The following is a 71,532-nucleotide window of genomic DNA, read 5'->3' as shown; positions in this document are numbered from 1 at the left end:
TAAATTGATTGACTTTGTAGGTTTTTGAAATTTTATATAATAATAATAATAATAATAATAATAATAATAATAATAATAATAATAATAATAATAATAATAATAATAATAATAATAATAATAATAATGATGATGATGATGATTTCAGCAGGATCGGGTTCGTCGTTGTCCGGGTATTTCGCGGTGGGTTGATTTCTGCTACTCTAATCCAGCCAGATTGTATTATGGGGAGCACACCTTATGGTCATCTCAGGGGGTGCAGCAGGGTGATCCCCTTGGTCCTCTCCTTTTTTCTTTGGTTTTACAACCTCTTGTGTGTAAAATCAAAGATGCTTTTGAGGTATGTCTTCAGGCGTGGTATTTGGATGATGGCACAATTATTGGAGACACTTTGGTGGTAGAGAAGGTTCTACAGTTGATTATGGAGGAAGGACCTCCTTTTGGATTGCATCTCAATGTGGAAAAAATTGAAGTTTTCTGGCATACAGAAGACCCTCGTAGCAGGCTTGTGGGTGTTTTTCCCCCTTTTATTGCTCGACCATTGCATGGTGTTAAGCTGCTTGGTGGTCCTGTTAGTTCTGATTCAAGGCTTAGTGGCAAGCTTGTGATGTAGAGGGTTACCAAGACCATTGCGCTTATGGATAGGGTTGCTATGCTGGATGATCCTCAGTGTGAGCTGTTGTTACTTAGGGCATGTACTGGAGTTTCTAAACTCTACTTTGCCTTGCGTACTTGTCCTCCAGGTGCATTTGAGGCGGCTCGGCACGTTTTCGACGAGGCTCTTCGATCTTCCTTGGAGCGTATTGTTACTGCTTCGGGGCCCGGGTTTGGTGATTGGCAGTGGCGGCTTGCAACTTACCATTTGCGTTTGGAGGGCTTGGTGTTTACTCCGCAGGTGATGTTCGTCACTATGCTCTTCTTGCTTCCCGGTTGCAGTCTGCTGGGTTGCAGACGCAGCTTCTGCGTCGTACTAGTATTGTGGGTCTTGGTCAAGCTTTTGAGGATGCGTTGAGTTTGTTTACTAGAACGGTTGAGTATGACATTTTAGGTAATCCTTATGAGGTCGCTGCCCCTAAACTCATGAAGAAATTGGCAGATATATATTTCACAAAGGTTACCGCTTCTGCAAAATCCACCTTTTCTTTGTCTCCTCGGCAGTTGGCATTGTGGAAGTCGCAGCAGGGTGATCACACCTCTGCTTGGCTTCGGGCAGTCCCTATTTCTGGATTGGTTCAGACGATGAACGCTAAGACATACCGATGTGTGCTGTGTTATCGGATGGGTGTTCCATTGTTCTCTGTCTCGACACCGTGCTCTGCTTGCTCTCGGGTTTTTACTGGGGATGTATTCGGCGACCATGCGGTGTCGTGTGCTGGCATTGTTGGTATTAAACATCGGCACAATGTTGTTCGGGATACATTTGTTGATATTTGCTACAAATCTGGGATTTCAGCAAGAAAGGAGGTTGACATAGGATTGTCTGGAGGGAATGACGGGGCCCTCAGACCTGCCGATGTGTTACTTTATTCATGGGATCGTGGTCGTGATGTATGTGTCGACTTCACAAGGTCTTCTCCTTTGACACAGACAGGGTTATCTGACTTTGTTCCGAGACGGGTTGTGGCTGATGCGGCTCATCGGAAGCGGGTTAAGTATGAAGCTCGTTGTTTGGCGATTGGATATGGTTTCATTCCCTTCTCCTTTTCTTCGCTTGGGGATTTAGAGAAGGAGGATGTTGCGTTGCTGAAGCGGATTCAAAGGTTCTCAATGACGCAAGACATTGGGGCTCGTGCTACAGCTCATATATTCACTAGGGTAGGCTTTGCTATAGCTAGAGGAGTGGGGGCCCAGATTGTATCTCGGCTTCCCACTAATTTATTGTAGGTTATATGACTTTTGTTTTTGAGATAATAATAATAGTAGTAGTAGTAGTAGTAGTAGTAGTAGTAGTAGTAGTAGTAGTAGTAGTAGTAGTAGTAGTAGTAGTAGTAGTAGTAGTAGTAGTAGTAGTAGCAGCAGTAATAATAATAATAATAATAATAGTAATTTAAAAAGAGTTATATTTTGTGAAATTATGTTCAATCAAACAAAAGAATTAAAATTTGGAGAAGATTATGGACTACGATTTCCCCCAATATTTATCATTTATTTAACTAAAAGATTATGGATCGGACTACAATTTCCCCCCAATATTTAGACCAATTACACGACGACACTTGTCATAGGTAACCGGTTTAGTAGGTTACAAGTTTTTTGTCTTGTTTAAAATTGAGACCCCCCAAAGGTTATAATATTCAGGTATAATTCAAAGGTTGTATTTTTTTTTTAAAAAAAAAACGGGCTAAAGGTTGTATTATTTATGGCATTTTTTCCAAATATATATGGCTTCACTTATTTGTTTTCTTTTTTCTTTTTCTTCAAGAATTTTTTTCTTCTTCTTCAAGAATCGGTTCATTTTTGTTGTTAAAACTTTTGTAAACTGAAAAGAAAATCTATGTTATTAAATATCTATATAAGATTTTTATATGGGTGAACCTTAATTGTATAAGTTTCCAACGGTAAAAGTTTGTAACATCTTACATCATTCACCATTATTTCAAGCACATTATTTTTTAATCCACTAATAATGTATTGATAGAGACCTGTGCATTGCACGATATACTAATCTAGTTCTAAGAACGTTTATGTGCCACATCGACCCCTTTCATTACATCACGTTACCTACTCAACCTATTTTTATGTCACATCACCACTCAATCCACTTAATCAATATGCCACGTCACTCAATTACAATTATCAATCATGTTATAAGCATGAAATTAAATGTATATAATTGCAAATCACAAGGTCTAACTAAAAAGAAAAAAAAATAAACACCATTAGGGATGAAAGTGATATGGACAAAAACTAAAAACCTAACCAAACCAAACCGAAATTCGGTTTCGGTTTTGATTCGGTTTGGGGCTGTCAAAAACCGAAAATCGAAATCCAAACCGAAGTTTAATTTTAGAGCCCAAAGATTTCCAGCCCATATATCCCCTACATATATATAGCAAAACCCTAACTTTTTACTTCCCCTCTTTCACTCTTCCAGGTTCTCATTTTCGCAGCCTTCCTTTGTTCCTCACCAAAACCCTAATCCTCCATTCCTCACTCAACACCTCACTTACTCCGGCCACCTCCTCACTAACTCCGGCAACCACCTTCCTCAGTTCGACAGTTCGTGTTTGTGCTCCCTCAAGTCACTGTTTCTCAAAGCCGCTCGCGTTCTGGTGTTCGTCATCACCACGACACCACCTCCCTCAATCCGATCACCACCTCCATCACTCCTTCAGTCATAGTTTGTCACCTTATTCCATTGTTACTCGTGTTCACCGCTACTTATGTTCACCGCCACTCGTGTTCACCGCCACTCGTGTTCATCGCCGCGTTTCGCATTCAATCACCACAACCACAAATTTTCTGGGTTATCCTTGATTTTTTTAATTATCTTTTATATTATAATCTATAGTTGTAGATGTTAGTCTTGTAATCAATACAATTTATTAATTATTATAGTTGTGTTAGTGTATTACTTCTTTTTTTTTACTTTTATCTTTTATATTATAATCTATAGTTGTAGATGTTAGTCTTGTAATCAATACAATTTATTAATTATTATAGTTGTGTTAGTGTATTACTTCTTTTTTTTACTTATTTTTATTTTTGTAGATCTATTCATTATAAATTTGACAGTTTTTTTAAAAAAAATTATTTTTCTTCAACAATCTAGAAAAATTCCCTTAAAAGTTCGGTTTTTGATTTGGAACCGAATTAGGTTTTTAAATTTGGGTTTAGATTGGTTCGGTTTCAAATCTAGTTCGGTTTGGATTCAGTTTGAAAAATTCAAAACTGAATTAATTCGGTTTTGATTCAGTTTGAGTCAAAATCAAAACTAAATACCGAACTTTCACACCTAGACACCATAAATATTAAATATTAAATACATATATTCACAACATTAAATTAAACTAGCAACTTGGTACGACGATAAGACCAAACATTAAGCTAATTGGTGATTAAATGAAATAATTCACTAAGGTAGGGTGGTTCCGAAACCTTAACCTCATTCAAAACCCTAAACGAGGTGGTTTGGTTTCGGTCTAGGCGAAGGAGAAAGAGAGGGGGTGGGGTTGTGTGGTTACGGTGTGAGGAGAGTGCTCGGGGGTAAGAAGAGAGAGGGAGGGTTGTGGATGGGGTTTTAGGGGGGCAGGGCGATGGTCGAGATAAGGACTAGGGTACAGCCTGGGCGCCGACGGTGAAGCTAAGGGGAAGGGGAGAGGTCGTGAGGGTGGTTGACTAGTGGGGTGGTGGTGTGGGTGGATAATTGGTGGTTGTTAATTTTTTTTTAATAAAAAAACTACCCTTAGTTAATTTAGTCCTTGTTTGTTTTTTGATTTTCTGTTTTTTTAAATCAAAAAACTAAAAATAGAAACGCCCTCAATTCTCAAATTAACGCCCACAAAGTAAAATTATTTTACGAATTTACCCTTATCATCATCAAAGTCATAATACGTAAGTACCACCCACCCTCACTCCTTGTCTCTAAACCACCACCACCTCATCCTTTCACCAGTTCACCACCAACCACCGCCTTCTTTTAACACAACCATTTGATTTTCTCACGGAAATGTTGAGGAGGGATAAGGCCATCGTCAATGGTGGTTTTTTTTTTTTTTTATTTTCCGATATGGGCTGAAACACCCTTTTTTTTTCGAAAAACTATGGCAGCAACGTCTAGATATTTCGAACCACCACTAGGCATTCGAGATTTCTGAGCGTTTGAGGATGAAACGTCCAGAAATTTCGAACGTCCAACGGTTGTTTGATATATCTAGACTTTTCCTCCATGGTAATTCTTAAAGAATGGACGTTTTGAATCTGTTTTGATTTCATATTTGGGTAAAGTCAAGGAAATTGATTTCGTGCTTCCAATTCAAGACAAAGCAATATATACATTTTATTAGAGGAATGTTAGGCAGATCCGCAGATTGTCATCAGCTCACTGATTGCTATGAATAAGTAAACTAAATATATACTAACCTTAAATATTGCTACTGATTTGCTAGGAATACGTTCACTGAATGCATACTAACTATATATACATTATTTTTTTTTTTTAATTTTTTTTTGAGGGAATTAACTATACATACATATATACACTCAAAAAGTCAAAATGAATATATAATATGCTAAAAGAATAAAGTTCTTGTGTTGTTATAATTCTGTTACTAATTACTCATTATTATAGCTCTTAATTTCTTATTTTGTTAGATTTGTTCCTATTATTATTATTATTATTATTATTATTATTATTGTTGATTAGGGGATTTTTATCCACCAATCGCTGTCTGACAAGTGGATCAACCAGGTTCCTCCATGTGTCCTCCATGTGGGCCAATGGGAGCCTGCCACGTGTCAGTCACAGATATGTCCTCTACGGACCAGTTGAGACACGCCACGTGTCCACCCATGCCAAATGGGGAAACCCGGCCACCAAGGCCCAATCCTGTTATGAGGCCCAGTCAGCCCAAGGTTTACCCTAAACCTAAGTCTGGCACGCTTCCCGAGGCTATAAATACCTCTCTTAATCCTCATTAAGAGGGGGGACACACAGAAGTTAACTCGCATAACAGAGATTACTCACATTTATCACTCTCACCTAGAGAGACCTAATCACATTCTAATCACATTTATTTCCGCATTTATTACTCCTTAATCTGGTACTAACTTGATCGTCGGAGGCGGAGCTCCTACCACAAGGAGTCTTCGTTGTTTTGCAGGTACAGGCGTCCGGTTCCAGTCTTGGTGTTGTAACTCTCCCGAAGGACATCAGAAAACCCCGAAACATTTTGGCGCCGTCTGTGGGGAGAGTACTTCTGAGATGGCATCCACGTTTGTACCGACTATTGAAGAGAGGCGTCCCCTAGACGACCCTCAAGTCCAGTCGGACCATGATACTGACACTGAACTTGAAGTTGAAGCTCACACAGCTCCAGACGGGACCCTTAGGGCCCGACGCACCCGTCCCGCCGAAAGGAGGGAACGGGAACATTTTCAAACTGTTAGTGAACCAACAGGCGCACCATCTGCTCGGCAACAGCCGACTGATGGGTCTGCTCCCATCACCAGGAACGAACTCATGACCTTCATGAGAGAATTCAAGGGAGAAATTCAGGAATTAATCACTAAAAAGACGCCTGCTCTGGACAGAGAGCAGTCGGCTAAGAAACCTTCCTCTCCACGGAAGAGGAAAACGGTTCAGGGACGAGAGGCAACCCCTCATCCTAAATCCAGGAAGTGGGAACCATCTGCCCTTAACCTCACAAAATACCATTTTCCTACTCCAGGAATTAGGAAACCTGTTCGTCACATTCAGGCGGATGGGTCGAAGAAAACATACACAGACGCTCGTCTGCTGTTAGAACAGAAGAAGAGTGACCGACTATCAGAGTCGGCCTCTACTTCGAATTTCCAAGAAAGTCTGCGAACTGCTTCGACGAGGCATACTCAGTCGCATCATGAGAGTCAGACAGGCGGTACCTCCCGTCGGTCAGGCTTTCATAGTGACCATGCGGTACCAAACGTACCATTTGTACCACAACAACAATTTTTCTTGCAGCCACCTCCATTTGGTGGACCTGCAGCAAAAAATGTCCAACCCATGGACTGGCAGCTACGGTTGCTTAGACTTGGTGAACAGCCGTCGGCTTTCTCCAAGGAAATTACTGAAGCCGCTCAGCCGGCCAAGGTAAAAAATGTTTTAGTAGGCGCCTATGATGGCACTACTAACCCAGAAGACCACCTAATGGCGTTAACCAACCTAATGTACCTACAAGGGTTGGACGATCCCACCTGGTGCAAGTGTTTCCCAGCAACTCTTAAAGGAATTGCACAACAATGGTTCGGCAACCTGCCGACTGGTTGTGTAAACAACTTCAGGACGCTTGCTTATCTGTTCACCTCCAACTTTGCCATGAACATTCCTGCTAAGAAGACGACCCTTGATTTGGGAACAATTCAGCAGGGTGAGAAGGAGGGGCTTCGGTCCTACATCAGGCGGTTTAACCTGATGAGAATACAGATTCAAGGGTTACCGGATGAGGTAGCTTATACTGACTTTTTTAGGGGTCTCAAGGATGGGTCAACCTTCAAATTTGATCTTGTTCGAAAGAGGGTGGCGACTCTTCAGGAGGCCTTGATTGAAGCGGAAGCTTATATACAAGCGACCGATCTTTGCAATACAAAGCAGTCGGACTGGAAAAGGTCTGACAAAAGAGAAAGACGACAGAAGCAGTCGTCCAACAAGGATGAAAAAAGAAAAGAGGTCTGGGCGGCTGATTCCTCTAAACAGCCGGCTCAGAAGAAGAAAAAAGAATTCAAACCATACTCTCCAAAGTATGTGTTTAACAAGGACAGCCAAGCTATCCTAAAAGAGATCAAGGGACGGATCTCAATTGAGAAGCCGGTCCCCATGAAAGGTTCAGCAAGCAATAGGAACCAAGAAAAATTCTGCGATTATCATGAAGATGTGGGTCACCACACCAAAGAATGCATCAGCCTCATGCGGTACCTGGACCGCCTAGCTGAGCAAGGGGATCTTGACTCCTATATCAAGAAGTCCACGGGGAGTACATCCTCGAAAAAGCAGTCGGCCAAAAAGAATCAACAGGCCGACAGCTCTGATACGGATGATGCAGTCGTCTACACCATTGCAGGCGGCTTCTCAGGAGGTGGCCCCACTATCAGGGGCAACAAAGACCATATCAGGCGGCTGGATGTAAATTCGGTTCATCCAGAACGGTCCTCCAAAAACTCATTTCCTGAGATTGTCATTACTGAAGAGGATCTAGGAGGTGTCAGGGGGCCGCATGACGACCCTATCGTCATCGAATGTAAGGTGGCCAATCAGAGAGTTGGCCGAATCCTCATAGATACCGGAAGCTCTTCAGATCTTATTAGTAGCAAATGTCTGTCAAAATTGAAGTACAAAACTGATTTTATACATCCGGCCTCCCACCCTTTAGTAGGGTTTGGAGGAGGAGTCGTCCATCCTGTAGGACGAGTAGATCTACCCATCCGCCTGGGTGAAAAAGGGGAAGGACGACACATGGTAGTCCGGTTCCTGGTGGTAGAAGAACTCTCGGCCTACAACATAATTATGGGACGACCGACCCTGAATAGCTCCAAGGCTGTGATTATCCCATCTCTTATGTTGCTCAAATTTGAGAGGGACGATGGAACAGTCGGCTCCCTAAGGGGAGATCAGAGGATGGCACGAGAGTGCTATCTCTCGAATGTCAAGCCCACTGTCATGGCCGCTGGGTCCAGTGGAGAAAAGATTGACAATATCAAAACCAATGCGCCTGACCACGAAACAGGCGGCAAGAAAAGAAAAGCATCCCAGATGGGGGCCGCAAGAAAAGATAAAAAATAGCAATCATTGGCAGAGGAGCGGTCGGATGAATTCCGCCCTCAGCCGGCTGGTGAGCATACGGACCTTATCTTAGATGACTCTCGTCCTGACCGAACTGTCAAAGTCGGGACGGCTGCTCTAAGAGACTTGGGTGACGATTTTCAAAAACTATTGAGAGAGTACAAGGACATCTTAGCATTTGAAGTCCATGAAATGCCAGGCATCAGTCCTGAACTGGCAGTACATAAACTGGCTGTGGATCCAAAAAAGAAGCCGGTACGGCAGAAGAAGCGGAACCATGGCGAAGAAAGAAGTCAGGCGGCAGCCGCCGAAGTCAAAAAATTACTCGATGCAGGATTCATTCGGCAATGTTATTTCCCAGACTGGGTTGCAAATGTTGTGCTCGTTAAAAAGCCGAATGGTACCTGGCGGATGTGTGTAGACTACACAGACTTGAATAAGGCGTGCCCAAAGGACAGTTACCCTCTGCCTAAAATTGACAACCTGGTCGACTCAACAGCCGGCCATGCTTTGATGAGTTTTATGGACGCTTACTCTGGTTTCCATCAAATACATTTATGGAAGAAAGATCAGGAGAAGACGGCCTTCGTCACTGATCAAGGGTTATACTGTTACACGGTCATGCCGTTTGGTCTGAAAAATGCCCCGGCCACCTTCCAGCGAATGATAAACACTGTGTTCTTTGATCAAATTGGGAGAAATGTCGAGGCATATATTGACGATATGATTGTCAAATCTAAACTTCAGACAGATCATCTATCGGGCCTCCGAGAAACTTTCGCCACACTCAGGCGGCACCATGTCATGCTCAATCCCAAGAAATGTGTCTTTGGAGTTGAGTCTGGGAAATTTCTCGGATTTCTTATCAATCAGAGAGGAATAGAGGCGAACCCTGATAAGGTACAGGCGGTCATTGACATGCAGTCGCCCCGTACCGTCCGAGAGGTTCAGAGGTTAACAGGTTGTCTGGCGGCCTTGGGACGATTCCTAAGTCGATCAGGCGACAAATGCTTATACTTTTTCCAGGCTATAAAGAAAAAGGCAAGGTTTGAATGGGGGCCGGATGCTGAATCGGCTTTCCAGAAATTGAAAGCTCACTTGCATTCCTTGCCGAGGCTAGTCAGCCCTTTGCCCAAGGAAGCACTGTACATGTATCTGGCCGTCTCTGATCATGCGTTAAGCGCTGTTCTCCTTGCTGAAAGAGACGGCTGTCAACTCCCGGTCTACTTTGTCAGTCACGTACTGAAAAATGCGGAGTTGAAGTATCCCTTAGTGGAGAAATTTGGTCTTGCACTCTTCATGGCTGTTAAAAAATTGAAACCATACTTTTTGGCACATGCAGTCGTCGTGTATACGGATCAACCGATCAAGCGGCCACTGACCACCATGGAGTCATCAGGCCGAATGATCAAATGGGCCATAGAAATACAGAGCCTCGAAGTTACTTTCGAGCCAAGAAAAGCAGTGAAGGGGCAAGCCTTTGCTGACTTCATTGTTGAGATGACTCGTCCCCCTGACTCTCAGGTTCCAGACCAAGTCTGGAAAGTATATGTAGACGGAAGCTCTACTTCAAACGGATGTGGAGCAGGCGTCATATGTCAGTCGCCAGAAGGCGACAGGTACGAGTATGCTTTACGCTTCAGTTTTCAGGCTTCAAACAATGAGGCAGAATATGAAGCTTTACTAGCCGGAATCCGCATGTGCAAGGCGGCAGGGGCAAGAAAAATAGACGCCTGTTCCGATTCACAGCTGATAGTGAGTCAATACAACGGCGAATATGAAGCAACCCATCCGGCAATGATCAAGTACTTACAGGCGGTCCGACAAGCAGTCGGCCCCCTAGAGGATTTCCATCTGACCCAAGTGCCAAGGTCAGAAAACAACCAGGCGGACGCACTTTCAAAATTAGCGTCGTCCGCCTCCTGTGATACTCCTCGAACTGTTTTTTGGGAAGTAATGGAGAGGAGAAGCATTGAAGAAGACCCTATTGGAATCTTAGACCGAAGTTCAACCTGGATGGATCCAATCAGGGCAAATCTGGCAAACGGTACCCTGCCGGATGATCATCATCAGGCGGCAGTGCTGAAAAAACGAGCCACCAATTTTGAAATAATAAAGGGAGAACTTCACAAGAGGGGGTACCTACAACCTTTCTTCAAGTGTGTTACTCCAGAAAAGGGACGAGAGATACTAGACGATCTCCACTCTGGTTACTGTGCCTCACATATAGGTGGAAGGACGCTTGCTCAACGGGCAAGGCGCCAGGGCTACTTCTGGCCTACTCTAGAAGCAGATGCTATGGAAATGGTAAAAAAGTGTGACAAGTGTCAAAGGTTTGGCAAGCTAATTCACCGTCCGGCTACTGACCTCACCACCATTCATAGCCCCCTACCGTTTGCTAAGTGGGGCATGGACATTTTGGGTCCATATACGCCTGCTACAGGCGGAAGAAGATACATACTTGTGGCCGTCGACTACTTCACTAAATGGGTAGAGGCGGAGGCTGTAAAGGGAATCAAGACGAAGGATGTAATTTCATTCATTTGGAGAAATGTCATCACTCGGTTCGGAGTTCCCATGTCTATGGTTTTTGATAATGGTCCCCAATTTGAGACGCCTGTTCTCAAAAAATGGTTGGGTGACCAAGGAATCGCACACTGCTTTGCATCTGTCGGCCGTCCACAAGCAAACGGCCAGGTAGAAGCCTTTAATAAAATCATCTCAGACGGTCTCAAGAAAAAGATTGAACGAGCAGGCGGCCTATGGGCGGATGAACTACCACATGTTCTCTGGGCCATTAGGACGACTGAAAAAGGGGCAACTGGTGAAACTCCATTCCTCCTAACTTATGGTGCGGAAGCTGTTCTTCCAATAGAACACTACGAGCCGACTCTTCGAGTAATGCTATACGACGAAGAGGCAAACTGGGAGGCCATGCGCCTGGCATTAGACTCACTTCCTGAAAGGAGGGGCAATGCTGTCTTGCGCCATGAAATTTACCGCCTGAGAATGACTCGATCCTACAACAGAAAAGTGCACAGGCGTCCACTTAAGGTGGGAGATTTTGTACTCAGAAAAATGGAAGCAGTTGGTAGGGCTAACGAGTCTGGCAAGCTAACTCCCAACTGGGAAGGTCCCTATCGAATATATGAAGAGGTTAGAGACGGTACCTACCGTCTGGAAACACTAGACGGCCAGCCGTTACCTCGAACTTGGAACATAGATAATCTTAAGAAGTATTTCTTTTGAAAAATGTAGTCAAGAACTATTCAACATTGTAATAAGAGGGGCATGCCAACTGACCAACAGTCGGCTACTCTCCATTCTTGTTCGTTTTATTAAAAGAGGGGCATGCCGACTGTACCTCTACAGTCGGCTACTCTCCATGTTCTAATTGATACTCTCCATTTGAGTGTTTTATTACATATTCAGAGGGGCATGCCAACTGACCTACAGTCGGCTACTCTCCATCTATATTCGTTTTTTAGGGGCATGCCAACTGACCAACAGTCGGTTACTCTCCATTGAGTATTTTGCTCTAATATTCAAAGGGTCACGCCGCCTGTACCTTAATGGTCGGCAACCCTCACATAATACAGTTCACCAAGAACTATCAAAAAAAAAAATGATCAGACCAGGCGCCTAGCCAACTGATCCAATCTTTAAATTCAATTCGACCTGTCCCAACCTTATAGCAGGCGTCCGACGGCATCCGTCCGGATGAAATTCGTCGCAGAGAGCAGCTCCCTTTTGGGTGGAACATTGTTCTATAAACTAATTACACGGCACCTATACGACTGTCCCCAAGGGCAACCACGTAGCCGTTTCTGAGACAAGGATAACTCTTATCACTAACCATTCAGTGGTAGCAGTTGACATCTGAGTCGGATGACTCCCTGTATTACTTGGGATAAATTCAGGGGGTACCTCTTGAGTTAATAGCCAACAAACATTGGCGAATCAAGGGGATCAGCCGGCCTCCGCCGTCTGGTACCTCTACTACTCAAGCAAGAGTGACGGCGACTGAGTAAACACCAACGTTAACTCATAGTCACTCCCTCAAACTTGGTATGGAGCCTAAAAAGTTCGAGTAGACCGCTTGTTTTTTAGCAAACGGGCACTCAAACCACTACTCCTACTGAGTTACCACTACTTGGGTTAATCGCCAACAAACATTGGCAAATCAAGGGGATCAGCCGGCCTACACCGTCTGGTACCTCTACTACTCAAGTTAAAGAGTGATGAAGACTGAGTAACTCTCACGTTAACTTATAGTCACTCAAACTTAGCATAAAACTTAAAAACTTGTCTACTTAAGACTGTCGCCTGTAACCAAACAGGCGTACCGACTTTGGTTGGACGACCTATTCAACGTCTGCTACTATGCAGCCGTCAAAGCTGACGACCAGCCTTCTCTTAACGAAATAAACTAAGTGCCAAACTTAGTATATTGAACAGTCGGCCTAAACGGCCTAAAGTCCCTAGCCTAAACGCGTTCCTACTTGGTGGACTTTGCAAATTACATGACCGATTGAGCATATGGCCGACTGACTGCCCAGCTTGGAAACAGACAACCAGTCGTCCAGGGGCATAGGCGGACCATTCGTACCTGTCTACAAACGGCCATGCAAAACAGTCGACATAGTGTACCAGGCAATATCAAATATTCAACACTTAGACAAATTTGATTCAAAAAAGTGATTTCATTGATAAAGGTAAAAATATTCAAGACCCCGGCCCCCTGGCCGGGTAAAGACAAACAAACGGCACGCAGGCCGTGGAAAAATACAAAAAGCTTAATGGGGCAAGTCCTAAGCATTAGCAGCGTCCGCCTGGTCAGCTTTTCTCTTGCTAGACTCGGCCTTAGCTGCATCCTTTTTCGATGCCTTGTCCCCAAGTGGCACGAGCGCCACTATCGGTTGATCATCCCCATCCAAGGCCTCCTCCAATGCCTCGTCCTCAGCAGCCGCCAGGATCTCTTGATTATAAGTTTCAGAGCACTGGCGATAAGTTTTTTCCCACGAGGCAAAGTCGGCACTGGGGAAGAGGCGGCTCCATGTCATGCGCTGGATCTGAGAAGAGTCTTCCATCATCTCTCGGACGAGCTCCCGTTTTTCTTGCTCAGCCTTGGCCGAGAGCTCTTCAGTTAGACTCTTCTCCTGGGTCACCAGGCGTTCCTTTACGTTAGCCAAGGACTTCTCCATGGCTTCGTAAGACAACATCTTTTGGCGGAGAGGCTTGAGCTCGGCCTTCAGATTGGAGACGGTCGCCTCCAGTTCGCTGTTCTTCTTCTGGGCCGCCTCTAACTCGGCCCGGATGGCGGCGGCAGCCTGCGCCTGATAGTAAAGAATATCAATTGTCAGAGTTTCATTTTGGGCAATTTGAAACATTGCCTTATCACAGTTAGAGGCGGCCATAGCCTTGGCAGCCTTTACCTCTTTGTTTTTCCGATCAAGCGGCTTGCGCAAGCCGTTCACTCGGAGCAGGGCCTAAGTAAAGAGAAAGCAGGCGTCAGTTTCCAACAAGATAACAGGCGTCCTGGAATATAAATACTCAAAGAAAAAATGTTAAGTATACCTCAGCAAGGACTCCTGCAATACCATCAAGGTCAAGGGTGCCGACACCCCTGACCGCCTCCCTCTCAGATGGAGGAACTGCTTTGATCATGGACTTGGCAACCTCTACCAAGTCTGGCTCCTGAGGGCCGGCTGCATCAAGTGTAACAATAAACAAGTTAGATTTAGTCAAGAAAGAAGCAAGGGTTAGAGATTTTACAAGGAATTTGTCCATACCTCTAGGCGGCCCCGCCGGAGCTTTGGAAGAAGTGGCCGGCTGCTTCTCAGCCGCCACTGTTTTCCTGGAAGACCCAGGAGAGCTAGCAACAGTCGTCCTCCGGGCCTTGGGGTCCGGCTGTTGCGAGGTTGAAGCTCTTGGAGTGCCCGACTGAAAAAAGGAAAGAGTTAGCATATGTACCAACTACAACTCCAACAAGAGAAAGGTTCAAAGCTCACCAAGGGTGCCCCCTTGTTGGGGGAGTCGGCATAGGACTGCTGCATGACAGAGGCCCGCAACATGGCCGCCGCAGTCTTCGATGCAGTAATCTTACTCATAGCGTCGGCTGCAAAAAAAAATAAAATAAAATAAACAACAGAGTTAATAAAAATCCTAAGCAAGATGTAAAAAGCAGAGTATTTGTCAAGCCGGCTACCTCTGGAGCACCGACTGCTAAGGCCACAGGCGGCCAGAAAGTACTCGTCATAGAGCCACTTGAAGCTCGGGACGCAGTTAAGGGGTACTTGCTCTCGTACCCCTGAGGTAGAGTTCACCCTAGTCTCTACCTTGAAGAGTCCTTTGTCCAGGATCTCTTCTTTAGCCTTTTAGGGAACAGGCGGCATGCTGCGGCCGCCTGCAAGAAGAGGCGGATCCCTGTTCCACTTATTGAATCGTTTGTTCAGCTCCTTGTCCGAACTCTCGATGATCAGGAAGGTGTTCCGCCAATCCTTCCATTTGTTCGCTTTACCTCTCGTCATGAGGTAACCCCTGTGGCTTGTTATTTGATACCAGCCGGTACCGCCTGACTTTGGGGTCCGGCTGAGATAATTCATGTGGGCGAAAGCCTCGAAGCTAGGCTCCACCCCATACATTTCGCACCCGGCCACATAGCCGAGTACGTTTACCCAAGAATTGGGGGCTAACTGCCATAGCCCCAGATCGTACCCATCCAAAATCCGCTGAACAGCCGGATGTAATGGGAAGCGCAGTCCAGCTTTGATGGCCGCCACATAGCAGCCAAAGCAGCCGTCATCGTAGCTGGTACCAGCCGGCCAGACGACAGTATCTTCTGGATCCGGCACGAACATTAAAAACCCAGGGCCCATTCTGTGGTTAGCTATAAAACTCTCCACTTTGTCTTTCATCAGTGTGATCCGGCCCCGGGGTACCATGCTGTAGTAAGGGGTGTTCTCCTCTCTGTAAGAAGCAGACGGCTCGGCCCAGTCGCTCCCTTTCTCAGCCGCATGAGAAAGTCTCGCCTCTTGTAGGCGGCTGTTTCTCTCTTCTGAGCCTGGAGAGACGTGGTCAGAAGAACTAGAGTCAGACTCGTCCTCTGACGAGTCTGAAGAGGACGACTCTTCCCCTCTCCCAGAGGGGCCCGCCTCCTCTCCCTTAGAAGGAGGAGAAGAAAAGTCAGACATATCAACGGTGAGATGGGAAGGGACCACCTTGGCCCCCCCCTCCGAACTCTCGGCTTGGCAGCCGCTTTGTCTCACTTCTACATCCGGCGCCTGGTCAGATGTCTCGCTGATGGGCGCCCTTTGAGAGGAGCCGTCCGAATTTGATATCCTGGCAGTTTGTTTTGTTCTGGCCATCACGTTCTGCATAGACACAGATACAGTCGGACTTTGTATAAAGGGCAAAGATGGGTCCAGAAGAGGGCAGGCGGCACTCCTAGTCCTAGATTCAGCCGTCCCCGGTGACCGGCTGATCACTAACTTAGGGCGTGTCGAGTGCTTCCATGGTGCCATTTCAAAATAAATAATAAGTAAAAAAAAAAAAAAAAAAAAAGTTAAGGGAAAGAGAACCGACGGTTACCTGAACGAGTGTTGGTTGAAGAGATTCTGAAATCCTTTGCAAACGGCTTGTCAGAGCAGGCGGTAGGCAACAAGAGTCCAAATTGTCAGAGCAAGTTCAGGGGTCCGAATGTTCTCGCAAAGTTCTCAAATGTGAAAATGACTGAAGTCAACACTTCCTTATATAGGCAAAGTGAGAAGGCGAAGGGTCGCTTCTAAATTCAAAATTTGGGCGGGAAAATCTCTCGGCCATCTGCAAGGTGACACCTGTAGCAGGCCGTCGCCTGTCACCATGCGACACCTGTCACAGGTGACATGTGACCAGTCACGTGCCACCTGTGAGGGGCAAATGATTAGGGGATTTTTATCCACCAATCGCTGTCTGACAAGTGGATCAACCAGGTTCCTCCATGTGTCCTCCATGTGGGCCAATGGGAGCCTGCCACGTGTCAGTCACAGATATGTCCTCTACGGACCAGTTGAGACACGCCACGTGTCCACCCATGCCAAATGGGGAAACCCGGCCACCAAGGCCCAATCCTGTTATGAGGCCCAGTCAGCCCAAGGTTTACCCTAAACCTAAGTCTGGCACGCTTCCCGAGGCTATAAATACCTCTCTTAATCCTCATTAAGAGGGGGGACACACAGAAGTTAACTCGCATAACAGAGATTACTCACATTTATCACTCTCACCTAGAGAGACCTAATCACATTCTAATCACATTTATTTCCGCATTTATTACTCCTTAATCTGGTACTAACTTGATCGTCGGAGGCGGAGCTCCTACCACAAGGAGTCTTCGTTGTTTTGCAGGTACAGGCGTCCGGTTCCAGTCTTGGTGTTGTAACTCTCCCGAAGGACATCAGAAAACCCCGAAACAATTGTTATCAAATTTTTTTGGACGGTGAAAGCGGTAAGTTGAGGTTAATTATACGAAGTATTTTTTATAACAAGGGTAAAAATGTAATTTTAAGTTATAATGCAGGCGTTAGTTGGAGATTCGAGGGCGAGGTTTAGCGTTCCAATAGAAAACAAGAAAATTGTATTTCAACTTTTTAGCTATCATTTATCAAATTAATCATGATTTTGAAATTTTGACTAATTTATGATTCATTATATGATATATATATCATATAATTATGATTATAAAAAAAAATTTAAAAAAAAATAAAAAAACACCAAAAAAACTAAAAACCACGCACATCAAATCATCAATGCCAAATGAGCCCTTTATTAACACTTTAATGAAATTAGATTATAAGACGGTAAAATTCTTAAATAAGGCCATATTTTGTATAATTCATTTTTATGAGGGTTACCAATTTCGTATCTCACAAATTGAGGATCACCATTGAAAATTTCCAAAAATAAAACTACTTCCAACGTAACATTGTTATTCTCCAAAACAATTCATTAACTACCTTAATTCAACAATTCTTAAAAAAAATAAAAAGAAAAAACTATACATAAAAAAAAATTTAAACAAAAATAAACAAGAAAAACAATATTATTCCATAATATATATCCCTTGCATAGTAAGGGTACAAGCTAGTATATATAATTTATGGAACATGCATCATTATTTACTTACAAAACTTGAAATGAAAAAAAAAAAAAAAAAAAAAAAAAAAAAAAAAAAAAAAACCACCTTGAAATGAAAAATTCATTCTATGGCAAATTAAACTTGTGAAGCAATCGATTTAATTATGTATCAACCTTGAAAAATTCACATTCATAATCAAATCTATCATTGCCAATCAACTCATGCAGATTAGGGACCATTTCTCCAGGAGCAACCCCAGGGGTCACGGCAGGTCGGGTTCGTCACCGTAATCATTAGGACCAACAGTTGATGGACTTGGAGCGTCAAGTAAATGGCGACTTGTTGTAGATTGGCACCCCTCCTTGGACTCTGGTAAACAAAAGTGAGAGTTTTATTAATGAAGTTTCAAGACAATTCGTAACTAAACCCGAGGTTTTAACGGTAGAAGCTACTTGTAACCATACATCACCCTCCAAAACCACTAGACCCACCATGCAAACTACTCAAAAAAACCCTAACCATCTCCATAAACACCCCTAACCACCTCCAAAAACTGGAGTTTATCTCTTCAATTGATAGAATTCGAAGGTTCGTTGCTAGGAAGAATAGAGGAGAGTGAAAGTCTAATTAGAGAGGAAAGGGGAAAAATGAAAGGAATTCAAGGGGTTTTTTCAAGTGGCTGGTGATGGCGGCTAGGTTGGTGGGTGGTGGTGTCGGCCGTTGGGTTGGCTAGGCGGCGGTGTCGATGTCGACGCCTCGGCAGCTAGATTGTGGTTTTGTGGTTCTGAGGAGAGAGAAAGTAATTGGAGAAAAAATTGGGGAAAAAAGAAAAAAAAAAAAAAAAAGGTGTGGACACGTGACCTTCATGTGATGGTCAACACCGAAAAACCGAGTCAATCCCCCTAAAATCGCCCTAAGGGTGTGTTCTCGCAAAAAATTCTGATTTTAGGTTTAAAAGGTGTTATTTGACAAATTTTCCATAAATAACAAAAAAATAAGAAAAAAGGTATTTTGGTTGATAAATTTGAGAAAAGGCATTATAAATTATAATACTACATGTTTTTCAAAAAAAATAAATTATAATACTACATCAATAAAAACTGTTTTTTTCAAAAAATTCAAAAAAAAAAAATAAAAAATATATATCAACTTACAAACACTGCTATTTTTTAAAAAAAATTTAAAAAAAAATCCGCTTTTTTAAATTAATAAAAAACAACTACTCTCTTTTTTTTTGTTTTGAACGGAAAAACAACTACTCTCTTTAATCATACATATTATCTTAGGAAAAAAAATTAACCAATTCAAAACACAAGGAACAATGATTATCTTGTTGCCATGCTTAATTTTGATTATCAAAAAGTTTATTAATTTCTTTTTATATAGGTTCTATTATTTACAGAAATAAAATTATAAATTACAAGTAAGCAAAATAATAATCCTCTGTCAAAAAAAAAAAAACAAACTCACCAGCATGTAGGTTGTAACGGTTAGACTCAACCAGGAGTCGAGTTGAAACCGCAGAGGGGAAGAGAAGAGTGAAGGCTAAAAGAATGCCAACAAGATAAACTGATTTTGAAGAGATCATCTTACTTATTTTGTCTATGTGAAAGAGTCGAACATGTATTTGTAGCCCGTCAAAGACTTGAGGGTAGGGGTGTCCTTATCAACCCGGTCCTACTTAACCCAAATCAAACTTAAACGTTAAAACCCCATATGGAGAATGATTTATAAATCTATCTATATTTGTTGTATATTAAAAATGAAGTATACACGCCGCGTGTCACCCTCCATTCCACTAACAGAATGTTACATCATCCAATTAGGAACAAATTAAATAAGATGTCACATCACCCAATTAGAAATATAAACAAAACATATCAATTAAAAAATGTTTATGTCAAAAATTAATTTGGGTCAATTGGAAAATGAATAAGATGTCATATCAATTTTTGCTATCTAATAATTTTGTTTATTTAATTTTCTTAAATAGTTATGTGGACCATAAGAGTGTATTTATTTGTACTTTAAATTGTTTTCTTAGATTAAATCTAAACTAAATTGATGTACTTAAGATTATTATGTATATAAAAAATAATACTATAAGTCAAATTCATCTACATAAAATATAACACATGAAAATTAAAATACAATAATATTTAAAGTATTGATATATGCGGGACATCCCCGCGGTTAAACACTAGTTTATACTTGATATTACGTAAAACTAGTACTTGATTTTGATCCAACTTGATGATATACGCTAAGTGACAGCTACAACTACATTTTCATTAGTTTAATTTACACTAATTAAATTCAACTAGTTTATTTTGTTTAAAACTACTATAAAGATAGCGTTATTTGTGAATAACTACTTTTTTTTTATTATTTGTTTAGAACTACCGCAAGTTATGAAACGTTTGGATAACACTACCAAGTAACGTTTTTTGTCCAAATAAGACATTATTGGGGCTCACTTTTTCACTTTTCCTACCTAATTAATACTCATATGGTCCTCTGGATTCTTGTAGAGATTATGAAACCCTAGATTTTCAAATCTCGTCATACAAATATAAAAAGAAAATAAACTCAAGAGAAAAATAATCATCTTAATAAGGTTGAAAAAATCAATCTATTTATTGAAATCAATTAAAAGGTTTTTAGAGTTTACCACCGGTAAGAACACCAGTGGAAGCCCCTATAAAGATTCACAACTTAGACCAAGAGAAAAGAGATGGTAGAGATGGAGAGAAAAGAGAGAAGAGAGAAGAGAGAAGGAGAACTTTCAAAAAAAAATTGACGAAACCTAGCAATGGAGGTTAGAAAAAACCCTCCCAACACAAAACACCCTCCCACCATTTAATTTAAGTTTTAGTTTCATATTATTGTTCAAATACAAGCTTGTATTAGTGCTTGTTCATATACAAGCTAGTGTTAGTGCTTCTTACTTTATTAATGACAATTTTTTTTATATATTACTCTCTCCATTTCATAATAATCGAAACACTTTGACTGCTACAAATGTCAATGCACAACTCTGATCATCTGTATTTCTAGAAGCATAAAAGGTTAGCATAATGAAAATATACATAAACACTAATCCAAAAATATTTTACATGTATGTAACCATATGTGTTTTATATTTTTTTATGTAAAAAGTATAGTCAAAATAAACATGTGAGTGCAAAAGTAAAATTGTTGCAATTATTACAAAACCGAGGGAGTAACATCTATGACAGTATGTATGGATAATAAATACACTAATATTAATGTATGTATTAATTATTATTGATTAGTCATGTTGGTACTCGTTTTAATTGTCTCAATAATGTATATTTTCTAAATATCAAATAATTTAAATGACACAACCCTATATGAAGTAAGCCTCTGATGGCTATATAAGAATTTGCTAAAATTCTACAGTAAATGACGCGTACCGCTATGTACCACTAAAGTAATGTACCACAATGTACCACTATTAAATTTAATATATATTTTTTGTATCTCTTTATCATAGTTTGACTCTAGCTAAGATGGTGAATTGCATTATTGTTTTGATTAGTGGTTTAAGGATCAAATCTTTGTGCTCACCATATATTTTTTTTTCCCTTCTTACATATTTTTTTCCAAAATTGATAACTATATAATTAATGCAGTCACTTCTCATTTTTTTAAAAAATTTTCCCTTCTCATATATTTTTTTTGAAAATTGATAACTATATAATTAATGTAGTCCCTTCTCATATTTTTAAATTTTTTTCCCCTTAATTTTTTTCCCTTCTCATATTTTAAAATTTTTTCCCTCTAGACCACCTTCAAAAAGAAATATAAAATACATATTTGATTTATTTTACATCATACAACCTTTTTAAATTACTCGTTGGACTATATTAATTATAAACTTATCAATTTCGAATCCTTTGCAATTTATTAGATCCATTTTTTCCTCTCTAATTACCTTCAAAAAGCAATATCAAATACTTGTTTGATTTATTTTACATCATACAACCTATGTAGATTATTCGTAGGACTACTTATATTTTAAAATTCTTATCAATTTTAAATCCTTCTCACTGTATTAGATCCACCAAAGTTATTATTCACTACAAAAACGAGAGCATTTTAGCAACAAAGTTTGGCAACAAAATTATAAATTATTGCTGAATAGCGACAAAATATTTTAAATATAGACTTCTCTAAAATTTGAGTTATAAACAATTTTAAATGAGCCAATAAAAAACACAAACTAATGGGCTTATAAACAATCACGAACGAATTGATGTTTGTGAGCCTAAGAAAATCGAATACCAAGTTGTTCTAGATGAGCTTGTTTATTAAATAACTTGAATTTTTGTTTATCAACTAACAAACGGGTTTTGAATGAGTTGTTTAAGGAGTGCTTTGTTTAATAGACATCCCTTGATCCCTATTTGTTTCTTTGAATAGGTTACTACGAAGTATATTTTATGAAGATCTTTGCCTTGACTTATAAAAGATTAAAAAAAATTACTTCCTATGTTTTTTTTGGTACTCATTTATCTTTTCTCACTAATCAATTGCACTTTTTTTTTAATCATCCGTATCTTTAATTTCGTATTGTAAAATTTATACAACGTTAGTCTTGTTAAGACCACACACAAACATATTTTTTCTTACATAGTTATGACTAGCGAGTGGTCTAAATTTGAGTTCTTTTACAGAGACTAGTAATTGTGTCATTTTACATGTTTTATTTTTCGATAAACTATGAACTTCATCATATTTTCTTATTACGAAGTATATTTTTATACCTGACTCACATCTTACCTTTTTTTTTTTTTTTAGTTTAATTCTCAAATCTAGTTATTTATTGATGTAATGTAATTTCCACCAAAATTTGTACAATCTTCAAATTCGTTGGCAAAATTAGTTTTGGTGGTGTTTTAAATCATTGGCACACGTACACCTTAAACTTTTTTACAAAAATTATTTTTTTTAAAAAATAGAGAAAAAAAAAGCTATAGCCAAATCAAAAAATCAAAAACACAAAGCCCTAGAAAAAAGCCTAACCGCCATCTCTAATCTCCACATTGCTCTGCTAGCTCTTAGTCACCGGCTACCGACTCCATGCTGCAATTCATCAATAGTCATGAAAATCTATGATTGATTTTTTTTTTTTTTTTTAAATCACCATCAATTGTATTAGAGAATATAATACAATTAATTTGTCGTATAATTTTTTTTTTTTTTTTTTTTGAGCAATTATGCACATGACCATGTATACAAAAAGTTTGTAATCATGGGATATAATTTTCTGCAAGTTATTCCTAATTTGATATTTTGGGCAATTTCGAACTTAGATTTTCAATTGAATCCTCAATGGGGTGTTAATTTGACAGAGGTTTGAATGAGAGAACAGGGAACAATGGAAACTGAAAAAACGTGAGAAAAATAAAATTAAAGGGGTTAACTGTTTTTTATTTTTTAAAAATTTATTTGTCTATATATATATAATTTAATAATACATAGTAGTACATAAAATTTACAATACATATCAATATTTGTCATGTACTGTAGACTCTCCCAAGAATTTGTGCAAATAATTTATGATTATCGATAATAATTAAAGATATTTTTGTTTAAATGTCTTGATTGACAAATATGCCCGTTAAAGTGGGGGATTTATTTTCAAAGATGAAGTAAAAAACTCAAAGTTGAAAGTTCAAAGTCTAGTCTTCTCATCCCGTCAAAAAAAAAAGGTCTAGTCTTCTCCAAAAAAAAAAAAAAAAAAAAAAAAGCCCTTAAGGAAGTGCAACAAAAAAAGAGGGGAAAAAACATAGCGTCTAAAATTCAAAGTTGAAAGTTCAAAGTCTAGTCTTCCCCACAACTTGCCTACTTGCATGTCTCTACATCCTAATCCCTATTGATAATGAATTGCGAGTATATCTTTCTTCCAACTTTCACCTTGACTATCATAGTATCATGTATGCTTTTGTTTAATAAGTGTTTACAGAAATCCGATCCATTACTGAATTTACACCATAGTTTGTAAGAGTTATCTTTCTCTATTCTTTTTTGAGAAGTTATAGCAATTATCTTGAAAAATAAAGCATGTCCGGCTCAAGCATTGTATTTAACTTGATCGTTTTCGCCACGTCTATGCTGTTGTGTTTTCAGCACTCTAAAGTGGGCGGGAACAATGAAACAGAGAGATTGGCATTGCTTGAAATCAAAGCACAAATACGCGATGATCCCTTGGGTATCATGACCTCGTGGAATGACACCCGACACTTTTGTAAGTGGCACGGTGTTACTTGTAGCCGTAAATATGAGCAAGTGACGAAACTAAACCTGAAATCTGCACATCTCACGGGTACACTCTCTTCCCATATAGGAAATTTAAGTTTCCTTACAAAATTGTTCCTTGAAAACAACTTTTTTTATGGTAGGATCCCGGAAAGTCTAGGAAAATTAAAGAATATGACCTTTTTATCTTTAGAAAACAATATGTTTTACGGCATAGTCCCTCCTTCAATCTATAAACTCTCGTTATTGATAAATTTATCTTTCCTACGTAATGACTTAAAAGGTAACCTACCTTCAGATTTAGGCATTACTCTTCCTCGTCTTACATTCTTGTCATTAAGCTACAATCAATTCACCAGTCATATTCCGGCTTCAATATCCAATTGTTCAAATTTAGAAACTCTCCAACTCCATAATAACAATCTTCGAGGACAAGTTCCTTCTCTAAACAAGTTAGTTAGACTAACTCACCTCGTCCTTTCCCATAACAACTTAGGTTATAATCAACCTGAAGATTTCAATTTTGTTTCATCCTTGGCCAATTCTACCAACTTACAACTATTAGAGATTGATCAAAACAACTTCTATGGAGCTTTTCCTCAAGTCATTTGCAATTTCACATTGCTTACTTACTTGTTCTTAAATGATAACCACATATATGGTGAAATTCCAATGTGCATCGAAAACTTATTGAAATTGCAAATTTTTTCGGTTTATGATAACAATCTTTCTGGGGTCATACCCCAAAACATAACCAAGCTCCAAAATCTCTACATCTTGTATTTGCATAACAACCATCTAACTGGGGTCATTCCACCTTCAATCGGAAACTTAACTAGGTTGTCAGCCTGTTACCTAGCTAATAATCGAATTCAAGGCCAAATACCTTCGAGTCTAGGAAATTGTACATCACTAACATCATTATATCTTGCTAATAACAACCTTACTGGCAAAATACCCGTAGAACTATTTAACCTCCCCTCCTTGTCAGTCCAAGTTGATTTATCCAAAAACAAACTAGTTGGTTCTCTACCTGATGAAGTTAGACAACTAACTAATCTTCAGACCCTTCTACTCTCAAGCAACATGCTATCTGGTGAGATACCAAACTCTATCAGTAGTTGTGTCGCGCTAGAGTACTTGTACCTTGCAAAAAATAAGTTCCATGGAGCTATTCCTGATGCATTGCACTCATTAAAGGGTCTCGTTGAACTCGATTTGTCATACAACAATTTGTCAGGTCCGATCCCACAGTTTCTAGAGAGTCTGCAGTTGCGATTGCTGAATATATCACACAATAAACTTGAAGGTAAAGTACCCATTGGCGGAGTATTTAGCAATGCAACTAATGTTTTAGTCGATAACAATAGTAGGATCTGCGGAGGCATACCTGAACTGAAGTTACCCCGCTGTAGTGTAAGCCAAAACAGTCAGAAAAGAAGTTCAGTGCAGAGGAAAAAATTGACAGTCGCGATTCTTTCTGCATTTTTTGGAGTCATTTTTCTGCTAGCTTCACTTGTGTTTGTGTATATATTCTGCAAGAGAAAGAGGATTCAGGAGCCTACACCTTTCAATGGCACGGAAAATTTTCCAAATTTATCATACCAAACTCTGTTTCAAGCTACAAATGGGTTTTCTGCAGAAAATTTGATTGGCAGTGGTACATTCGGGGTTGTGTACAAAGGAATCCTAAAGACTGATGGATCAACTGTTGCCATCAAGATATTTAACCTTGAGTATCGCGGTGCTTCAAAGAGTTTCATTGCTGAATGTGAGGTCCTTCGAAACATTAGACATCGAAATCTTCTGAAGGTGATAACAGCTTGCTCAAGTGTTGATCATCAAGGTAGAGATTTTAAGGCATTAGTCTATGAGTACATGGTGAATGGAAGTTTGGAAAATTGGTTGCATCTATCACAAGCAATAGATAAGGTTGAAAGCACATATAAAACATCGAGAACCTTGGATTTTCACGAAAGACTTGATATTGCAGTTGATGTTGCATTATCCTTGGATTACCTTCACCGTCAATGTGGTGCCCCTATAGTTCATTGTGACTTGAAACCGAGCAATATCCTCCTCGATGATGACTTGGTTGCTCATGTCGGTGATTTTGGGCTAGCCAAGATCCTCCTAGAAGGCATCAATAGCAGTCATGCAAACCAGTACAGTTCTGTTGGAGTTAGAGGAACTATTGGTTACACTCCTCCAGGTAACAACTCAGCTTAGTGTTCTTATTTTTTGCTTTATCAGTTGTATGTTTTCATTGTACTAATATTTGAGGCATGATCTGAATGCAGAATATGGTCTCGGAAATGAGGTGATTACCAATGGCGATGTCTATAGCTTCGGGATCCTTTTACTCGAAATGTTTACAGGAATGAGGCCTACCGATGACATGTTCAAAGGCAGCTTGAGCTTACATAACTTTGTGAAAAATGCTATACCGGAAGAGATCGACACGATTGTAGATCATACTCTAATAGAAGACATAGACAAAGAGAAAGACACCAACAAGAGTGTGATGTTGGAGGCCTTAACTTCTGTACTTGTTGTAGCACTTTCTTGCTCAGCTGAAGTGCCACAAGAAAGGTTGGACATGAGTGATGTAGTTGCAAATTTATCACTAATCAGAAATAAGCTTCTTGATTAAGAAAATGTATTAACCACTATTGTTTCAATTAATGTAATTTATCCCCACTGATCATGGAATAAAGTTAATCCATGCTTTCAACTTGTTTGTAATCTTGTATGTTTTCCGATGTATAAAAAGAATGTATTTATAAAGGGAAGACTCTTCCTCTCAAACTTATATTATTAATCACTCAGTTCAGTCAATTAGTCATTATCAATGATACAATCATCCACACATTTGGTTATAGAATTAAGTCAAAGATAAATAATATTTAGGGGATGGTTAAACACCAACTAATCATGGAATAAACATACAAGAAACAGAACTTAATCTTTTTTCTGCAAACTGCAAGATAGTTGATTGGCGCAGCAGAAGGGCATGTACATCCTCGGCTTATCCACTTTCCTTGTAAAATTGCACCAATCTAGTACACCAAGTGAGTATAAAAAGCATCCGGATATGAAGCTGTCTCAGAGTACCTGGAGGCAACTCCTGCATCCTGTCATCCAATTCCTGAACTATACTTTCACACTGGTCCCAGAACTCGTTTGGTGATGTCTTAGCACAACTCTGAGCCAAGATCAATAAGTCCTCAATAGTTTTCTGCCATCCAGGATGATTTTCTGTATTCTTTTCTAAAAGACCAACTAAATCTGCTGCAAAAGCAGCTAAATCTGAGTCTACTTCTTCCTTGTCTCTCTCAAACCTTTCTCGTATCAGGACTAAAACCTCCTACATAACACATTGATTTCTAAAGGTAAACAAGTACTCAAAGGAGTCATAACTCATAACATATAACATCCAGAGAAGGATAAATTACAGATAATTATACTTACCTCCTGGTTATTTAAACCACGAGGTTTCCCAAATGAAAAAGGAGTACATACTCCTTTAGAGTTCAACTCATGGGAAAAACTTTTTACATCTGCAGGATTTCTTTGCCTTGGAGCACTTGTAACACGATGAATGTCTTGAAAACAAGGAGATTCAGACTCCTTCAGAATTTCACAATCAGAAGCTATCTGGGGAATAAAATGTTATAATTTAACTCAAACATAAACGAAAACAGAAGCAACATAGCACTGCTAAATAAGTCCATTCACAAAATTTCCATATTATCGTTGAGAGGGGGGACTAACAACCTGTACTTCAGGAGTATGAATATCTGGACTTGGTATGCCTCCTGACTGCTCCCATGACGAATTTAAGTTCCCTGCATCATTATACTTCGTATCTATTACGAAACAGTTGTAGATAGGTAACAAATATGGAAAATTTTTATTTTTAAGGGTAAAGGAGTTATAGTCCTGTTTTTATAAGTGGATTTAAGTGTAAAATTAAGATCATTGATCAAAATTGAGGTTTTGTTCACAATAGTGGTAACATACTAGTAGTTGTGTTGCCAAAAAAAGAAAAAATGATGTAGATGTCAGTAAGCTGATTATAGCTGAAATAGCATGATTTTGGTACTTTTCTGTATGAAAACTGATATAATTATTGGGCTTTAAATTTAGTTTTACAATTTGGGGTTAATTTAATGAAATTTTAATGGCATAAAACTATCTGCATTTTCATCTTGCTAATTTTACACCCAGTTACATGTAATTCACTCTAAAATTTTGTATTCACTCTTCAATTTTAAATTAGGATTCTTAATTTGGGATTATATATTGTAATCGTTAAATGTGAACCTCAATAACGAAACTTTTGACAGAATCTATCATCCGGTATGGTAACAAAACAAAAACTTCTATCAAGAAATAAAGTAAGAGGTACACCGTAGTTGTTTGTATCATATTTGACATTTCCCGCCTTTTAACCCTTTTTTTAAAATTTCATGCTCATACTAAATGACGCAATTGATGAAATGATCATTGATCATATACTCTTACATAATTATAAGCAAGAAAACAAAGTCTCTTCTCAATTGATGAAATGATCATTGATCATATACTCTTACATAATTATAAGCAAATGAGAAACCCTTACCTGCATTCAACAAACTCGGGCTCGGGTCAGCTCTACCATTCTCGGAAGACATGCTATTACGAATGATGTTGATTAAACCTTTTTCAGATGATTACCCTTCAAACTGATGTGAGGTTGACTGTTGGATTTATCTGAGTCTGATGATTTCTTCTAAGAGAAAATCTGCCTTTAAACACAATTTTTTGTTTTCTTTTGTGAAATTCGAAAAGAGGATTAATCGTAGAATTTCATAAACATGTAGCCTTGTTAAGTTCATAAATGGAGGCTGGTGTAAAGGTCTTCAAAGACCATGTAATAGTATAGATGGCATATAGTAATTACGAGAGAAAAAGAGAGAAATGGTCATGCACTCCGCACGTCTACAAGCATTACAACATATCTGTTGCAATTTTTTTTTTTTTAATTATTATATAGGTAAGGAGAAGACGTCTTATTCTATGAAAATTTTACTTCGATCGATACCATCTAAGTTCGCAAATAAGGCTCCTTAAGAGAGGGAAGGATAATGAACTCCTCACCAATGGGAGACTATCCCACAATCTCATAGTTGTAAATTTGAATAGAAATGTTTGGTAAATACTACAAAATAGTTGTTGATTACTAGTTGTTCATACAAAATGACTAATAAGGACATTGAAATAATTTATTGTTAGCCACATACTTTTGTTAATAATAATAGAGTTATATGGTGATTTTATTGGATACTTATAAAATTATCAATAAATAATAAAAATAAAATAAAAAAATATGGGTAATTGTTGTTTGATGTACATATGAACCATCATTTACTCTCATCCTCTATGTCAGTGCAGATAAAGGTCAAAAACTCACAAGTGTAATTGAATTCAATATTCTTGCTCCGTAGTTATACTGTCTTATATGACATCCGGGAAACGTAAGTCGACAGGGCCAGGACCTAAAATCCCCTTCTGATCACTGATCTTGCCAAGACCAGGAGGCGGCTCTGTTGTACCATTAAGATCATCGTCTCTCCAAGCAGTCCCTTGCCATTCTCTCTGTAACATGAAACCACCAGGTGACCATGAATGACGCCATAAAATAGCGGATCATGCTAAATCTATCAACCATGAAAAATACCATTTATATGGAAACACAATTTACACAACCATTCAGGACTACACCCATTTATCCACCAAATGGCATCCTACAATTCCTTATTTACTTTTCTCCTAATGAGATCACAATTAAAAGTCAAAACTTTAACAATCTCCTGAACCTAAAACTCACTCCTATGAAATAGTATTGTACTTGCCTCATCATAAATATGAGGTCCATCCGGCAACACGGGGGTTGTAATAGGAGGAGCCATGTCTGGATCGGGCTTTCTAAAAATAAATGTTGTGTATAAACCTGGATGGAAAACGTTAAAGCTCGAATAAATATAATAGTTATCCAGGCTTAATGTCAACAGAAGACAAGTATGCAAGAGGAAAGATAAAATTCATCACCTAACACATCATAAGAACGAGGAACAAGTCTTCCACGAGGATCCACCAGATTCGGGCCAAATTTTAAAATTAAACTTCCAAACTGAGCTCTGTCACAAACAGGAAGATGCAACATAAGGTAAAATGAAAAAAACTAGAAGTCATGAAAAAATTATAAAAAAAAAGCCAGATAGTCAGATTTTTTCACATCGTGAAGCTGAAACAAGATAAATGAAGATGACATGGCAGCAATTACAAAACACCTAAAAGGCCATTGGCTGTTACCAAAAACATATGAAAAGCACAAGGGACAGCTAATGAGTCATGAATAGTATATGAAATCTGAATTAAGTCTCTAATTGTCAATGTATACTTCCTCTACCAATGACTTTGAAAATAGAAATTAAGTTATTTCACTTGATTTTCCAATTGCTCTTATATGTGGCTCCATTATTACAAGACACAACAACAAGCACTTATTTTTCAACAGCAACAACTCTGACAAAGAAAAAAAGACATAATAAGATTACCAGTTGAAAAAGTTATTAATAAAAAATAAAAAATAAAAAAAATAAAAAGAGGAGTGTAAAGTGAGAAAAAGAAATTCTTTCAAAATACAAAAATAAAATAAATAAAAAGGGGTATAACAGTTTTGCAAGTATAACACAGTATCTTACAAAAAAAATTGTAAGATTCCAAGGAGGAGGGACAAAAGAGGGAGGGCGAGGGCGCAAAGCCGCAAACTAGCTGTAATTGTACCTGTTATCATCATAAAACTCGGTTAAATTCTGAATCTCTACATACTCGAGACCAGCTTCTCTAGCCAACCTGAGGTCAAAACAACCAAATTAGTTAGGGTCTTAGGAATCTAAATCAAGCTGTCATCCTCCACGTTGTAAGACTGCGGTTAGGTTTCAATTGACACCTTAAGGATTAATTAAAAAAAGAGATCGGTGGACATTGCTGGACTACAGTGTCCACCACCCGCCCCCACTCCTCCCCCACCCCCACCCCCCCCTCCAAAAAATAAATAAATAAATTAAGTAATTAATATCAAAAATAAATAATAAAGGGCCGGCCAATATGAAGTGAATATTGATAATTAGCTAAGTTGCCAAGAATCTACCTGATAAAGCTTGGGAAATGAACTAGGCAATGTGTTTCTGCAGAGTTATCACTAGCAAACTTCAGCTGGTATTTCTTTCCAAACAAGGGGAACCTATATAATTAGAATGATGAATAAGTCAATGACAGAAGACATATTTTCTTCATTTTCTACAAACCAAAAAAGAACAAGGGCAACTTATTTTTCGTTTGTACTAATAAGCAAAACTAAACAAGCAAACAAAAGCATCATTATTTAGGCATACTTTTCTTCCTCCATTTCAAAAGTAATCATGTAGCTCTCTGATCGAATGCAGTTTGGTACAATGTTCGGCTTCATTCCACCACTTTTGTTGTGGTATGCTTCAACATTTTTTTGATACTTTGCCCTGTAGTGAAATCAGCAAAGTACAAGAAATGCTAAGGATATATAACCAACAGTTGGAAGAGGCTCATACAGGCAAGAAATATTGTAATCACACCTTATGTTTGTGCAAACAATCATTAGATAGAAGAAAAACAGGATACCTATTTAATTTAAACAAAAAGGTTTCAACTCTAATTTTACAAAAGAGCATCATTTTAATCACAAGAAAAAAGAGGGTGACACAATAGCAGTAAAAATACAAAAAGAGTTTCTAGAGAAAAAGAAAAGAGGACCTCTGCAAGCATAACTTCATACCATATCATGGAGGAGTCAGGAGTGATTCCTAAAAAGTAACCCCCTGGTTTCAGCAAAGATGAAACATTACGCAGAAGAATCCTAGCTCTCTCTTCAGATGTGAAGCATATCTGCAAAACATGTAAGATGTAGCTAAAATCAAACAAATAATGCCAAATTGTGCTTAACCAATCTCAAAACCCAAATTTCAGATTATAAACCTGTAAATGCTGCATGCAGCAAACAATATCAACTGTGTTGCACATGTCCAGCAAATGTGGTTCCAGAATTTCCTATCAAGGTGATCAGAAAATTTCATATAAAGATATTATAACTAAAGCAAGAAATTTTTACTACCAATGACAGCACACAGCAAAGGAAAAAAAAAAACATTCAGAATATTAATAATGATAAAACAATCTGTATGATCAGGTACATTTCAGACTATAGGCTCTTTCTTGATAATGTAACAAAGTTTCGATTCAATAGACATCACACACAATACAATTTTATATTAAATCTTTAAAAAGAAGACTGAATTGTAGTCAGCAAGAAATTATGTAGCAAGGAAATATCAGCACATAGATATGATTCATCTGGACATTTTTAGCAAATATACATGTGGTTACCAGAAATATTAGGAAGAAAACCCACATGACACATGTACAAGAAGGATTTTATTCCTTTATAATCCCATTCTTAGAGAAGTCAAACTTCAGTTATGAAGATTGAAGAAAACCCCAATCAGTGAATATTATCACAATTTTACTTTATAAAAATAAAATGAGCTTACTTCTTCCCCAAAATAAATCACGCGCTAATCACTCATAGAGATTAAAAACAAATGTTCCACTACATCAGAAAAACAACTAATCTAAATTTTTAAGCCCTTTAATTCATCCTGATTTTATTGTTCATAAGTGAACATGGTTGATCAGGGGAATGCATTCGAGACTAAAAAAAGCTTTTAAAGCACACCTCTAAAGTAGCCTTGTATACATCAAGTCTATTGTATGAGTGTAGAACATTTTATGCAATGTGCATTGTACACTTTCAAGAATTAATGGGCTCACCTAATTGCCTATAGACTCGGGATTAATTTGTACAACCCATCCAAGTCTTGTAAGCATTCTTGTCAAGTAATAAAAACTCTTTGTTCTACAACACTTTCAAAGTTCCAATCAATCCCTTAGAACATCTTATCTAGTTAGGCATCGAAAATCTTTGAATTGAAACGAAAAGCAAGTAAGCAGCATGTTTGACTAGCGACAACAAGGAATTCAGTTGAAATGCAACATGGGAAGTTAGTTTGTCAAATAGTACACCTAATAAAACATTAACTTCAAATTAATATCCAAGTTCAACAAAGATTATTTACAACAGAAAATTACTCCAATCGATTAAGAGATCATTGTGGAGAAAAACATAAAAATAAATAAATATATCAAGCCTCGTAATATCAGCATATCCTTAGTATATAATACAAATTGAAACAAGGCTAAAGAGAAGAGAGAATTACTGCGCAAGGATCAAGCTCAAAGAACTGTGAAGTATATGCTTTATGCTGACTCTCCCACTCCGCTTGAACTTGGCTTACTCCAGAGGTTTCCACATCTTCAAAATTCAAAATTGTTGGTTCAAATTAATGCACAATTAGTAGTAAAGAGAGAAAAAAATTGGCAATGCAAAAGAAATTAGATACCAATCCCAATGTAATGACCAATTAGAGCATCGTCAAATTTCTCCACATCTGGTACTTGGCCACAAAACAACTCACACACGGTAGCATAAGGGAAGAGGAAGATCTTGAATAGAGCAGTTTTAGCAAAGTCAAAGAGACGCTGGTGGGTGTGAGTGGTTTCCATTGTTGTCATCTTAGGTGTAACTGCTGCAAATCCCGCCATTCTGCTGTCCAATGTCACACACTCTAATTAAGCACCCGTTTCAAGGCTCTCCCATTACCCGTATAATCGAAGGTACTTGATACACGAATGGTCGTTATAAGCAACCGATTGTACCCTACAACGTCAAACCAAAGCAATTACTCGATAACTCGAACATACTAAATACAAGAATGATCATTACTATAAAATCATTGTACACTGCAAGAAACTCCCACAAATTAATGAACATATAATATACATTATACAAGTATGATTTTAACAGAAAAACAAATAGCAAAACCATTTCACCTTGATAAAATATACAAAAACACACATAAATTCATGAATATGTAAATCATAATGTAATGTGATTATCATTACATTTCATTTGATAAAATTGACATAAAACATCTTACAATCTTTACAAAAGTTATTTAAAGAATTGACTAAATAAGTGGTATTAATAATGTCTACTACAAACAATCCCTCAATTAAGCCTAAACAATCAACCATTCTTGAGGTACATATCATTCAATTAAAGAATTTCAATTTCAAATGAACTAAATAAAACCTAATAATGAATGTTAAAAACTGATTAGCAAGAAAAATTTCAAATAATTAATTGAGTTGGTATAATTAAAATGCTGAAAATCAGTCAAACTGAATCAAAAACCCTAAGAAAGATGGAAGTGAAGCGTTTACCTGGTAGCTGGGTGGTTGTCGACGGTTGTTTTCCGGCGCGACGGAGAAGTATTAACTATTAAGAGTGGAGAGGGTGCGACAGAATTTGAGAGGAAGACAGTTTTTTTTTTTTAGAACAATAGTTGAGACAGAACTCTTCGGTCATTTTTCCAAGTCACACCTTATTTTTTTTTTTTTTTTTTTTTTTTTTGAAAATTAGAGCCGAAATAAAGGTATTCGGATTATAAATTCAATCCAATCACAATCAAATTTGTAAGGTAAATCTTTCAAAAAAAAAAATTGTAATGTCAATTGGATTGAACATAATGGGGTTGTTTAGGATTTTTGATGTTGGCTGGCAGGGCCGTAGAAGAGGGAGTGCAAAGAGCCCCTTGCGTAGGGCCCCTAATTTTTAGAGGGCCCATTTTTCCCCTAATTTTTTTTATTTTTAAAAAAAAAAAAATAGATATATTAGCAAAAGTCTTGTTAAACGCCCTACGTTTAGCATATTAACATTTTACAATTCCAATGCTATTTTTCCTCTCTTAATTCAAGTTACAAAATTAAATTCTACAACTTTCTATATTCTTCCATCAATTTAAATTAGTATTAACATAATAATTACCTGAATACAATTTCATGAAAAATTGTATTGTCTCTATTTCTCTGTTTAAGAATTCTCAATGGAAAAAAAAAAATATTTTCAACCAAACTCAAACGATTCTTCTACCGTAATATTGGCAATGAGCAATTTTTTATTTTTTATTTTTTTATTTTCCAAGATTATTTTTATCGAAAGGTTATACTTCAATTCGTGTGTGTGTATATATATATATATATATATATATATATATATATATATATATATATATATATATATATATATATATATATATTATTTCTTTAATTTTTCTAGTTGTGATAATGTCAATTAATTTATTTAATTATTATGTCTAAATGTATTAGTTTTAAATTAATGGTGTAATTGTTGTCACTGAAGGTTGTATTGTGTTTTTTTTTTTGGGTACTTTTTTGTATTTGTGAAGATTGAAATCTTTTGAACCTAATCAAAATGACAAGAATTAAAAAAAAAAATGACAAGAATTAAAATAAGTACAATATAGGGAACTTTGGTTTTGGGTAATGGAATATATAATTGTTATACAAAAGCAATTTCATTTGTAATGTATATGAAAGTTGTGTATTGCCTATATTAAAAATAAAATTATTAAGGCTCCATTTTAATATTAGAACAGGGCTCCTAAAATCATTGCTACTGCCCTATTGGCTGGTTTGATAAGAGAACTATTAGTTGTATGGATTGACTTTTTAAGTTATTTGTTTAATCTAATTGTTTACAAATAAAAGTGTTTGGGCGTGATCGGCAAAAGTAGTTGTGTGAGTAGATGTTAGTTGTAGTAGTAGCTGTCAGCTATGCACCTAACTGTTAGATGTGAATGTTTTAATTTTTAATAGTAGTGTTCGGTAAACTAGCTGTTGATTTTCTAAATATTTTTAAATACTTCCTCCGTTTATATTTTATTGTACCATTAGGACTTTTACACTATTCACTTAATCTTCTTTGACTATCATTTGTGATTTATCCATTCGGAAAAATATAATCATGTGGGATCTAGTTAGATTCGTCTCGAAACCTTCTTTTCAAATATCAATTTTTTATAATTTTTACAAAAGTATAATTGAAGATATTAATAGCTAAAAAAATACATTGGCAAGCGTAAAATTCCTCATGGTGCAATAAAAAAAAGAACGGAGGAAGTAATAAATTTTTTTTTTCTGAAAGAATAAAAAATTATTATTTCATTATTGCATAAATTATAATTATATTATGAGCGATTTCCATGAATAATGTGAGAAAAGAACAAAATTCCATAAATACGCTACATTTTAATTAAATTCCCGACGTACCGTCCAAATCAGCTAGTGTAATTTTTTTTTTTTTTTTTTTTTTTTTTGCCAAATTAGAAACAAAACCGCTAATTGATTTAGCGGTTTCATGTAATGTAAAACCGCTAATTCAATTAGCGGTTTCAATTAGCGGTTTTATGTACAATAATATTGATTGGCTTGCTCGAGTAAGTGGGTGAAAAAATAAACCGCTAATTGAATTAGTGGTTTCAAGCTTTTAATTTTTTTTTTTAAAAAAAAAATAAATCAAGTTTACAAAAGATGACGTGGACAGTACACCGGAAATTTTATTAAAATGTAGCGTATTTATGGAGTTTTATTCTTTTTTAACATTATCTATGGAAAATCGCTCTAGTTTGGATTTTTCCAAATTTTGATAAGTATTAAAATAGTATTTCAAAATTGAAGGATAAAAAAACAAATTTGGATTTTATTTCCTAAAATTTTGGATAAAAATTCTACACTTAATTTTCGAAAAACAAAAAATCCCACAGTTATTCAGACGTTAAAAATTTTCACAAATATTTAATAACATCCGGTTTACACTAAATTAGTGTAAATCGGGTTGGGCATGTAACTTCATCAACTCTAAGCAATAGAGTCACCGCCGAAGTCAGCCGGACCACCGCCGAGAAAAATACCCACCGCCAAACCACCAACCCTGTCGCCATTAGCTTTTAAGGTAGTTGTTACCTTTTAGACCTAGTCAAAACACTACCTTAAAATAATATTAGTGTTTGGCAAAATAGTGTTTTAACTAGCTGTTAGAGGTAGAGGTAGCTGTTGTTGAACGCTTTAGAAATTTTAAAGTAGAGTTCAATCTTATTTTTCAATTTTATTTATTTATTTTATTTTAGTTTTTCTAATGAACATTCTACGTCCGTTAATTATTATGTGCAACTTTGGAATATTTTATATCTCATAAATAATACCCCAAAGTTACATAATAATATGGAGGTGTAGACACCCATTTGTGTCTCCCCAAAACCAAACTCAGTGATGAGTACCTTTCACGTCGAATCATAATCGAATGAAGCGAAAGTGTGGAAAGTTTAGTGTTGCGGATAGTTTTAATTTCTTTTCTCTTCTCTCTGTTTTTTAAAACTTATTTTAAGAAAACAGCCAATCCATTTTGGTTGGTCCATGATATGGGTCCAATAATAGTGTAGTTGGATGGGGCTTGGCAAGAGCTTTCCAACGATATATTATAAGCCCGATTCCGATGAATATTGAGGAAGTTATGGCCAATTTACTGAACTGGGCCCGGTTTGAGCCTTATATGCGGCCCAATGATCTAGGGGAGGGCCTAATATGATTTATCATTCCTAATGCAATCAGGAATGGTTTTAGTCTTCTAGATTCTTCTAGAAGGTTCTTTTCATTCCTAATTCAATTAGCATTGATAAATTGACTTTTGTTGACTTTTCAGATTTTTAATTAAAATCAAAGAACATTTTTGAGGAAAAGATACGATTTTATCCTCCTGTACGGCAAAATTTATCTGATTTTAGAAAAAGCGTCAAAAACAGGATTAGCGCCTAACGCCAGACATTGGCGCCTGGCGCTAATGTTGGCGCCTGACGCCAATAAGCCAGCGTCGGCGCCAGCTCTGTTTTCAGTGCGCTAATGCTCTGTTTTAATAATTTTATTTTTTTTGCTGATTTTCTCTATAAATAACGTCGTAAAAACTCCGTTTTCATTCACCTACAACCAGTTTTCATTCATCAATTTTCTCATTCTCTTTAATCATTCACCATCTCTCTCTCTCTCTCTCCCTTTTTCTAAACTTGCTTTTCAAATACAAAATTCCGCATACATTAGATCTAGAAACACCTAGTCATATTCGAAGTTGCCTTCGCCCTAGACGTGAAAGGTTTGATTTCTGAGGGTTTGGTCCCAAATCTCTCTTTCAATTATTTAATTTAATTGTTTGTTTATTATTTTCCTTGAAGTTACTAACGTGTGTATTTTGTTATTAGAAAGAGGTACGAGGCATCAAAGTAAGTACTTTAATGGTTTTTATTGATGTTATGATCATGTTTAAATTGTTATTATGATATTCCTAGTATCATGTCTAGGGTAACTTTAATATTAAATATGATTGTTATGATGCCTTTTATGTTCTTCCTAATATATATGATTGTTAGTATCATGTTAGGGTTAAAGATTTGATTTTTATTTCTTAGTGACATGCTGGGATTTGTTATTAATCTTGTTAGTATCATGCCTAGGATCTTGCTATTTTTATTATGCTTTAACGTGATTTATGATTATTTTTATAATTGTTTTGATTATGATTATAATTTTATTATTGCTATAATAATTATTATTATGATTAATATGATTATTATTATGATGATTATTATTATGATTATACTTTATAATTTATGATTATAATTGTTATGATTGTTATTATGATGATTATTTTTAATTATGATAGTTATAATTATTTTGAATATTATTATTATGTTGCTTGATATTTATTGTCATTGCTTGATCACGCCTTTTATTACATGTTTAAAGGGAATTTTATACTTGTAATCACGCTTAATAAGATATTAATAATAATCTTGTTTAGGGTTAATTTGATTATAATTTCAAGTGATCGCCAATAATGGTTTATTTGTGCATTAATATTCAACCAACATAGATAAACAGATTTAGGGTTAAACCTATTGATTGCATGTTAATTAAAAAGCGCAAATGAATACGATCAGAATAAAGTATAGGCCTATTATTAGGGCATGTTCAATCTCTTTTAGGTTGGATTTGTACCTTCATCCCCGAACCCTTATTTAGTTCAAGACCTTATGGAGTTGACGATCACTTGGATCGTTAAGGGGTGTAACCTTCACCCTGTAAATGGTTTACAAGTTCCTAAAACTTGTTGGCGACTCTTTTGCCCTATCTTCTTCCCTATTGGACGCCACCGTACTTTAGTGTATGATCACAGTGGGGTTCAAGCTAGGGATTAACGCTTGAAATTTATTCCCTACACCTAGCTCGCCACCCCCTCCTCCCTTCAGCCACGACAACCACCCTTTATTCCCAAATCTGACCATCGGGAGATCAACCATCCCAAATCCTAGCCCCGTAGCTAACCCGACCACCGCCTACGATCTCGTGAAGCAATTTCCGGCGGGGTGTGGCGGATTCAAGCTCCAATCAGTTCACGGGCAAGGGTTTCGGGGCGATTTGGGGCTGCTGGTGGTTTCGCAGGCAAGGGTTTCGGGGGTACGGCTGGTTGTGACGAGCAAGGGTTTCACGCGCAAGGGGGTGTTGGTGGTGCGATTTTGGTGTTTCGGAGGCGCGGTTGGTGGTGTGATTTAGGGGTTTCGGGGATGTTGGTGGTGCGATTTAGGGGATTCGGGGTTGTTGGTGGTGCGATTAAGGGGTTTCGGGGGTGTTGGTGGTGCGATTCAGGGGTTTCAGGGGTGTTGGTGCTGGAGGTGGTGCGGTTTAGGTGGTCGGCAGGAGGTGGAGGTGGTGGTTAGGGCTGGAGGTGGTGCGATTTAGGTGTTCGTCAGGAGGTGGAGGTGGTGGTTAAGGCTGGAGGTGGTGCGATTTAGGTGTTCGGCAAGAGGTGGAGGTGGTGGTTAGGGCTGGAGGTGGTGTTTGGGCGGCAGGTGGTAGAGATGGCTGCCAGATTTTATTTTATTTTTAGTTTTCTTTTTTTTTTTAATTTATTTTTTAATTTATTTTTTGGAACCACTCACACGCTGACACATGTCAAACAACCTACAATAATAGGTTGTTGACTTTTGTTGACCGGTTTGGGACTGCTGGAGGAAAACCGACCTAATAGTTGGGATTATTGTAGAATAAACGGTAGTTGGGATTATTGTAGGTAAATCGCCCATAGTTGGGATTATTAAAGTGTATTTTTCCAATTTATTATTGCTATAATGATTATTATTATGATTAATATGATTGTTATTATGATGATTATTGTTTTGATGATTATAATTATTATCATGATTATTATTACGTTGCTTGATATTCATTGTTATTGCTTGATCACGCCTTTTATGCATGTTTAAAGGGAATTTGTACTTGTAATCACGCTTAATAAGATAATTAATAATCTTGTTCAGAGTTAATGTGATTATAATTTCAAGTGATCACCAATAATAGATTTGTTTGTGCATTATATTCAACCAATATAGATAAACAGGTTTAGGGTTAAACCTATTGATTGCATGTTAGTAAAAAAGCGCACATGAATACGATCTGAATAAAGTAGAGGCCTATTATTAGGGCAGGTTCAATCTATTTTAGGTTGGATTTGTACCTTCATCCCCAAACCCTTATTTGGTTCAAGACCTTATGGAGTTGGCGATTTCTTGGATCATTAAGGGGTGTAACCTTCACCCTATGAACGGTTTACAAGTTCCTAAAACTTGTTGGCGACTCTTTTGCTCTATCTTCTTTCCCTTTGGACGTCACCGTACTTTAGTGTATGATCACAGTGGGGTTCAAGTTAGGGGTTTAACGCTTGAAATTTATTCCCCACAGGAGGTAGTATTTTTTTTTTTTAGTTTTTATCTTTTTTACTCTGTATTATTTGTTTCATTCAACCATAATATCAAGTTTTCTACTCCATATCCTTTTTTTTTTCTTTTTTTTTCCTTTCATTATGATCTGATGAGTATTTTTTTTTTCTATCTTATTTTTTAAATTGATTTCTTAATAGCATTATATATTATACTACATAATATGTATAATTATCAAACATATGATAAATAAAAATAAAAATAACGTCTTTTATAGTTTCAATCGCTACTTTTACCAAACACTCACATTATGAACCGCTACCTTCACAGCTGACCTCTAACAGCTACTACTTCACAACTCACAGCTACCCCTAAAACTAACAACTACTTAAAAAAGCTAATAGCCAACAAATACAACTAGTTTTGCCGAACAGATCCTAAAACTATTAGCTTTTAGCATTTGGTTGAATAGTCAGCTTAAAAGCCAATAACCAAACATACTCGTATTTTTTTGGTTGCTTGACGAAAATAAAAAGTCAAAAGTTAGGCAAAAAAACTATTTGTCAAACACCCCCAAATTTTTTAAAATTTGGGTATCTTAAAGAGTTTAAATTGAAAGTGTTTTGATGTTTATATTAAAAAAATAATAATAATAAATAAATAAATCCAAACTTAATCCCTTTTACATAAAGGGGCTACTACTGAGTTTAATTTTTAATTTTTTATTTTCATCATCAAAATAAACAATGATTAAACTATTGAGTCCATACACATTTATTTAGTAACAACCTATTAACAATAAAGAATGAGAGGAAATATGTTTGTTTTTTTTTTTTTGGTGCTCAGAATGAGAGGAAATATGTAAATAATATGAAAATTAATGAATTTTTAGTAGTCTCAGATTGCAATACAATAGAAGAAGACATCACTAACTTGCGGGAGAACTTCAATCTGTTGATCATTCAATTCTATAGCTTCCAAAACACCTACTTTCTAATTAAACCACTAAATTTACACTTGTATATAGTGTTCTTGACATAAATCAGTAACCAATCTATAAGACCAAGATAACAAAAAAATGTTTCACTAAATTTCGGACAATTTTGGTAAAATTTGTAGTTAAAATTTGTTTATTTTCAATTTTAAAACTAATTTTTAAACTTTAAGTTATATCAATTTATCTTCAAATTTAATCAATGTGTCCGCTGTCGTACGTGTATTGGTGTATCATTTCTTCTGCTCTTGATGCCTTGGCTTGACCCAAAAACTTACTAACCTAGCTACATTCATGCCTCTACGTTTAGAGTCCAAGAAGCACGTAGTACAATATTGTAATTGGTAACGCAATCAACATTCCGAAAATAACCCTGCACATACAAATTTGAGTTATAAGCTTAGATGTATTGTAGTCAATAAAAATTAAGTGAAAAGAACACACAAACAGAAGGAAATTATATACTTCATATAAATCAACTAATTTACCCTGTGCTTAAAATATCGGGATGGACATTATACTCCTTTGCAAATACAAAAGGCACGATTCCTTGAGGTAGAGCAGCCTGCCAACAAAAACCATCCATCAATTAGTTAAAAAAACAATCTTGAATTTTCATAGTCAGGTTTGTGTCTCTGCCGCGGAGAGAGCGACAAATGACAAAAATGATGTACGTGAAATTTAATCATAACTATTAGATGTGACCCCCTGTTATTCTTTGACAAATTAATAAATAAAAGATCAGTTTACGAATACTTGTTCAATCCCCTTCCTCTTAAAACCCTATTGTTATTAAAACACATTGTTAATTGTGACCAACACCTATCCCATAGGACTATATATAGGAGTATTGGATATTTAGATTAGTTCAACTAAGTTTCTTTGTCTCATTAAAAATCTTGAGGGTTTCAATTCCAAAAGATATGGAGTACATTAAAAAGAAACCGAATGAGTACCTCTACGTATTACTTGGTATTTGAACTCAAAATAGTATGAGACTAAGAAAAAGACGAAGATCTACCTGAACAATGGCAATATGTAAAAGAACACCACGAAGACCAATGGCGATAGAAGTTGCGGCAATAACAGCAGGACCAGTCAAAAATCTAACTGCCATTGCAAATGTAGCCACTCGTTTTCCACATGCTATTAACCTTGGTTGCAAGGCCATGAACAACCCTGTTTATTCACAATATTCATAAAACATTGGAAAAAATGTTAGAGAAATTTCATAAATCTATACTCTCGAGTGTCGACCTTATTATTAAGATTGTTGGATACATTATCAATGGTCCGACATACCTAGTTAACAAAAATGACTATTATATAAGTCAAGTCTTAAAAAGCTTGGCTATTTGACCATCTAATCGTTTACCTAAAATCTTTTACTCCAATTCTTCTGTGTTAATTGTTTGTCAATGTTAATATAATACAAGTAAGAGTACATTTTTTGTGTGCATGTGTATCTGATCCATGAATATTTTTGTGAGCGGGAGGCATTTCTCGAGTCTAGTTGTCCACATACTCTGTATCAATTATCTACTAGAGAATGTTTCATATAATTAGACCTTAGGCCCCATCTAAGTGTGGATGAACCTACATACGGTTAATGAACGGTAACATACTCAGAATTTGAAAATTATAAAAGTGTATGCAAGTAAAAATAATGGTACCTAGACTGAACATGGCCATTCCTAAGCCTGCATCCGACAAAATTGATATCGATCCTTTCACAATTGTGGGCATTTCGATGTTCCACCTGTTAGTTGGTTTTGATTTATGTTAGTCAGCAATAATTGACAACAAAATTGCACTCAATTTAATAGAGGATAAAAAATATGGTTGACATTTAAAATGCTTCCAATACTAGCAAACTATTTTGCTACGGCAATAGTGTCCATTAACTCCATATCTTGCTGTGAACTTATTTTTGCACCAAAAAAAGCTAGGGATTCTTGGCATTTAATTTTTAGATTGTTTATTCAAGATGGAATGTACTCGGTACGCATGTCAGAAACTACTTACATAATATTATTAAAAGTAAAATTTGAATTTTACTTTCAAAGATATGTGTATCATCCCTCGATAAAAAATACTAGTAAAAGAAACTAAAAATTCACATATATGACAACCAAATTCGGTAACCAAGTAAATTAAACAAATTACTTTATGTCTTTATAGTTTATACCCTTATGTAACCTAACTTCAACCCCGAAAAGACAAAACCCATTTTTATAAATAATAGACAAGCTAAGGACTTTCTTTTCAACTAAAATAGACTGAAGTCAAACACAACCTGCCAAGTTATCATTAAGTCATGTAATGTAAATAATACTATCATACTTCATAATAAAACTATACTCGTACTTTCTCTGTTCTTTTTTACTTAACCTGTTTTTTTTTATCACACTTGTCAATGCAAAACTTTAACGATCAATAAATTAAATTCTTTATAAGTAAAAATTATAAAAAGTTATATATTATGATAGTACTTATTGAGACGAATCCAAAAAAATCATACATGAATATATCTTTCCTTACATATTATTCACAAAAGACGGTCAAAGGAGGGGTGATAAATAGTGTAAAAGTCAAAACGGTTCAAGTAATAAAGAACGGAGGAAGTATAATACTAAAGTACTGCGTATAAGAGAGGAAGTGCAAACCTGTATGATATAAGAGACCAAGCTAAGCCTAAAAGACTAGAATAAGTGTTGGGGTTACGAATAAGTTTCCTCCAAACCATGATAAGTATGAGTCTAGTCATGACACTAGCAGGGGGCATTTGATGCTTCCTCTCCAGTACATTCCCTTCTTCCATGTCATCCACCACCTTCTTCTGGTACGGCGATCCCGTCGTCGGGAATTTGAATTCGTCGTCCCCTTCCACCTTGTCGCCATTCTCTTTTCCAGTTGGGCTCAAGTTCTCTTGAAAATTGTTCATGCCAGCTGATTGTTTGACAACAAGCAACACAAATATATATAACTTTTATTAGTCATCTTATACATAGTTGTGTAACCAATTTAAATCGACCATTTTTTGAATAATGTATACGTACAACCAAATAAAATCGACCTTTTTTTGGAGACTGAAGTTAGATTCAATATACAAGTATTCTTACTACCACAAAATTGAAGCCTCTAACTTAATAACTTCTAGTCTTATATCGCAACTATTTTTTAATTTTAAATAAAACTTCGTAATTTTCACACAACTAATTTTATTTTTTTACAAATATAGTAAGTGACAACATTAATTTGAGACGAGGGAAATATATTTTAATGATCTATCAGTTTATAAATTTAGACTAGGATCAACTTATATATCCTTAATTGGAATGCTAGCACTTTCATCACTATGTTTAACCAATCTAGTACTTCTAGCAAGCTTAACCTAAATAATCAAATACTTTTGTTAATCACAAAAGATACAATATATTGACCTGAAAATTTGGGATCTTTTCCTAAGTCTTTAGTTTACTAATTAATTTGTAGTACTTAATATTACCAAAATAACATTGCATTTTTCAATCAATACATATTTATCATAAAAAACTATCTTTTTTTATATCAAATTAACTAAATTAATGTAGTACTACCTCTAGCAGCAGCAATCTCTTGTTGAAGAACAGCCTTAGAAGAATCCAAAATCCCAAGATCATTAGTCCCACCTCTAACATTATTATTCATAACATTACTATTCTTCATATGCTCCGAAACAGGTGACTGATTAGAGCTCCAAACAAACATATGCAAGTCCTTATTAGGCGGCGTAGGCGGGTTACCACCACCATCCTTCCTCCTACCCCCACCCGAGCTTGTCGGTCCCGCGATCATTGGGTTAGGAGGCGGGTAAGGCGGTAGCGAGCCTCCGCCATTATACAACTCCCCACTCATACTCCTCCCCATCCTCCTCTTCCCACCAACACCACCACCTTGTTGTTGTAGTTGTAATTGTTGTTGTTTATAAATCATTTCTTCATCAAAGTTTGATGTTCTTGGGGTAGGTCCCTTGGAAGATTGTAAGGAGAATACGTCCCCGCCCCCACTGCCTTGGGGGTACCCTGCACCCGGGTGTCTAGGACTCGCAGCCTTGCTAGCGAACATGGCGTAGAAATCGGTTTGATTAAAGCTTGAGGCTCTAGGGGTTGGCTCCCTAGAGGACTGTATGCTGTAGATTTCTACGCCGGTGAGGTTTGATGCTCGCGGCGTCATCGAGGTTAATGAATGGAGGTGTGATTTGTGATTAGAACCTGATACCATACTTGAAGCTGTTGATCTTCTTACTACTACGTGTAGTTTACCATCATCTCCTATTTCTGCATCTGCCTGTATTCATTAACTTATCTATATTATCGTCATTTTTACATCTTACTACGTCCGTTAATTTTTATTTGCAACAAAAATGAACTATCTGTGAGACATAAAAAATTCCTTTATTGCAATTAAAATTTAACGGAGTTATTATATTATTACCTAAAAAAAAAAAAAAAATTGTGTAGTTTAACAAAGAAAAATAATAATGTTGCATTGAAAAATGTAGGAAATCTTGCCTGTATAGGCTCCCTGCCGTTAAGGGAGACGACATCGGATTCGACACGGAAAGAAGTGATGGAAGCAGCGGTTTCCGGGAACTGCTCGGAGATGAGCAACTTAGCTCCTCTATATTCGAACAAAAACAACATAAGGGTGTACCAAATGATACTTTGTAGCACCACAATTTGGACCATAAGGCCACCACTAAAGTCTCCATACATAGCCTTTAAAAGGGGGATCCCCATCACAAGGGTGTTAGGCAACGTTGAAAGCGAAAATAGGGTGATCATCCACTCTAGATTTCCTTTCTTGGTGATCATAAGCCATAAGCTCAGAGCGGTGAGGATGACCACCTTTTGTAGGCAATCCGCGGCTATGAAATGGTAGTTCATCTTGTAGATGTCGTTGGTGGAGATGAAGTGGAAGGAAAGCAATGGCACGGCGAACACTGCTACAAAACGGTTAATCCCTGAGCATTGGTCCGGGGTGAAGATCTTCCACCACCGGACCGAGCCATAGGCTAAAATCATCGCCACGTAAAGTGGGGTGATTGCGGAAAACACATCGTATATGTCTTTTCCTGTAATCATTTTTACTCGTTACAAAGTGGTATCAGAGCCAAGCTCAGATTTATCCTCACAGACCCCAAAATCAAAACAAAACTACCCAAGTATAACCTAGAGGCGACAAAGACGTACGTAACGAGTAACGAGTAACGAGAAACGAGTATATGTGTAGTAATTATGAAGCAATCAAAGGTGAAGATTATGGAAACTTTTCTCTAAGTTGTCTCATGATGGAGCTAGGATATGGTAGCTAAAAGGAAGAGTGTGAAATGCAAATGGTTGAACTTTGGATAGTACTTTAATTGAAATAGTTTAATAGGTAATCTTTGGTGTAATAGCTGTAAACTTGTACTAGTAGCAGATGCTCAGAAAAGAAGTGGAAAGAATCGGGTGTGGCGGGATGGTGTTTTCAACGCAAACCGTCATAATAATTAAGAAGGGGTAATAGTAAAAAAAAAGTTAGAGACGTCAATTAATCATTAATTATTTACTCCTCCACTTCGTATTTTTATTTTTATTTAATAATCTTTTATCAAAATGGGTAGTTTTACATTATCAAAACGGTTAATTTTAAATATTAATTTTAAAACTAGCTAAAGGCTTGTTTGACATTATTTTTTGTTTTCATTTTCCTGTTTTTTTTTTTAAAACTAAAAACCAAAAACAGGAAACAAGAAAAAGGTGTTTCCACTTTTCTGTTGTCAGTTTTCAAAATCATCATGATTTTAATAAGTCTAAATATTTTTTGATTCATTATGTGACATATATAATATACTTTTAAAAAACCAAAAACCAAAACCACAGTGATGCCAAACAAACCCTAAATTATTGACTTTGAAAGAAATTATTTATTTCTTATATTCCTTTGAACCGGTTTGGTTCATTTTATGTTTTTTTTTTTTAAAAAAAAATATTGTTTTATTTAATTTTTTTTTTTTTGATTTTTTGTTTTGTTTTGTTTTTTTTTTTTTTTTTTTTTTGATTTTAGAAATTCTACTGCCATAGTTTAAAATTCCCATTAATTTGACAAACAACATTTAACATAATATATTTGCAATAATTCTCAATTTTTTTTTTAAATGTTGCACAAATTTAAAAAAAAAATCAATTAAAAAAAGTGTTCTAAACTTCCAATTAACAAATTTTTTTTAAAAATAAAAATACAACTCTTTTATTAACGAATAAATAAAGACAGAAATATATTAAGGAATAAAGCCCCAAAGTTTCTATTGCACTTACAAGGGGATAGGAAGATAAAAGCACGTACTTGAAATTCCAGAATTTTGTGATACACTATAGACGAAAAATTAGTTTTTTTTTTTTTTTTTGACAATATTTTTTTGTTGTTGTTGTGATCGAAATTAAGGTTTCTGCGACTATTTACATACTCCGTATACAGTGGCGGATCCAGGATTTTCGAACTTATGAGTCACCATCAATAATTAATCACTTGTTTTAATCCAAAAATTATATTTCACCAAAATGATTTCAATCCAAAAATAGGATATAAAAATACATACTATAAAACTATTATATTAAACTAACTTTATGATTTTTTACTTAAAAACAAGAATTATTAAAAAAAAAAGTTAGATAAGTTAAGAGACCGGTTATTAAATATAACAGATCTCTTTAATGAAATATGAAAGCAGCGCAAAAAGTTATTCTAATTAAATGGATGTCAAAAAGAGACCTGTTATCTAGAAAACAGGTTTCTAATGACGTGGTTGCAATAACAGTAACAAAGAGACCACCTATATGATATTTTAATATGCTGTCTCTTTGATGTTAAAAAAACTGGCAGTGGGGAATAGAAGCACCAAAGAGACCACCTATATGATATTTTAATAGGCGGTCTCTTAGTTTTTTTTGTTGTGCACATTAATAGATCCGCCTACATGGTCAAATTTTCTAACTTAAAAAATCCTAAAATAAAAAATAAATATAAAAGAAAAAAAAAAATCAATTAAGTGAACCAAACTGGTTCAAAGAAAAAAAAAAAGAGAGAGAAATGGATAATAACCTTACAAAAATTAAGCTAGTTTTGGAATTAAATTTCATACGTAACCATTTTGGTAAATACTTTTGTCAAATTAGCCATTTTGGTAAAAGATCCTTTATTTAAGTGCTCTATTTTATCAATATATTTATCAACATGAAAATTTAACTAATAATATTGTTAATTATCAATAAAAATAGTGCAAAAGTCAGAGTGAGATACTTTAGAAATATTTTTTATTTATATGAGTTTAATAATCCTTTTTCATATGGTATTATAAGTATATTGTGGTAAAGAATCGCAAATAAAACAATAATATCTTAATTTATTTTTCTTAATGTGGTCTAAAATAAGATGAATTTAAACATAGCCTATACAACTACAAGACATAATTAATATTAAAAAAAAAAAAATTACCAAAAGAATATACCGTAATGTTTAGTGATCTAGTTGTATCTTAATATGGGTTGAAAATATACAATGTATATATTTCTAGATTATCTCACTTTGACTTACAGAACTACTTGAAGCAACCAATGGTTATAATCCCAAAAAATATAATGCTGATTTGATTATATGTAATATACTCCGTACTTCTCTTAATAGAGTGACACATCTGCTAATTAATATTTCAATTAATTTATGGCAGGATCAGATTCTATTGTGTGATGTATATCTATAAAAAGATTGCTTGGTCTAGTAAATCTACGGTTAAAATTAAATTACTTACATTACATATGATATAATTAGGGTAATGTAAATAAATCCGTAGAGATTAAACATAATTAGATTAATTGGTTCAGGTTCTAAATGAGAGACTCAGTATCCAAAGCAAAGACCTAGCTAGCTAGTGATATACTCCGTACTGCGTAGTAGCTTAAACTGAAAAAGATTTGGTTGGATGAAAAAAAATTGTTGTCTATTTTGTTTTAAAATGTGTTATTAAAATTACTAGTTGCTGAATGATATAATTACTAGATTTTTTTGAGGGAAATGTAATTACTAGATTCTTTTTTTTTTTTTTTTAAAAAAATAAAAAACAATGTAACCACTAGATTCTAACAATGAATAACAATCACTTTCTTAAGCATTTTTTTTTTACAATTAAGTACACCAATGTAGTACGAATAATCAAGAGTTTTTATTAAATCAAACTGATGTGACCTCCTAAATTTAAAGCAATAACTAAAGCAATTTCCCGCATTTAAGAGAAATTTAAAGCAATAATTAAAGCAAACCAAATTCCTTTTCAATCATATTGGTTCAAAATTTACATAAAATGAGTATTGAATGATTAAAGACGCAAATTATGTACTCCCTACGTCCCCAAAACTTTGATCATTTTGGGTTGATTTCGCGGTTATTAAGAAACTTAAATAAAAAAAAAATATATTGGAAAGATAAATTTACATGGAGTTTGTAAAAAAGTAAAAAGATAAAGTATTAAAAATATTAGAAAAAAACAAAATTTTATATGAGAAATCTAATTTTGCACAAATATTGTTGTAAATTGATGGGTATTTTAATGCAAATAGGTCGATTATTTTGTGACTAAAATTAAGCCAAAAGGATCGAAGTTTTGGAGACCGAGGAAGTAACAACATAAATGATTACAATATGTAACTATGTAAGCAATAACAATGGCTCAAAATCTCAGTTAAGTTTCAGATCATACATCAAAATTCTTCATACGTGCAAATGATAAATAGCATAAGATATTTATCATTTATAACGTGTACTCTGCAATTGTTTTTGATCTTATTTTGCTAGTTGTAAGATTTGCATGCATGTAACAATATTTTTATAAAGTACCATGATTGAAAACGTAAATATTGATAGAGTATGAAACATATTCCTGGGCCTCAACCATCAGTTTAAGTTTTTGGTTTAGATGGTCCACTAACATGGTATCAGAGCCAGCGTGACACATATACGATTACATTATAAACAAGATACACTACGAAACATGATAAGCAATGCTTACATATATGATGCACTCAATTGCATAAACCAATTTAATGTGCACTAAAGCCGTGTGACCAATGAACGTTATTATATGGGAAACACAATGACATAACTTGATCAGCTACCATGTAAAAGTTTGCATATGAACAAGATCTTATTTTTCATACTTCATATGTATAACATAGACAAGATACTAAGCTGGAGTGCTCGGATCGGCTTCTCTCAAGATCGTGAACTAATAAAGATAAAACACGAGAACAAGATAACCTTTGAAAACACTGTTGATACTACCAATATTTTATCTTGGTGCCTCGCTCTGCGGCACTGCAAGCGTAGCGGCACATGAACTCCCCAAAAAATCCATTAATTGGCGGTGGGATCCATTACTTATTATTTAACTTCTTAATGTTTGTAAAATGCTTGGAAATTAGCAAAAATTAAAAGTCAGATCTAAGAAATCAATATTAATTTTCTAATTGTTCTGGTCAATTTTTTTTTTTATTTTAATTAAATAAAACAAATTGAAAATAAAAAAATAAAAAAAATAGGGGAATCTGTCTTAACTTGTTGGGACAATAATATCTGTGGTTGCAGGAGCATGCATCTTAATTCAGAACTATTAGATAGACAAAGCAAATTTGTTATTGTTTAAGCAAATGACAAAACAAATTATCAAGTAAATCCAAATATATTTAGATTGTTTTAATCCTGATTGTTGGACAATATTTTCTTTAAATTATTTATTTCACACGTAATGTAACGAGTTCAAGGTTAGGAGTGGCCAATAGTAATAGAACCAAAAAAAAAAAAAAATTAAAAATTTTTAGCATAAAGTAAAAATAATCAAATTTAGAGAAATAGCAACTAGCTACTACTCCCTCCGTTTCAATTTGTTAGTCTCATATACTATTTTGGGCGTTTCAAAAAGATCTACTCATATTGAATGTATTCTACTTTTAACTTAGTTTTTATTTCCTATTTAATACATAATAAATTCTGATTGCTTACATTAATTGATTGTGAATTAATGAAATGACTCTAAGTAAAGAAATTACTCCCATGATTTATGCAATTATGGCTAATGCTTTCCTAAAATATTCAAAAAATATTAAATAAGGCAAAACTATTTGTGAATTGTTCTTTACTTTAATGCTAGATTCCAAATATTCCCCTTTTCTTATTTTATATGATTGATTCCATATGAGACTATCATATTGAAACGGAGGGAGTAGTATAATACATTCTTATAAAATAAATATTGAGCTAAATTTAAATACAGATATGGTGCATATCAGTACACAGATATATATATAACCAAGAGCATGCATAAATGCATAATGGTGCATCATTCCATGAAATAAATTGTACTCAATTTTACTTTTTTTTTTTTTTTTTTTAATACTATGGACCTTTTCTCTTCAGTTCAGCTTTAATCAATTCAGTTCAGTTCAATTCAATTCATAATTTCTTTCTCTCATAAATAATTCATTTCAATTCAGTTCAGTTATATTCTAGTTAAGTTCAGCTCAAATCAGTTCAGTTCAATTCAATTCAACTCAGCTCAATAAATTAGAACAAACCCTATATTACATAATTTACATTGTTACCCCAATCCACATTATAAAACCATTTTTCTTATTACATATTCTATCCCTCACGTCATAATACAATATTATAATCACATATTCGTACTGACTTTCATTATTATATATATTTCCACGGTATTGTAAGATAAATGGGAAGAAGCTCAGCATTAAACAAAATGAGTAATTAAGTAAAGCAAAAATAAGTTAAGATTAGCTTAAAATAAGGAAGGATACTAATGCGCAAGGGATATACAAGTATTGGCTTAGTAGCATCCTTTAATCTCATCCAACAAGTATCAAACTTAAACGAAATTAAATGATCTAACCAATGACATGATACAATTTAATTTCCATAGTTTATCAATGTTAATATATACGAGTAATATTTTCTCAATTTCTTTTTACTTGCCTCATATTTTTTAGGCAACAATTTTAGAAGATAATTAGTGAAAATAAATGAATTATTTTAACAAAATAATTTTAATACTACCTCCGTTACAAGTTATGTGCAACGATTAGACATTTTTCCTCTCTGCTTTATGTCAAATCGTTGCACATAACCTGTAACGGAGGTAGTATAAGGATTGAAGCAGGGTTAGGTATCATATGTAGTTTATAATTTCGATCTCAAAACTGTGTTGTAAGTAAATAAAAAACAGAGGAAATATTAAGATATAGAGAGTATTATATTGACATAACCATGGAAAACTCTCTCATAATTGTTGCGTACCGTCCTGTTGTGTACACAGACAACAGCAGCATCAGAGAAGTGAATAGTAGCCAATTATCATTATTTTATTATTATTAATTTTAATGGAGCAATCCGTTACTGGCAATGAATAAATCACATGCTTGTCTAAATATTTTATATAGGACCAAGATTCCTCAATCTCAATTGTAATTACATTTTCAAATTCAAAATTGAGAATCCTATCTTATATTCGGGTATAAGTTTACACCGTTTGAATTAATTATTATTATTTGTACGTGTGTTAATGTAAACAGTATGTGTTAATAAAATCATAAAGGAACACGTGAGAGAGTGTAATTATACAACCGAGTATTAGATGAACATCTTAAACAATGTGGTTCAAGAACCATACATTGATGATTGGTAAGAAGCTACAAGCAGTTTTCTTGTTCTGAAGTTGCCCATTCCCATCTATATCTTGTTCAGAGGGAGCATGGGGTATGTTGTAGATTAAAAATAAGCCTAAAAATAAATAAAAACTAATTGAGTTCAATCTTCAATTCTTCAATAGCTAGCAAAACTCTACCACTTTACTCAAAGTCTCATTCATTTGACAAAATGCTTTGACTTGTGTAAGATACCAAAGTCTGACATTGTGGATATTATATATGTTACTCAGTACCTAGATGGCTAGATCATTGTCTTGCCAAACACTCCTAAACTTTTCAAATAGTTACCTGAAACGTTAACTTTGAACAAGGATGTACCATGTACGGTGGATTTTGCAAGCCATGTCTAGAACCTAGAGTAACAACCATTTTGAGTTGCATACGACCAAGTAGTATGGTCTTATGGTAAGGTCAATCCCCACTATGGACAATCCTTCACCCGTACTTGAAGCCTGTCCAATAATCCAAAATCGAGTTAACCTTTGAGAGGATTTAGTCCAATAAAGTGTACTTTCCTCAAAAAATTGAGTTGCCTACATCAAGGGCTGAACCGAGTTAACCTATGAGAGGTTTTAGTCCGATAGAGTGCACTTTCCTCAAAATATATCGTCCTAATTTCTCCTAATATTATCATGGTATCGTTTAGAGTGGAGCTTGTTTAATAGAAGGGCCAAAGGAGGCAATCTGGGCCGTTGGAGTACACTTGCAGTAGCCACAATTTTGCGTACAGTTTTATTGCATACTTTACGGGCCTGGAGAATTTCTTGTGAAACTAATTGAATTTTACATATAAAATATGTCCTTCTAAATGTATATTCCTTGTGTTTGTTCCATTCTTAACTAGAATTTTCGAAATCGAGAATGCCATAAAAATGGAAGATGGATGGTTTATATTCTGAATACCGGAGGGGTATGACTTCAAACCTAGAAAATGCAAATCACAGACTACTCTTGTTGAAATGCATTGGGTGCAATATTCCTGGCCTTAGCTTGTACATGGCGTTCAATATCAAGAAGATAACCACTGCAGTTTGTTTCACGAAGGCTCTAACATATACTTATTTCATGATACTTGCAAGCAAGCTTTTTAGCTCGAGTACTGAGAATGAAATTTGTGCGGAGAAATGAACATGTTAATAAAATAACTTGTGATAAATGAAGTATGCATGAAAAACCCTCAATCATGAATGGAATATAAAATGCAAATATGCAATACAAAACATAGTGATAAATGCTGCATTAACTAGATTATTCACAGAAGAGGTTAACGCAAGAATACAGCAGAACAAATAGGATTACCATACAAAAGGTGCTCCCCAAAGACCTGTGATAGCATCACATTTCCTGCAGGAAGATTTCAGATATGAGATATAATAACAACCAGGCGGGAAAAAGTTCAAAAACAGGGTTACAGACAGTTGACAGCAATGAAAACAAAAGCAAGATCGATATCAAGTTATATCTTTCCTAGAAAATAATATGAATGAGCAACAAACATTCCTACCAGAATTAAGACCAGATGTAAGATTTAACACAGTAATGCAGACAACCACTGCGTAAACCACCAGCTTGGTAAAGCGCTATTACACAAACAGCATCACCCTTGCCCTCTTATCCTTGACAAATACGGAGTACTAACAAAACAACTAAACCTGATGGATTACCAGAGAAGATACTGATGTTTATGTAGATGGTCATTCAACATATTGATAACAATGTCCACCAATTGGACACAGAGATAATAACTAGGATCAAACTCTGTCAAACCATTTATGTACATATGGAACAAAATAATATAGTGATCAATTAGCTGAAAAGCCATTTTACTAGTCCCAGTAGTATATTTCTTTAAAACTCTAGCAACGGAAGAATAGAGAACATGTCAATTACTGGTATCATAACTTAAGATGACCGAAAAATTAAAATTTATGGTTTATACTCTTCTTCACAACAAATTTTCTCAATATATCTCTGAAAGATAATGTCTTCAGCAATACTAGGTCATCAGTTCATTGAATCTTTGATTAATAAAGAGCCTTCTACTAAGGTATTAAAATGATGCAAACGTTCTAAAGCTTCATAGGCATTGGTTCAGTACTGATATCTTTGTCCACCTAGCAAGATGAAAGAACATGTACAGAGTTCAGAGATATCAGCTCTATCATATGCTTGTCAGAGGTAAGTTTTCCGCAACAAAGGCAAAGAAAAAACAAGAAACATTGATTTGAAAGAAAATCTTTCATCCATCCAATGATAACAGAAATCCAAAACAGAGAATCAGTTCTTCTAATTAGCTGAAGCCTAAAGGAAATAATTTATAGGGCACGTGCGAAGGGATCAAAATAAAGAAAAGCATTCAACCAAAGTACAGTTTAGATAAAGAGCAACAAGAGGTAAGATATATGAGAAAAACTATGCCGCATGTAGACCATTAAAAGAAGTAAATGAGAAGAAATAGCCTACTGATTAATTGATTATCACACTTTACATCATTATATATCATTCCCAAGAAGTCTCCTACACTAGCATTTGTTTCCAAGGCATAGAATTCCCATGAGAAGCTCAAGGTCATCCAAAACTTCATTTATCTACATGCCTATTATAAAAAAGCTAAAAGCCTAAAACTTGCAGCAAAGAACTTCACATGCAAACCCATATATGCTGTATAGAAGATTAGTGGTAGTGTGGCATTTCCATGTTCAATAAGACAACAAAGCTAACACTGCAATTAACAAAGTCCTCGACTGTGACCAGAAGTCTACCAGCCACTTTACCAGGCTTTTGAGAAATCCAAATGTAATGAGATAAAGGAAGAATATGTTTTATGATACAAATGGGGAGCATTTACAACAAAGAAAGTAAATAACTAAATATGATTAGCCTAATGGTGAATGCAGGAAACACAAAAGCAAATTTCCAAGGACAGTCCAGCTTTTGAAGAAAATTGCTCAGAGTACACTGTATATTCCCAGGGCCAATCGATGCTGACCTATGTTATTTGGACTCGGAAACTCAACTCAGATGTGAATATGTGCACCGTCAAACTCAGCTACTTATAACATTCCCCATGCTTCTGATCCAGAGTCCCAGAAAAGTGTCAATACCAACGTTGGAGTGTCAAGGATCCTGCTTGAGTACTTGAGGTAAATAAAGAGCCCCTAACAAAGATGGTGAATTTAAAACCAACTAGATGTTTGGAACTTCAATGACACTTTGCTAAAAAAATCTAGGTCAAGGGGTAAGGAAGGGGAAGAAAAAAAGAGGGGAAAGAAAGGGAGAGGGAAGGTGGAGCTCCAGTTTCCCTCTAAATTTCTTCAATTTTGGAGGGATGGTATCTAGAGGATAAGTAGAGAATGCATTGCTCCCTCTCCCTCCCTTCCCCCAACCTCTTGTCAAGAAAAGAAAACTTGTTCCTTTCCTTTCCCTCACTTGCTCTCCATTTTCTCTTATCCAAACAAAGTGTCAATGACTACAGGCTAAAAGGCAGCACAACTTTTTTCTTCGATTCTCTATCTCACAATACACATACAAGCATAGCTTGAATACAAAAAGAAACAATAGTCAGGAAGCTTGGAAGTAAAAACTATTCAATTGAGGAAAAAGGAAAAGACAAGATGAAATCAAGACTTTTAAAGGCATAACTTGAATTGAGTAAGCATCCCATTGCATACAAAACACAAAGTACTAAAGAATTCCATTTGTACCAAAAAAAAAAAAAAACAGGCAAATTTAAATCTGTGGATAGTGGAATACACAAGAAACAATTACAACCTTGACATTGTAAAATCTCAAGCAACTCCACAACATCACTACATACAGGATGCGGATTATTCGCTACCACAGCACGAAAAAAAAACCTTAAAACCAACACCACATCACCCCTCTCCAAAACAAGATGCCAACAATTAAAGTTCTTAAGTGGAGATAAAGGTAATACTCCGTATTTCATTTCATTTGATACACTTATCCATTTCTATGTACAGAAAACACAGCAAGTAGAGTACTAAATCTAGAATTTGACCTCTAAACAGGAGGAATGTTAGAGAAAGAAAAACCCTTGTAGCCCTTGTACGCGTAGTAAGCAATCCTTGTGTAATAGAAACCCGGTAAGAACAAGATCGCCCCTAATATTGCAAAGAATAGCCCTGTTTCAATTCAACACATACAATTTAAAAATAAAAAAAAAAAAAACCACAATTTGAGATGTGCAAACAATGAAACAACACAACGAAAGACGCATTCAACAAAAATGAATGAATTAAAATACAATTAGGGTTAATAAAGTAAAACTAATTTATGACTGAATCAAGCAACAAGTTAAGATACCCACAAAAATTCAAAAAAAAAAAAAAAAAAAAATTCCCAATTGAAAGAGGCATTCACCGAATTAAACGAATTAGGGATATAATTAAGGCTCAAAAAAATTAAACTAATTTCAGACTGAATCAAGCAAGAAGTGAAAATACCCCCAGAAATTCAAAAAGAATCCCAATTGAAAGACGCATTCAACGAAATAAACGAATTAAGGATACAATTAGGGTTCTAAAAATTAAACTAATTTCAGACTGAATCAAGCAACAACTGAATACACCCACAAAAATTCAAACAAATCCCAATTGAATTAGGGTTGAGGTAAATACCATGAGCTCGATCACCACCGATATGATTAACAGCCATGAAAATCCCAAGAACGATGCCGACAACACCGAAAACGAGTAGAGAGACTGCGAGAGCGATCTCTTTAATAGGGGGTTTATTGTTGATTGCATAAGAGTTATCCATCATAATATCTTCATCGGTAATGGAGAAAGCATGATCAACATACGCCATTGTTAACAGTTTTTGCAAGCTCGAGTTTTTTTTCGATGTTGCAGAAGATGAAACGTTTCTTTCGAACCTTAAATTGTTGTTGTTGGTAATTAAAGTGGTAGATGATGAAGATTGAAGAAAGTAAAAGAGGAATTTTGGAGAAGAGTTGGTTATACTTATTGCGTAGTTGCCAAAGTCGTTCCTTTGAACAGAAGTCTGGTATAGTGTAAAATCACCACCTTCGGATAGACATTTTAATTGAGCTAATCACGGATTCACGGCACATAGATTACTTGGTATAAAAAATAAAAATAAAAAAATAAAAAAGAATTTTTTTTTTTTATTTATTTTTTATTGTATTTTTTTTGACAAGGAGAACAAAGAACAACAAAACAAAACTAAAAAACAAAAGAAATTAACTCCCTACGCCGAGCCGCCCCCGCTAGATCATGAGCCTGAGAAAAGATGCCCTGGGCATAGGGGTGAAAGTAGTTTGGATAAAAACCGAAAACCGATCCAAACCAAACCGAACTAGAAATTCGGTTCGGTTTTTTCGTTTTTCGGTTTGGATTCGGTTCCAAAATCCTGAAACCGAATTATTTCGGTTTGGATTCGGTTCTGGTTCCTAAAAAACCGAAAACCGAAATCCAAACCGAAATGTTTAAAGCCCATATAGATTCCAGCCCAATTCCCCTACATATATATAGCAAACCCTAATTTTCTCCTTCATTTTTCTGACTTTCGGCCACCTTCACTCCTCAATTCCTCTACTTCCTCACCAAAACCCTTCATTTCCTTCACTCCGGCCACCGTATCTCACTCCGGCCACCGTATATTGTCTCCTTGGTCGAATATCAGTTCCTTTCTTCATATCTGGTGTTCGTAGACTTCGTACTCCCTCAATCCGCGACGCGCCACCACCTTCTGTTGCCACCACCTCTCTCAGTCACTCAAAGGTAAGGATTTTTTTATTTACTCCTCTTTTCCTCTTTCATTTGTTTTTTTGAATTGGGAATTTGAATTATGTTCGAATTAGGAATTTTGAGTTATTTCTGGGAAATTAATTTATTATGTTCGAATTGTGAAATTGAGTTATTAATTTATTATGTTCAAATTGGGAATTTTGATTTATCTCTGGGTTATTATGTTCGAATTGATTCCATTCAAATTGGTGATGTTTTGTTCAATCTTTATAGTGATGTTTTGTTCTGTTATGTTCAAATTGGTGAGTACTTATGTTATTTTTGATAGATTCATTATTTTATGAGCCTTATTTTTGTAGTATAATGATTAATTATCATATTTTTTTTTTTTCATTATGTCATATATATTATGTAACTTGTTTAATTTTTGAATGTTAGACTTGAAGAATATGAAAATTACTGATCCAATCAACCCAAACTTGGTTGAGCTTGATTGAATGCATGAAGAGTACGCTGCCAAGAAGAAGAAGCTAATGCCAGATTTGAATGAAGCTACTGCCAATCTGCCATACTGTCATTTTATGTTTAAGATTACTGTTGTGTTTGACTGTCTGTAATTTTTATTTTGGCTGGACAAACTCAAGTGTTGTAATTCGTGACATTAATTGTGGTGGTGGAAGCTTTGTCTAAAAATTTATGTTTTGTTCAGGAACAGGTACAAAAATTAGGTCTTTAAAAGGCCCAAAACTATTTGTCCAATAACAACCTAGAATTCAAGGCCCAAAAAAACAGCCCAAAGAAATTCGGTTCGGTTTGGATTCAATATCCAAAACCGAATTATTTCGGTTTGGATTGGATTGGATTGAATCCAAATTCGGTTTGGATTCGGTTTCAAAAATCCAAAACCGAAATAATTCGGTTTGGATACGGTTTGGGGTATAATCCAAACCAAATACCGAACTTTCACCCCTACCTGGGCACCTTACAAATGTGACAAACCGTGAAAGAAGTCAGCAATGCACGAATATCCTTAATAACCCAAGCCACTGTTATATCCGCAATCCCAGGACCTTAAAGTAACCGAGAAATCATTGAGCAGTCGGTAAGAAGCAAGACACGAGAAACACCTGACGAGAAGCATTAGGGGTGTACAGAGTGCGGTTTAGACCGCACCAAACCGCAAACCAAACCGCAATTTTGCGGTTTGGTGCAGTTTGCGATTTGAAAATTGCGGTGCGGTTTTTAAAAATTACCAAACCACGCTTTGCGGTTTGGTGCGATTTCCAAATATATTGAGACCAAACCGCACCGTGCGGTTTGCGATTTTTATACTATATTTTCATTAAAATTATATAAAAGAACTAAAATATATGAGCTAATCTTTAACTATTAGTTAGTTGTAGGTTAATAAAAAGAGTTTAATATTTGAATTATAAACAAATAATTATAAAATAAAATAAAAGTTTTGTTTTAAAAAGAATAATCTCAATTTTAATAAAATACGGTTAAACCGCAAATCGCACCGCACCGAACCGCATTTTGCGGTGCGGTTTGAAAAATTTACAGACCGCACTTTTGCGGTTTGGTGCGGTTTATGATCCAAACCGCACCGCGAACACCCCTAAGAAGCATGCTTCAAAGCAAAAAGGCAGGCCATAAGCTCAACTTGAAGAGCCGAATTAGCCATACAGGCACGAGCCCCCCCCCCCCCCCACTCACCACGCACCAACCCGCCCCAGCATTATGAGTTATGGCATCCCAAGCCCCATCAACACAAATAGACATATCACAAATGTCCCCACTGCCACCTCTAATCACATGAAGCAAAGGAGAACCAGGAAACCCAGGCGGACTACCAGAACAAGAACCACCAAACAAGCGAGCCGCTTTTCCCCTTTCACACCACGAAGATGCTAATAACTCAAGAATAGAATGCGGAGAAAACACCTCAGATCGGAATCGCACACTATTCCTTGTCAGCCAAATGGCCAACAGAAGACCAAACATCCTATCCAAGTTATCCCAGTCCCGCACATCAATCAGGGCAGAGATAAAACCCGAGAACCACATTGGCCAAGGACCAGAAAAAGTGGGAGTAAGTAAACGAGGTAAAGAGACCTCCCCCCATAGCCAGTGAGACAGTGACAGTCCCGAAACAAATGAGTGACCGTCTCTGATGCGCCACGGCAGAAAATGTAAGTAGGACCTACAGGAAGACCCTTAAGAGCGAGTAACGCAGTCATAGGAAGCGTTATGCATAATTTTCCAAGCAAACGTCTTCCATTTCGGAAAGAAGAGGATTACCCCACAAACGTTTCCAACAGCCTACAGCACTCCAACTAGGATCCAAATTGAAATGCTGAGACACTAAACAAGAGTAGGCTGACTTAGTAGAGAAAACACCATCCCTAGTGTACTTCCAGTACAAAAAATCATCAATCCTCTCCCTTGGAAGATCAAGACCAAGAATGGAAGAAGCAACAAGAGGAGGAAACAAATGACAAATCAAAGAAGCATTCCAAGCCCGCGAACCCGATAACATTAAATCAGAAACTACACGAGGACGCTCCTCATCAGGGATATCATCCTTAAAAGCAATCTTAACATGAGGAATCCAGCTATCAGATAAGATATTAATATTTTCCCCAGAACCAACCTTCCAAGATAAGCCTTTGGACAAGACTAGACCCCCTTCAAGAAGACCCCGACCACCCCAAGAAGGTCGAGACACAGAAATAGAAGGAGAATGCGAAAATATATCCGGATACTTAGCCTTAAGAACCCGGGAAGCTAAGAGTTGCAGCTTTCTCATAAGTCGCCAAGACTGTTTAGCCAAAAGGGCCTGGTTGAAAGACCGCAGGTGACGAATACCCAACCCCCCTAACCTTTCAGGGGAATGCAGAATCGCAGAGGAAGCCAAAGCCAACCCCTTAGTATCTTTACCTGACTTCCACAAAAATCGAGTCAACAGAGAATCCAACCGTTCACACACTGTAGTTGGAACCTTAAACACAGATAAAATATGATTAAAAGTAGCCACCAACACTGAATTAATAATTACCAGCTTTGCTGCCGAAGAAAGGTTAAGCGAAGCATATATAATACGAGAGGCGCTGGACCACCTTATCCACCAGGAACTGGAAAGCTTTACATTTACTTCGACCTAAGTCAACCGGAAGCCCTAGATAATAGCCTATTGACGACCTTGCTTCCATTCGCAAAGCCGAAGACAAATAATCTCGGAAATCAGCAGGAGTATTAGAGCTGAATTTCACAAACGACTTCTGCAAATTTATCATCTGACCAGAAATGGAACAAAACTCACTCGTAACCAAAAGAATCTGATCACAGGCTGACGGCGAAACCCGGAAAAATAACAAAGCATCATCAGCAAAAAACAAATGGGAAACAGAAGGCGCCCGACGAGAAATCTTCAAACCCTGGAACAGACCTCGTTGTTCATCTTGGCGCAACATTAAAGAAAAGATCTCCATACATAATACAAATAGTTATGGAGATAAAGGGTCGCCCTGACGGAGACTACATTTAGGTTTGAAGGGCTGAGAAAGCGAACCATTAACCAGGATTTGGTAGGAAACAGTAGTAACACACTGTTGTAAGATATGAACCCAATACGGAGGAAACCCAAAACGCCGCAAAACCTCCCATAAAAACTCCCAGTTCACTCTATCATAAGCTTTATTCATGTCAAGTTTCAAAGCAGCCGAACAAGCTTTAGAATTAGAGGAGGCCATAAATGAAAGCAGTTCATGAGCCAGTAATCCATTATCATCCAGAATCCGACCTAGAACAAAGGCATTCTGGGTATCCGAAATAAGAGAAGGCAAAACACAACGTAAACGATGCGAGAGACACTTCGCAATGCACTTATACAACACATTACAAAGGCCAATCGAACGAAAATGAGAGGGGGTTTCCTGGTGATCAACCTTTGGAAGCAAAGTCAAGAACGTGCGGTTCCATTCTTTTAATAAATAACCATGCGCAAAAAAGTATCGAATTGCACTCGTAATCTGACTGCCAATCACCCCCCAATGCGATTTGAAGAACCCCGCTGTAAAACCATCCGGACCAGGCGCCTTATCATCACCAATATGAAACATTGCCTCTTTAATTTTAGCATCCGTAAACGGAGACATAAGAAATTGATAATCATTCAAAGACACTATTGGCACATTTAGACTGTCCCAATCACAAATTTGAGGAGAAGGAGAAGTAAATTATAAATAACCGGGAAATGTTGCTGTAAAAGATCAGCTATACCAGCCTGGTCCGAGATCCAATTATCATCTCCATCTCGTAAACTCATAATTTTATTTCGTCTTTGACGAGATTTAACCGATCGAAATAACAATCGAGAATGGGAATCCCCCAGAGCATCCCATTTAACCTTATAACGCTGTCACCAGTAGAGAAAAGAAATCTGAGCTTGGGAAACTTTATGTTTTCGCAGATGAAGAAATGAACTTCGCTCCCCCAAATTTAGCAATTCAAAGGCTTCAGAATCCACCGAATTTCGCAAATCTTTCGAGATAATCCCCCACTGACGTTTATGATCAACACACCAGGATAAAAGATTTTGCTTAAGAGAATACAATTTCCTGGAAATCAAGTACATTTCAGAACCAAGCCTAAAATCCTTCCAGGAAGCACAGATAAGAGACGAAATTTCTGGAAGACCTAAACACCAGTTTTCAATCTTATATGGACGTTTCTTACCCGTCGAACCACCTAATTCTCGTAAAATAATAGCTGCATGGTCTGAGAATAGAATAGGTTGATGAGATATAACAGCATCCGGATGAGCATCCAACTAAGGAGCTGTAGCAAACCCTTTGTCCAGTCTTTCAAACGTTGGATTTTGTACTTGACCATATGTCCAAGTAAAAGATGGCCCAGAGAAAGGTAAATCCATCAACTGAGCATTAAGTTTTCATTCCAAAAAATCATAACGCCTAGGAATATCTAAAGAACCACCAACCTTATCACTAAAATACTCCACTTGGTTAAAATCACCCAAAAGTACAATGTTTGACACCAAAAGCAAAATAGCAGAAATTTCATCCCAAATTGCCTGTCTAAAAGAAACATGAGGCGAACCATACACAAATATAATATATTTTATTACTTGACTAGGAACAACCACTTACAAAATATAACATGAGGGATATTGGAACTACTACAACTGGGGTGAACCAAAAAACAACTAGCCCCCCACTAAGCCCTAAAGCATCCGTACCACAAAAACCATCAAAAGCTACACTAGATAATTTTTTTACAGCCGTATCTATAGAGACAAAAGTTTCCATAAGAAACATAACATCTATGTCAAAAGAGCGGACTAAAGACACCACATATGGAACTTTAGGGGAGTCCGCCGATCCAAGGCCCCTATAGTTCCAAGCCGCCACATTCATGGCCCCTTTGGTGACTCAGTCCGGGGAGTCACCGTACCCTCAGAAATACCAGCACTAGAAACAGAATATGAAGAACCTGCACTGCACCTACGTTTCTTAAACGGTTTAAGAAACGATAAACACACAGACCCAGCATTCGACGGTGGAGCTACCTGATCTTGAACCTCCGACATAGCAGAATTGCGCTTACATGGGCACACCTCCTTGACCCAACTCCAAACCTTATCCCCTTTCTTACTCTATTTCAAAGTCGGCGGTTTTTTCCCCTTCTATTTACTGGAAACTGACTTAGTCGAAGCTCCGGCCACCGAGTCCTCCAATGAAGAGTGCACTGATATTGGAGGTGAACAGTCCATTGGGTCATCTGAAATTTCAATTACATTATCCGAATTAACTTGATTCACCTCAATGTCCCTTGAATGTTGCTGAGATTCTAACGAGAAAGAAAAATCCGGAGTAGAAGAATCCGCCATATACCCCGAACCAGAAGCCGAATTGGTAGGGAAAGAATCTGCCAACGAAGGAGAAGGAGAAGGAGACGACATTAACACCGGCATAGGTGCAGGAATCCCAAAGTCTTGCGGACCCGACTCCACCCAATTACTTAGGCCAGCCCCGAAAGGATCCGGGTATAATGGACCCGACGGTCCTAAAGGAGGCGGAGAAAAGAACGGTGGCACCTCCTGTGTCACTGGTGGCGGAGAAGTTGCCAAATCTCGATACACAGAGTATGGGTCGGAGGAGTGAAACAAAGATGGAAATTGGTGAGAAGGTTGTTGAGAATAAGCTAGCCCAGACATCCCTTCAAAAACTTGGGCTTGTAGCCTGAATTCAGAAGTTGGGCCACTAGCCCCAACTAAACCACGAGTAACATCGGATTGGGCCAAGCCCAAGGCAGTATTACTTGAACCAGAATCATTACACACCTCACGTGATGTCCTAAAAATAGGCGACCCATAAACTTGCTGATTTGAATAGTCGACCCGACCCGTTTCTGAAGTAGAAAAAGATAAAGATTGATCTGAAGTATTATCCATTGAGCCAGATGTATATCGCATGTCAGGAGATAGAGGATGATTATCAAAAAATTTAATGAGGTAAAAGCGGTCCCTCACGTGCACCGCACCGCACTGAGCATATGTGAGTTGCATGATCGACAGGTGTCGGCTCATGTTGCCAGGTGCCACGAAAGTCTACACAGTGAGAATAAAGCATGGGCCTCCTTGGCCTAGGCGGAGCAGGAGGTTGCTGAGGCGGCGCCGGAGTTTGAAACTCCTCTCTGACTGCTCGTTTAACACCCAAATTTCGTTTCCACACTTCATCTTGTTCACCGCGAAAGACCCCTGGAGCTGCTGATGGGAACAAACCCGGCAAGGAACGAGGAGGTAATTGCCGAACCGTCGGTGACTCCAAACTCCCGGTTCCAAAAACATCCCTATCAGAGGGGTGCGAATCATCCGAAAACTCAGAAGGGTCGTCATCATCATGATGACCAAACCATAGCTCCGTTGTCCAATTATCTGGGTTCGGACTAATTCTAGCCAATAGTACAACATTTATTTAATTCTAGCCAATAATAAGGTAAGGTGAAATATAGGTTCTACTTGTAAAGTTGCAACTTTTGCTTCCTGACTTGTAGATTCTGATTAGGGGATTTTTGTCCGCCAATCGCCGTCTGACAAGTGGACCAACCAGGTTCCGCCATGTGTCCTTCACGTGGGCCAATAGGAGCCTGCCACGTGTCAGTCGCAGATATGTCCTCTACGGACCAGTTGAGACACGCCACGTGTCCACTCATGCCTAATGGGAAAACCGGCCACCAAGGCCCAATCCTGTTATGAGGCCCAGTCAGCCCTAGGTTTACCCTAAACCTAGAGACTGGCACGCTTCTCGAGGATATAAATACCCCTCTTAATCCTCATTAAGAGGAGGGAGAACTCGAATAACACACGGGTTATACATTAAACACTCTCACCTAGAGAGACTAAACCACCTTAATTTCCGCACTTATTACTCCTAATACAAGTACTAACTTGACCGTTGGAGGCGGAGCTCCTACCACAAGGAGTCTTCGTTGTTTTGCAGGTACAAGCGTCCGGTTCCAGTCTCGGTGTTGTAACTCTCCCGCAGGACATCAGAAAACCCCGAAACATTTTGGCGCCGTCTGTGGGGAGAGTACTTCTGAGATGGCATCCACGTTTGTACCAACCTTTGAAGAGAGGCGTCCCCTAGACGACCCTCAAGTCCAGTCGGACCATGATACTGACAATGAACTTGAAGTTGAAGCTCACACAGCTCCAGACGGGACCCTAAGGGCCCGACGCACCCGTCCTACCGAAAGGAGGGAACGGGAACATTTCCAAACTGTTAGCGAGCCAACAGGCGCACCATCTGTTCGGCAGCAGCCGACTGATGGGTCTGCTCCCATCACAAGGAACGAACTCATGACCTTCATGAGGGAATTCAAGGGAGAAATTCAGGAATTAATCACTAAGAAGACGCCTGCTTTGGACAAAGAGCAGTCGGCTAAGAAGTCTTCCTCTTCACTAAAGAGGAAACCAGTTCAGGGGCGAGAGGCAACCCCTCATCCTAAATCAAGGAAGTGGGAGCCATCTGCCCTTAATCTCACAAAATACCATTTTCCTACTCCAGGAAATAGGAAACCTGTTCGTCATACTCAGGCGGATGGGTCGAAGAAAACATACACAGACGCTCGGCTACTGCTAGAGCAGAAGAGGAGCGACCGATTGTCAGAGTCGGCCTCTACTTCAAACTTCCAAGATAGTTTGCGAATTGCCTCGACGAGGCATACTCAGTCGCACCATGAGAGTCAGACAGGCGGCACCTCCCGTCGGTCAGGCTTTCATAGCGACCAGGCGGTACCAAACTTACCGTTTGTACCACAACAACAATATTTCTTGCAGCCACCTCCATTTGGTGGACCTGCAGCAAAAAATGTCCAACCTATGGACTGGCAGCTACGGTTGCTTAGACTTGGTGAACAGCCGTCAGCCTTCTCCAAGGAAATTACTGAAGCCGCTCAGCCGGCCAAGGTAAAAAATGTCTTAGTAGGCGCCTATGACGGCACTACTAACCCGGAAGACCATCTGATGGCATTCACCAACTTGATGTACCTTCAAGGGTTGGACGATCCCACCTGGTGCAAGTGTTTCCCTGCGACTCTTAAAGGAATTGCACAACAATGGTTCGGCAACCTGCCGACTGGTTGTGTGAATAATTTCAAGACGCTTGCTTACTTATTCACCTCCAACTTCGCCATGAACATCCCTGCAAAGAAGACGACCCTTGACTTGGGGACAATTCAGCAGGGCGAGAAGGAGGGGCTTCGTTCTTACATCAGGCGGTTTAACCTGATGAGAATACAGATTCAAGGGTTACCGGATGAGGTAGCTTATACTGACTTTTTTAGGGGTCTCAAGGATGGGTCAACCTTCAAATTTGATCTGGTTCGAAAGAGGGTGGCGACTCTTCAAGAGGCCTTGATTGAAGCAGAAGCCTATATACAGACAACTGATCTTTGTAGTACAGTGAAACAGTCGGACTGGAAAAGGTCTGACAAAAGAGAAGGACGACAGAAGCAGTCGTCCAACAAAGATGAGAAAAGAAAAGAGGTCTGGGCGGCTGATTCCTCTAAACAGCCGGCCCAGAAGAAGAAAAAAGAATTCAAACCATACTCCCCAAAGTATGCGTTTAGCAAGGATAGTCAAACTATCCTAAAAGAAATCAAGGGACGGATCTCTATTGAGAAGCCGGTCCCCATGAAGGGTTCTGCAAGCAACCGGAACCAAGATAAATTCTGTGATTATCATGAAGATGTGGGTCATCACACCAAAGAATGCATCAGCCTCATGCGGTATCTGGACCGCCTGGCTGAGCAAGGGGATCTTGACTCATATATCAAGAAATCTACGGGGAGCACCTCCTCGAAAAAACAGTCGGCCAAAAAGAATCAACAGGCCGACAGCTCTGATACAGATGATGCAGTCGTCTACACCATTGCAGGCGGCTTCTCAGGAGGCGGTCCCACTATTAGGGGCAACAAAGACAATATCAGGCGGCTAGATGTAAATTCTGTTCACCCAGAACAATCCTCCAAAAATTCATTTCCTGAGATTGTCATTACTGAAGAAGATCTAGGAGGGGTCAGGGGGCCGCATGATGACCCTATCGTCATTGAATGTAAAGTGGCCAATCAGAGAGTTGGCCGAATCCTCATAGATACCGGAAGCTCCTCAGATCTTATCAGTAGCAAATGTCTGTCAAAATTGAAGTACAAAACTGATTGTATACATCCGGCCTCCCACCCTTTAGTAGGGTTCGGAGGAGGAGTCGTCCACCCTAAAGGACGAGTAGATCTACCCATCTGACTGGGTGAAAAAGGGGAAGGACGACACATGGTAGTCCGGTTCCTGGTGGTAGAAGAACTCTCGGCCTACAACATGATTCTGGGACGACCAACCCTGAATAATTCCAAGGCTGTGATAATCCCATCTCTTATGTTGCTCAAATTTGAGAGGGACAATGGAACAGTCGGCTCCCTAAGGGGAGATCAGAGGATGGCACGAGAGTGCTATCTCTCGGATGTCAAGCCCACTGTCATGGCCGCTGGGTCCAGTGGAGAAAAGATTGACAATGTTAAAAATAATGCGCCTGTTCACGAAACAGGCGGCAAGAAAAGAAAAGCATCCCAGATGGGGGCCGCAAGAAATGATAAAAAATAGCAATCATTGGCAGAGGAGCGGTCGGATGAATTCCGCCCTCAGCCGGCTGGTGATCATATGGACCTAATCCTAGATGTCTCGCGTCCTGACAGAACAGTCAAAGTCGGGACGACTGCTCTAGGGGTCCTAGGTGATGATTTTCACAATCTGTTGAGAGAATACAAAGACATCTTTGCATTCGAAGTCCATGAAATGCCGGGCATTAGTCCTGAGCTGGCGGTACATAAACTGGCTGTGGATCCAAAAAAGAAGCCGGTAAGGCAGAAGAAACGGAACCATGGCGAAGAAAGAAGTCAGGCGGCAGCCGCCGAGGTCAAAAAATTACTTGATGCAGGATTCATTCGGCAATGTTACTTCCCAGACTGGGTTGCAAATGTTGTGCTTGTTAAAAAGCCGAATGGTACCTGGCGAATGTGTGTAGACTACACAGACTTGAATAAGGCGTGCCCAAAAGACAGTTACCCTCTGCCTAAAATTGACAACCTGGTCGACTCAACAGCCGGCCATGCTCTGATGAGTTTTATGGACGCCTACTCTGGTTTCCATCAAATACCTTTATGGAAGAAGGATCAGGAGAAGACGGCCTTCGTCACTGATCAAGGGTTATACTGTTACACGGTCATGCCGTTTGGTCTTAAGAATGCCCCGGCCACCTTCCAACGAATGATGAACACTGTGTTCTTTGATCAGATTGGGAGAAATGTCGAGGCATATATTGACGATATGATTGTCAAGTCTAAACTTCAGACAGACCATCTGTCGGACCTCCGAGAAACTTTCGCCACACTCAGGCGGCACCATGTCATGCTCAATCCCAAGAAATGTGTCTTTGGAGTTGAGTCTGGGAAATTTCTCGGATTCCTTATCAATCAGAGAGGAATAGAGGCGAACCCTGAGAAGGTACAGGCGGTCATCTACATGCAGTCACCCCGTACCGTCCGAGAGGTTCAGAAATTAACAGGTTGTCTGGCGGCCTTGGGAAGGTTTCTAAGCCGATCAGGCGACAAATGCCTATACTTTTTCCAGGCAATTAAGAAAAAGGCAAGGTTTGAATGGGGGCCGGATGCTGAAGCGGCCTTCCAGAAATTAAAGATTCATTTGCATTCCTTGCCGAGGCTAGTCAGCCCTTTGCCCAAAGAAGTACTTTACATGTATCTGGCCGTCTCTGATCATGCGATAAGCGCTGTTCTTCTTGCTGAAAGAGACGGCTGTCAGCTCCCGGTCTACTTTGTCAGCCATGTACTGAAAAATGCCGAGTTAAGGTATCCCTTAGTGGAGAAGTTTGGCCTTGCACTCTTCATGGCTGTTAAAAAATTAAAGCCTTACTTTTTGGCGCATGCAGTCGTCGTGTATACAGATCAACCAATCAAGCGGCCACTGACCATCATGGAGTCGTCAGGCCGAATGATCAAATGGGCCATAGAAATACAGAGCCTCGAAGTTACCTTCGAGCCTAGAAAAGCAGTGAAGGGGCAAGCCTTTGCTGACTTCATTGTTAAGATGACTCGTCCCCCTGACTCTCAAGTTCCAGACCAAGTCTGGAAGGTATATGTGGATGGAAGATCTACGTCAAACGGTTGTGGAGCAGGCGTCATATGTCAGTCACCAGAGGGCGACAGGTTCGAGTATGCTTTACGCTTCAGTTTTCAGGCTTCAAACAATGAGGCAGAATATGAAGCTTTACTAGCCGGAATCCGCATGTGCAAGGCGGCAGGGGCAAGAAAAATAGACGCCTGTTCCGATTCACAACTGATAGTGAGTCAGTATAATGGTGAATATGAAGCAACCCATCCGTCCATGATCAAGTATTTACAAGCGGTCCGTCAAGCAGTCGGCTCCCTTGAGGATTTTCATCTGGACCAAGTGCCGAGATCAGAGAATAACCAAGCGGATGCACTTTCAAAATTAGCATCATCCGCCTCCTGTGATACTCCTCGAACCGTTTTTTGGGAGGTAGTGGAGAAGAGAAGCATTGAGGGAGACCCTATTGGAATCTTAGACAGAAGTTCAACCTGGATGGATCCAATCAGGGCATATCTGACAAACGGTACCCTGCCGGATGATCATCAACAGGCGGCAGTACTGAAAAAACGAGCCACCAATTTTGAAATGATAAAGGGAGAACTTCACAAAAGAGGGTA

General features: G+C 37.5%; 5 protein-coding genes and 1 long non-coding RNA gene across 10 annotated transcripts in view; 2 read left to right on the top strand and 4 right to left on the bottom strand.

The window, feature by feature from the left end:
• LOC110716660 (probable LRR receptor-like serine/threonine-protein kinase At3g47570) overlaps positions 1-610 on the top strand; it is an 11,388-nt gene extending 10,778 nt beyond the window's left edge. The window contains exon 8 of the mRNA XM_021895307.1: positions 350-610. Within this exon, the coding sequence (XP_021750999.1) occupies positions 350-610 (261 nt within the window). The remainder of the gene's footprint in view (positions 1-349) is intronic.
• A 16,909-nt stretch (positions 611-17,519) lies between these two features.
• LOC110716711 lies at positions 17,520-19,260 on the bottom strand. Its single transcript, XR_002510565.1, has 2 exons — positions 19,056-19,260; positions 17,520-17,954 (listed from the first exon to the last, which is right to left on the bottom strand). It is a non-coding gene; the product is annotated as an uncharacterized LOC110716711 (long non-coding RNA).
• A 3,609-nt stretch (positions 19,261-22,869) lies between these two features.
• On the top strand, positions 22,870-26,523 carry LOC110716659 (probable LRR receptor-like serine/threonine-protein kinase At3g47570). The gene is made up of 2 exons (XM_021895306.1): positions 22,870-26,082; positions 26,171-26,523. Exons 1-2 carry the CDS (start codon positions 23,676-23,678, stop codon positions 26,521-26,523), a joined length of 2,760 nt encoding a protein of 919 aa, XP_021750998.1. The 5' UTR covers positions 22,870-23,675.
• A 1,106-nt stretch (positions 26,524-27,629) lies between these two features.
• LOC110716632 (mRNA cap guanine-N7 methyltransferase 2-like) lies at positions 27,630-35,016 on the bottom strand. 2 transcript variants are annotated; one of them, XR_002510532.1, is made up of 12 exons: positions 34,293-35,016; positions 33,410-33,726; positions 33,227-33,321; positions 31,929-32,000; positions 31,729-31,838; positions 31,313-31,435; positions 31,069-31,161; positions 30,702-30,770; positions 29,964-30,052; positions 29,768-29,865; positions 28,495-29,510; positions 27,630-27,718 (listed from the first exon to the last, which is right to left on the bottom strand). XR_002510532.1 is itself a non-coding variant. In XM_021895277.1 (11 exons), the coding sequence occupies exons 2-11, from the start codon at positions 33,609-33,611 to the stop codon at positions 29,370-29,372; spliced, it is 1,092 nt and encodes a 363-aa protein (XP_021750969.1). In that variant the 5' UTR covers positions 33,612-33,726; positions 34,293-35,016; the 3' UTR covers positions 27,654-29,369. The 2 variants fall into 2 exon arrangements, 1 of the variants encoding a protein (XP_021750969.1); XM_021895277.1 differs by having other exon boundaries at positions 27,654-29,510.
• A 6,378-nt stretch (positions 35,017-41,394) lies between these two features.
• On the bottom strand, positions 41,395-47,397 carry LOC110716706 (auxin efflux carrier component 2-like). The gene is made up of 7 exons (XM_021895344.1): positions 46,241-47,397; positions 45,287-46,016; positions 44,354-44,636; positions 43,361-43,446; positions 42,709-42,866; positions 42,176-42,252; positions 41,395-42,060 (listed from the first exon to the last, which is right to left on the bottom strand). Exons 1-7 carry the CDS (start codon positions 46,811-46,813, stop codon positions 41,994-41,996), a joined length of 1,974 nt encoding a protein of 657 aa, XP_021751036.1. The 5' UTR covers positions 46,814-47,397; the 3' UTR covers positions 41,395-41,993.
• Positions 47,398-54,642: 7,245 nt separating this feature from the next.
• LOC110716596 (transmembrane protein 230-like) lies at positions 54,643-58,566 on the bottom strand. 4 transcript variants are annotated; one of them, XM_021895226.1, is made up of 3 exons: positions 58,120-58,558; positions 57,501-57,624; positions 54,643-54,823 (listed from the first exon to the last, which is right to left on the bottom strand). In XM_021895226.1, the coding sequence occupies exons 1-2, from the start codon at positions 58,307-58,309 to the stop codon at positions 57,503-57,505; spliced, it is 312 nt and encodes a 103-aa protein (XP_021750918.1). In that variant the 5' UTR covers positions 58,310-58,558; the 3' UTR covers positions 54,643-54,823; positions 57,501-57,502. The 4 variants fall into 4 exon arrangements, with proteins under 4 accessions (XP_021750918.1, XP_021750920.1, XP_021750919.1 ...); XM_021895227.1 differs by lacking the exon at positions 54,643-54,823 and adding an exon at positions 55,925-56,605; XM_021895228.1 differs by lacking the exon at positions 57,501-57,624 and having other exon boundaries at positions 58,120-58,566.
• Positions 58,567-71,532: the final 12,966 nt, after the last annotated feature.

This window comes from Chenopodium quinoa, unplaced genomic scaffold (assembly GCF_001683475.1).
Source record: "Chenopodium quinoa cultivar QQ74 unplaced genomic scaffold, ASM168347v1, whole genome shotgun sequence".
NCBI classification, from domain to species: Eukaryota; Viridiplantae; Streptophyta; class Magnoliopsida; order Caryophyllales; family Amaranthaceae; genus Chenopodium; species Chenopodium quinoa.
Note: the sequence above shows the minus strand (reverse complement) of the source record. Positions and strands in the feature narration are given on the sequence as shown.

What these genes read in the sequence shown, in the direction of transcription:
- LOC110716596 (XM_021895226.1), bottom strand. Translation starts at nt 58,309, where the DNA reads ATGGCGTATGTTGATCATGCTTTCTCCATTACCGATGAAGATATTATG. An exon ending in CGGTGGTGATCGAGCTCATG is followed by an intron (nt 57,625 to 58,119) that starts GTATTTACCTCA and finishes GAATTGAAACAG; the next exon opens with GGCTATTCTTTGCAATATTA.
- LOC110716659 (XM_021895306.1), top strand. Translation starts at nt 23,676, where the DNA reads ATGTCCGGCTCAAGCATTGTATTTAACTTGATCGTTTTCGCCACGTCT. An exon ending in TATTGGTTACACTCCTCCAG is followed by an intron (nt 26,083 to 26,170) that starts GTAACAACTCAG and finishes ATCTGAATGCAG; the next exon opens with AATATGGTCTCGGAAATGAG.
- LOC110716632 (XM_021895277.1), bottom strand. Translation starts at nt 33,611, where the DNA reads ATGGCGGGATTTGCAGCAGTTACACCTAAGATGACAACAATGGAAACC. An exon ending in GCTGCATGCAGCATTTACAG is followed by an intron (nt 31,839 to 31,928) that starts GTTTATAATCTG and finishes CATGTTTTGCAG; the next exon opens with ATATGCTTCACATCTGAAGA. An exon ending in GAGTTTTATGATGATAACAG is followed by an intron (nt 30,053 to 30,701) that starts GTACAATTACAG and finishes TGTTTGTGACAG; the next exon opens with AGCTCAGTTTGGAAGTTTAA.
- LOC110716706 (XM_021895344.1), bottom strand. Translation starts at nt 46,813, where the DNA reads ATGATTACAGGAAAAGACATATACGATGTGTTTTCCGCAATCACCCCA. An exon ending in TGGTCTCTTATATCATACAG is followed by an intron (nt 43,447 to 44,353) that starts GTTTGCACTTCC and finishes ACCAACTAACAG; the next exon opens with GTGGAACATCGAAATGCCCA. An exon ending in TACATATTGCCATTGTTCAG is followed by an intron (nt 42,253 to 42,708) that starts GTAGATCTTCGT and finishes TTTTGTTGGCAG; the next exon opens with GCTGCTCTACCTCAAGGAAT.